At 37.4% G+C, this 65,583-nt stretch overlaps 1 protein-coding gene, 2 long non-coding RNA genes and 7 gene segments (V, D, J or C); 9 read left to right on the top strand and 1 right to left on the bottom strand.

The window, feature by feature from the left end:
- Positions 1-583: 583 nt before the first annotated feature.
- On the bottom strand, positions 584-4,549 carry LOC113100254 (uncharacterized). Its single transcript, XM_026265033.1, has 6 exons — positions 4,366-4,549; positions 3,240-3,330; positions 2,939-3,138; positions 2,741-2,836; positions 1,925-2,041; positions 584-981 (listed from the first exon to the last, which is right to left on the bottom strand). Exons 1-6 carry the CDS (start codon positions 4,547-4,549, stop codon positions 758-760), a joined length of 912 nt encoding a protein of 303 aa, XP_026120818.1. The 3' UTR covers positions 584-757.
- A 7,309-nt stretch (positions 4,550-11,858) lies between these two features.
- LOC113100251 (Ig heavy chain V region 914-like) lies at positions 11,859-12,398 on the top strand. The segment is given in 2 exon segments: positions 11,859-11,977; positions 12,064-12,398. Coding segments are annotated over 2 exon segments (366 nt in total).
- Positions 12,399-15,808: 3,410 nt separating this feature from the next.
- LOC113100249 (uncharacterized) lies at positions 15,809-16,818 on the top strand. The gene is made up of 2 exons (XR_003289591.1): positions 15,809-15,878; positions 15,977-16,818. It is a non-coding gene; the product is annotated as an uncharacterized LOC113100249 (long non-coding RNA).
- Positions 16,819-27,243: 10,425 nt separating this feature from the next.
- Positions 27,244-27,443, top strand: LOC113100247 (uncharacterized). The gene is made up of 2 exons (XR_003289590.1): positions 27,244-27,287; positions 27,394-27,443. It is a non-coding gene; the product is annotated as an uncharacterized LOC113100247 (long non-coding RNA).
- A 692-nt stretch (positions 27,444-28,135) lies between these two features.
- LOC113100250 (immunoglobulin heavy variable 3-7-like) lies at positions 28,136-28,673 on the top strand. The segment is given in 2 exon segments: positions 28,136-28,207; positions 28,324-28,673. Coding segments are annotated over 2 exon segments (360 nt in total).
- Positions 28,674-32,584: 3,911 nt separating this feature from the next.
- Positions 32,585-34,318, top strand: LOC113100253 (immunoglobulin heavy variable 3-30-3-like). The segment is given in 2 exon segments: positions 32,585-32,647; positions 33,951-34,318. Coding segments are annotated over 2 exon segments (411 nt in total).
- Positions 34,319-34,668: 350 nt separating this feature from the next.
- On the top strand, positions 34,669-35,200 carry LOC113100252 (Ig heavy chain V region 914-like). The segment is given in 2 exon segments: positions 34,669-34,805; positions 34,890-35,200. Coding segments are annotated over 2 exon segments (354 nt in total).
- An 11,179-nt stretch (positions 35,201-46,379) lies between these two features.
- On the top strand, positions 46,380-46,852 carry LOC113100256 (Ig heavy chain V region 914-like). The segment is given in 2 exon segments: positions 46,380-46,454; positions 46,541-46,852. Coding segments are annotated over 2 exon segments (366 nt in total).
- Positions 46,853-58,481: 11,629 nt separating this feature from the next.
- LOC113100255 (immunoglobulin heavy variable 5-10-1-like) lies at positions 58,482-59,172 on the top strand. The segment is given in 2 exon segments: positions 58,482-58,577; positions 58,679-59,172. Coding segments are annotated over 2 exon segments (366 nt in total).
- Positions 59,173-59,853: 681 nt separating this feature from the next.
- On the top strand, positions 59,854-60,342 carry LOC113100248 (Ig heavy chain V region 914-like; the record flags this gene model as incomplete). The annotated part of the segment is given in 2 exon segments: positions 59,854-59,932; positions 60,018-60,342. Coding segments are annotated over 2 exon segments (371 nt in total), but the record flags the coding sequence as incomplete, so codon positions are not given.
- Between the last annotated feature and the right edge of the window lie 5,241 nt (positions 60,343-65,583).

Raw genomic sequence — 65,583 nt, 5'->3', positions numbered from 1 at the left:
TTTAAATATACTCCGAAAAGTATTAGTTACCCCCAAAAATTACTCAAGTAAATGTAACGAAGTAAATGTAACTCGTTACTACCCACCTCTGGGTATAGAAACAGCTTCTATTAAAATGCCTTAGAAAAAAACATTACTGGTTTGCATTTTGAGACAAAACAATGGCACTGACATGTTTTACAAATCCTTCAGTGCAAGTTATCTTCAGTTAGGACGACTCTAAGTTGCATTTTGCACATGTGAATACAAAGGATTTAGCATAGTGAATGATTGCCTGTATATGTTCCAACTCATATCATACCCACAAGTCAAACATTTAAACCTTTCCACTTCGAACTATTCTTTCTTTAAATTATTTTAAAGTAGTGTTTAGCCCCAGCCAACCACCCCACATCAGCTACTACTCACTGGATACTTATCAATACAATAAACCTACTACTACTTGAACTTCAAGACAATAATTCAGATTAAAATGACTGAATTCAACTTTTATTTAGTTAAATTTCACATAACTCTAAGTCAAACCTCAAAACAAAACCTCAAAAGTCCTGTTATATCTAAATGTAAAAAAAAAATATATATAAACTCTCACCATGCTTCCTTTCACAAACATGGATTTCAACTTTTGTTAGACCAATGCTTTCAGCGTGTGGCCTTGCACTGGTTTAACGGTTTAAGTTATTCTATTTCTTTAAGTGCTGCTGTGGCTTTAACTTTAACAAAACTTGCCATGCCAGATAGTTGCATCTTTACAGTATTATCTGCACTGCAATTTCTTTTTGAAAGCTGTAATGCGATTATAAACATAAAATTTTACTGTCTTCCAATCGCGGTTCCTCAGAGCTTGTGGTTCAGCTTTCAAGCATTTCTCACAGTCACTCTTTGCTGGTACAGTGCCAGATATGATGAATGACTTCAGGTGCCTTTCCACCGCCTGCACCTCTGCCTGCTGCCAGGGAGCTTTCTTCTGGCTACTTTTACCTTAAAGTGATCAGAAAATAAGAAATGATTAAGATTGTATGCTGGAATTCAAATCTGAAGTTCTGAATTCTGAATTCATTCAAGGATTCGATCTCTCTCTAAACCCTCCTTTATCGAAGCTCGACTCTGTTCTGATTGGTCAGATGTCCCAGTCTGTTGTCGGTTCTACCGCGTTGTTTGAGAGTAGGTCAAATTACACATTCGCACACAGCCAATGAAAACAGAGGCTGGCTTTTGTACAAACCTGTGTAGGTTCATGCAGGAAGCAAGTCTGGAATTACGCAGGACTCGTTTCTTCCTTTTGGGAGACTAATTTAATTTGTCCTGAACTTTGACCTTTTTACATTTGATCTTTTATATTACACACTACATAAAAAGGTCATACCTGAGTAAGCATAAAAGGGGTACTTTAACTAGAATTAGGTCAGAAATTTGTGACTAAACACATAGATATAACACGGTGTCTGTAGTCATTTTTTGAATTGTCGAGAGAGAGAGAGAGAGAGAGAGAGAGAGAGAGAGAGAGAGAGATTGATATTCTTGCCAGATACGGTGCATTTATGAATTTCAGAAGGATCTATGACCCTCTCTAGAGACAATATGCAATGCATTTTTTTTTTTTTTTTACTTAAGTAGATTTACTTAATTTCCAAATGTGTTAAATTTACTTGAAAAATGATTGTGCAAAAACTTGCCAAATAAAAATTAAGTAAATTTACCTCTTGTTTTTTTTCAGTGTAGGGTAACTGGTGGCTTTTAAATGACAGAGGCATGAATTTAGAATTTCTCAGGGATAAAATGACAAACAGATATAAGCTTAGTGATTAAAATGAGCATTCTTTTTTACCATGTGGCTGCTACTGCAACGTTTAGCCAATTCTAGTTGAATTTAATCCTACAGAAAACAACAGACGTACCAAAGAGAAATATGTAAAGAGTTCACCTTTGCAAGGTGGTCTCATAGCACTGGCTCCTGAAGACATCGGCACTTCTGATGATGGTTTGCCTCTCTTGTGTGACATATTCCTCTCGGTAGCAGGAAGTGCCACCTCGGCTGAAGCTTTGATGGAAAATAATCAAAGTTCAACATTTTCAGAAAGAGAAGTAATATATATATATATATATTATATATATATATATATATATATATATTATATATTATATAATATTATATATAAAATAAATAGTAGTAAATGTGCTATAAAATTCTGACAATGCACAAGTGATGGTGTTATTGTCCAACTCATGATTTTAATCATTGCAAGTATAGCTGAACTACAATCTACATCATGTCTTTTCAAGAAACATTTTAGAAAAAAATAAGCTCAAACTCTTTAAACAGAGTACTTCGTTTTATTTTAGTCAAAAAGGAATCATGTCACAATTCGTTTTGTGCCTCGACCCACCCAACAGAAGAGAGGGATCAGCTAGCTTTACATAATAAATGTAACTTTCTCTTATGAACCCTTAATTTTATAGTATTAAGTTCCTCAAAAACAAAAAGTTTACAATAAAACATGTTGATAATAAAATAGATAAATTTATATTCATACTTAATCATATGTAATAAAATGATAATGTTGAAGAATAGCTTGGAGGCATTTGACAGTAGTTTTGACAAAAATAAATACTTTTTAGTGTACTGAATCATCTTCTGCGCTGGAACAATGTGTTTGCCCATCCGGTCTTCACAAGTCACTGGACTGATAACAATCAATAACTACAAAATGTAATGGTGTATTTTGACAGTAATACAAACCGTCAACAGTAGATGAACAGTGTCCCTCTTGTATGCTCCTGTCTTCCTCATCACAGTCATTAACTTGTTCTTCCTCATCACAGTCAACTACTTTTTCTGTGGAAGTACAAAATACAGCTTTACAGTGGTTATATAATGGTTTGCAAACTTGGTATAGGAATAGATGGTTAAAAAAAAAATCTACTTAAATTAACAAACCATCAGGATCTATCCCAATTTCATCCAAGTTCTTGCCATGGAACTCAGCTAATCTTCCTTGCTCAAGAGCCATTAAAACTTTGCTGATCTTGGCTAGTTGCAGGGTCTTCTCAGGGAGTCGATAGAACTCACGATGGATTCTGATGTCGTGCCCGAGAAAGTTTGCCAGCTGTCCATCTCGGTGTCGGTCATGTTCAGCACTGTTGAAAGGGTCGCGGCATGCTTACGCAGCCTGGTAGATGTCAGTGCCTTGGGACACTTTGCACCACAAGCCTTTGCAAAGCCACGGAGGCAGTCTGACCCTCGGAAATGTGTCATGGCTTCTGGTCTAGCAAACATATAGGCATTGTCTTTTAAAACCCCACACGCCTCTCTCTGCTTAACAAGGAGTTCTAAGGAACACAGGCATTTTTGGAGTCAGAAGGACTGGAACTGGCCGACCACGCTTTCCCCTGGTGATAACCCTTGTGAAGTGTCTGCAGAGTTTCTTCTCCACTTCGGAGAGAGCCCAGTCCACATCCTCATGTGGATCAGAAGTGTCTCTTGATAAAAACACAGACAAAGGCATGCTTGCCACCTCTCCTTCTCTCCGCCGATTAAAGAGAATCATCTGAGCTAGACACACCTTGGCCAGCTCCATCCAGGCTTTAGTAGATGGACTTTCAGAGAGCAGGTTGAACCACTCATCTTGCACTTGACTGAGAAAAGTATGCAGTTTTTGTACGTCTTCAGTAAAGGGCATGAGCGTGGGCACATTCCACTTTGCTTCCCTGATATTCCTCAATGCTGTAGCAGAAATCATCTCGTTCCACTTATTCGCATGGACTTCTTGAAACTCACTGGCATTCTTCACAAGCTGTTTGTCATTGGAGATTAAGCCCTGAGCTTTCAAGAGTTTGCATACTTTAACCAGGGAATTCCCAAGCTTGTTAGCAAGAGATGGAATCAAGAATTTGTCGGTTTCACTGTCATACCCACATGTATACTTAACAGCTTTGACGGTCTCCATGTACTTCTTTGGATTTACACAATCTTCCAGTGTTTTTAAGGAGGTGACTTTCCTGGCATTGTGAATCAATCTTCCCAGTTCTCGCATCTTCTCCCGCACACATTGTTTATTCTTATCTGATAGCCACCTTTGTTCAACAAGTGCTGCCCAATATCAGTAATTACTCTGTCATTTTTTATTATATCTGTGATTGGGTCAGGATTCATGGCACTGATTACTCCCCACAGTTGTTTGGTCATGTTTGAAGGCACAGGCCCTGTGTAGGTACACATGGACTGAACACGGTTTTTTCCTGTTTGGGAGGGTCTGATTGTGGTTGAAGTCTACAAGTACGCATGTGTCTCCACAGGACCTTTCTTGTAAAAAGTCCTTGACAGTATGCACAATGCATGAAATCTTCTCCCTGCACTTCTTTTACGTGGTCGTTTAAATGGCACTAGTTCGCCCTTTCCTGACTCCATAACAGCTGCATTGTGAGCATAGTTTCCTCTGTTGCGAATATAATCAAGCTGGTTTTTCCTCTCCTTTGAACCCTTTGGAAAGCTTAGAGCTCTAGCCACATCAGACTTATTTTCATGTGAACTTTCTAGATGCCTTGCCATCTTAGCATAGGGTTTACTGCAGTACAAGCAGTAATGTCTCTTGTTGTACACTCTAGCACCATCTCTTTTTTGGTATGCACTAACAACTATTCCGTCTGTTGTGTTCTGACTTGAACTGGGTTCTTCTCCTGTTCCAGATGCTTCAGACGCAACATTGTGCATTTTGTCTGACGTTGTGGTGTCACAATCAGGGCAACTCACTGAGCCAGACTGATCAATATCCAGTTCATCAAGAAGCCGACGTTTTGCCTGGTTTAGTGTAAGGCTAACATCACTGTCACTTTCAGAAGTGGTATCTGGAACATAATCATCGGAACTCTCTGGTGTAGAATCAAGAGCTCATCAGAATCTTCAAGATTTGTATCTTTCATCTAAAAATAAAATAAAGAAAGAAATGGGTAGAACTGCTGCAATTAATTGATCATTTGATTTTGACAATAGTAGCCAATTTAATGTGTCTCTGTTAATCTGTTGAGTTTTTTTTTTTTTTCTCAATTTTGCAAGTCACATGTGAATGATTTGCTGCTTCTTACCATGTTATAATAAAGTTCTCAGTGCAAAAGTTATGAACAGTTGTTCTGACAAAAAAAAAAAAAAAAAAAAAAAAACTGATCATTTTGGTCTTAAAGTAAAATAAAATTGAATAATTCTCTGATACTTTGCAGTCATATCACATGAGAATATATTAATATTACATAAATTACTGATGAGGAGAATGATCTTAGGAATGAGAAAAAAAAAAAAAAGACATCACGTCTCTTGTTGTGACTTAAACTTACTATGACACTTTTAGTCCGTCTCAGTTTTTGGCACAAAAATCTCATTTTCACTGTGGTTCTGGGTTGCAATCTGTAAACAAAGTATAAAACAATATTTGACATTTCTATTGCATTTGAAATATGAAAATAAAAAGTTGACCAGAGATCAAGAGTGGAAAATATCCCTGTCCAACATCCTCTGTCTGCGCTCACACACACACATATTGAATAAAACGGGCCTCATGGGGACCTTTCACACACAACGTTTAGTGTTCCTCATGGGGACCAGATTCATCTAATCTCACACAACATCTCAACTCCCAACACTGAGCGACCAAAAGTGTGTTGTGGGGACGTCGTAAGTGAAAATTTTAAAGCACCAATTAACCAAGAAAAAGTTACTTGTGAAGGACAAAACTGGCCCCAAATATTCCACTACCTCTAACCTACTGGACACATGTTGATAAACTGTTGAGGGAACTAGTTTACAGCAGATAAGCATCAAAATATGCACCAAAAACTGGAAAAACTGACAGTAGACATAACTTTCCATTGATAAATGTGACCGTACCTGTTGAGGAGACCTGGTTTGACCAAAAGCATCATCCACTGGAGTCTGTGACTGGAGAGAAGCATCATCAACTGGAGTCTGTGACTGGAGAGAAGCATCATCCACTGGAGTCTGTGACTGGAGAGAAGCATCATCCACTGGAGTCTGTGACTGGAGAGAAGCATCATCCACTGGAGTCTGTGACTGGAGAGAAGCATCATCCACTGGAGTCTGTGACTGGAGAGAAGCATCATCCACTGGAGTCTGTGACTGGAGAGAAGCATCATCCACTGGAGTCCTTGTGACTGGAGAGAAGCATCATCCACTGGAGTCTGTGACTGGAGAGAAGCATCATCCACTGGAGTCTGTGACTGGAGAGAAGCATCATCCACTGGAGTCTGTGACTGGAGAGAAGCATCATCCATTGGAGTCTGTGACTGGAGAGAAGCATCATCCACTGGAGTCTGTGACTGGAGAGAAGCATCATCCATTGGAGTCTGTGACTGGAGAGAAGCATCATCCATTGGAGTCTGTGACTGGAGAGAAGCATCATCCACTGGAGTCTGTGACTGGAGAGAAGCATCATCCACTGGAGTCTGTGACTGGAGAGAAGCATCATCCATTGGAGTCTGTGACTGGAGAGAAGCATCATCCACTGGAGTCTGTGACTGGAGAGAAGCATCATCAACTGGAGTCTGTGACTGGAGAGAAGCATCATCCATTGGAGTCTGTGACTGGAGAGAAGCATCATCCATTGGAGTCTGTGACTGGAGAGAAGCATCATCCACTGGAGTCTGTGACTGGAGAGAAGCATCAGAGTCACCTGCTGCTCTGCTATTAGCAGCAATGCTACTCTCCTGCAAGAGACAACACCAATAATGAGAAGATTTCACAACATGGAAACACAAGAGGCTAATCTGATGCAGACACTGAATGACCAATGAGACAATCAGCATCATTTTAAACATTTATCCCTGTCCAACATCCTCTGTCTGCGCACACACACACACATCTTGAATAAAATGGGCCTCATGGGGACCTTTCACACACAACGTTTATTGTTCCTCATGGGGACCAGATTCATCTAATCTCACACAACATCTCAACTCCCAACACTGAGCGACCAAAAGTGTGTTGTGGGGACGTCGTGAGTGAAAATTTTAAAGCACCAATTAACCAAGAAAAAGTTACTTGTGAAGGACAAAACTGGCCCCAAATATTCCACTACCTCTAACCTACTGGACACATGTTGATAAACTGTTGAGGGAACTAGTTTACAGCAGATAAGCATCAAAATATGCACCAAAAACAAAAAAACATGAAAAGACTGACAGTAGACATAACTTTCCATTGATAAATGTGACCGTACCTGTTGAGGAGACCTGGTTTGACAAAAGCATCATCCACTGGAGTCTGTGACTGGAGAGAAGCATCATCCACTGGAGTCTGTGACTGGAGAGAAGCATCATCCATTGGAGTCTGTGACTGGAGAGAAGCATCATCCATTGGAGTCTGTGACTGGAGAGAAGCATCATCCACTGGAGTCTGTGACTGGAGAGAAGCATCATCCACTGGAGTCTGTGACTGGAGAGAAGCATCATCCATTGGAGTCTGTGACTGGAGAGAAGCATCATCCACTGGAGTCTGTGACTGGAGAGAAGCATCATCCACTGGAGTCTGTGACTGGAGAGAAGCATCATCCACTGGAGTCTGTGACTGGAGAGAAGCATCATCCACTGGAGTCTGTGACTGGAGAGAAGCATCATCCATTGGAGTCTGTGACTGGAGAGAAGCATCATCCACTGGAGTCTGTGACTGGAGAGAAGCATCAGAGTCACCTGCTGCTCTGCTATTAGCAGCAATGCTGCTCTCCTGCAAGAGACAACACCAATAATGAGAAGATTTCACAACATGGAAACATGGGGGGGGGTAACATTTTACCCATTAGGCCAGGCATACAACCCCCACATTTAACCCCTAAATTGGTCTAAGAACATAAGACCCTATTATTCAATGTACTTAAAAAAATAAAATAAAAAACACCGACCCTCAAGTCATAATGGTTACAAATTATTTTCATATTTCTAATAGATTCAAATTCTAATTTCTTCAAAAACCAAAAAATTAGTTATTTCTGCAACTTACTTGGGTTCTCCATGGGCAGTCGTCTCCCCCATAATCATATGTGATTTCTTCTCCTTCTTTAATGTCTTTCAGCGCAAATAAACACAGGTGTGCCTTTCCATTCACATCGATTTTCTTCATCTTACAATTTGGATGTTGGTGGTCATCGTTAACTAACCGCCCAAACGATCCATCTTCCCTAGATGCATCAATGCTTAAATTTGAGAGAAAAAAAAGGGAAAAGGATAAATACAAGTGTTATAATGCATCAACACAAATCAGTGTGTTAGGCTGCATTTACACTGCATGGTTCAATTGACCCAATTCCAGTTTTCTTCATCCCATGTGGCACAGATCAGATAAGAGTCACCAGCGTTTAAGAAGGAAAATGAAGAGCATGGATTCAGATATTATCAGATCAGTTTCAGGCCTAATTCAGGACTAATTACCCCTTAGCTAACTGTTAACTGGTCAAACTAGTTTCATAAGACAATGAATGTACTATTGAAATTGAAACTGTAACAGTTTTTTTTTTAGATTGTCACCAAATGCCGTTTAAAATGCACACACTGGATAAGTGTCACTCTTAAAAAAAAAAAATCTAAGCACGTTGTCAAAAAAAGGGATACATTCACAAAATCAGAATTGGTCATGAAGACCTGTAGTGTAAATGTGGCCTTATTTTAGCAAAAGGAATATAGCTTTGGTGCAATGTGACTTCTTACCACCATGTTTTCCCTCTCCACTTAAACTCGAACATAAAAACAGCACAGGATGGGTGGTAGAGTTTTCTTCTCCTCTCCAGCTCTGCATAATTGATCAACTCACCCCTGTACTCCACAATAAAATCTCCTTTGCAAAAGGAACCTTTTGCAAATAATCCACGTCCTGCAGATACAGCAAAAACATTTTCACCAAAAAAATTAATTAATAAATCTTGCAGAGATAAAGGGTGATAATTGTGCACACAGAACACATTAATAGTAGCTTATTTAAAATATTCTGCAACCTGGTTCCTAATTAACATAGATTTTCTATTCCATACTCACAAGGTTATGGTTCCATATTTCGTAATTATTAAGTGATAAATCAGTCATACCAGACACCACCTTACCTTTCACCGCATTGATGTAGTTCACCTCTAATTTAGTTTTGTCAGACTTCGTGACAACATGATGCATGGCATCCTTAAGAGGGCTGATTCGTGGTGGCATTTCAATCTGGAAATATATATATATATAAAATAAGTATAAAAAAGTATTTTAAAAAATTACACCGATTATGGAGAGATATGCAGAATTAAACTAAGGTGTTTATTAAGCAGATTTTATCTTTATTGTCATGCAACACTGTATTGTACTTACGTAATGCAACAGTTCATTACAATGTTACATTTATCAATGTGACAAATCAAAACTGAAGGTTACATAAATCTAGGACAATGTTAGCGTTTAGGGCCTCAACTCACTACATTAATTTAGGCCCTAATCTCTCACAAAATGACAATCTGTTCCTATATAATCCCAGGCCTTGAGAACTGCTGATTTGGACTACTCTTATGGACGACCTCTCCATACAAACCCTGGTTTAGTTTAACTACTGTCATTACTACATCGAAGATTAACCTTAATCATTTGTTCATTTAAAGCTAACGTTACATACCTTTTTTATTTTGCTTCATTTCTCTCACGAGCCCAGTTAATTATATGATTAATATATAATTATAATTATATATTAATAATATGACATAAAAAGAGAGGTTTTTGTTATCCTAAAAACTTTTTTTTTTTTTGGAGTAACATCTAAACAGTTTTATTTTATTTATTTTTTTTGTAAAAAACCATAGTTAATTTTTGTAATTCAATAACCCCTCTAGAACCCGTGACCAAACAAGAAATGTAACATTTCTTTAATATAAAAAAAGTAATAATTCCCCTTCCAGAACTAAAGCAAAACAGACAGAAAGCAACTTAATATGCAAAGAATCGCTACATTAGCAATCAGGCAGGCTGAAGATTTGATAAAGATTTTCACTCAAAAATGATTCTTAAATTGTATGATTATGCGATCGCTAATTGAAAAACAGAGAAATATCACAGGCCATACATAGGCCTCAACAGTTAATTAGCACCACTGTTAACTAGCTAGCTAGCGACTTTAGATCTAATTAACCTAATTGGTTTTAAATGTGCTTACCTTTTATTTAACTTTTTGCTCTGCACAACTTCAGAATCTCCTCGAATCTCAAACAATCTCCTCGAGTCGGTATCTCCTGTAAAGTCTTCTTATCGTCTGTCCGTGTGAAGTGTCCACTTAATACGCATATTTTCATATTGCTGCTGATATCGTTCCTAATGAGGACGATGAAGTGGGCGGGGCCTACCATATATAGATAACGTGTGTGTGAAGAAGCGCGCGCAGTACCGCTGAGAAATGTTTGGGGGCGCAGCTGAGCACTCCCTTCACACTCACACATTCACGGATAAACGTGTGTTATGGGCCATCGCTGAAACTCCGCCCATCACCTTCAAAACAGCTCCTCTAATCATTTATATGGCTTTCCCTTATGGGGACCTGACTTTTGGTCCCCACAACGCAAGAGGTCCCCATGACGTGACTGTGTAAACAGACTCATGTCCCCACAACGTGATGAATACCAGAACACACACACACACACACGCACGCACACACACACACACACACACACACACTGTCTGGTCTCCATTGGGGAAATGACTCATTACTCATACAAATCAAATTAACATGAACTATTATTCAGGTCTCCCGAACTCCTTCATCTCCTAGTGTTCCTGTGTTTGTGTGTTCCGACCATTATCTACCTGCTTCTCAATCCCCACCACCAGCTCCTCCACAATCTTTACATCATCCCATGCTCTATAAGACCTGGTAACTGGACAGTTCATCCATCAATATCCTTGCTCATGCCTCTGCCACTTACCACATCTCTACAATAAACCTGTCTGTTTGATTCTAATTGTCTGTGTTCAGAGTCCATCTATTCGTTGCACTTATACTACTTTATTAGTGACTGCTGTAGACAATGGTCTGACTTGAGTTTAAAGATCTGAGTCAGTCATCATCAAACCTGGGAACAATCATAAACTGACCTGTACCTTCTCTGGGATTGATGTTGGAGCTGCATATATTTCATGGATAAGACAAGCTGAAGGAAAAGCGCTTGAGTGGATCTCATATATTTCTGCTCCAAGTGGCAGCAGCAAATATTACTTTAAAACTGTTGAAGGACGATTCACCATCTCCAGAGACAAGAGTAAAATGCAGGTGTATCTGCACATGACAAATCTGCAGACTGAAGACACTGCCGTTTATTACTGTGCTCGAAAAAAAACAGTAACACAAGAAGCTTCTGTGCAGTACATAAACTTAATGTGCTTTGGAGAAACTATACACTGTTCAGGCCAGACATTATCAAAACAGTTCAGATGGTAAGATGGACCATCTCTCATTCTTCAATATCAACAATAAAATATGAAGAAATTCTCAACCGTCTCATCACAGTGCAAACCCAAAACATTTTACTCCAACTATGAATAAAGGAACCTCTATGTTTACCTTTGTGCATGAAACCGTGTAAATACTACATATTTTGAGGAAGATTTTATATGTTTTTTTTTTTTTTTTTTTTTGAGAAAACTGAATTTAGATTAAATAAAAACATATGCAATTAATGGGTAATATCTGTACCATAGCTTAGTAAATAAGAATTATCAAAGAATACATATAAAGGCAGACATGGTTACAGAGGTTAATAAGGGCACAGAAATGCAAATGTACCTTTAGAGGGCACCCTATGCAAACCTACTTTTGTTTGTCTTCCTCAAAAGTCTCCAAGCTATTCATCTCTAGACATAAAACTTGTTTGTGACTCTGATGCATCAGCCTGCTCTTTTCACAACATGACAATGGATATTGTTTCAAAACTGGGTTTTATCTTCATGTTTGCTATCACAGAATGTAAGATTGTCTTGAAAACCTGTTGATAATCAGACTTATTCATGTGCAATGTTGTAAATGTTAATGTTGAACTGTTTGTTTTTCAGTCTGTTGGTGTCAAACACTGACTGAGTCTGAGTCAGTGGTCATTAAACCGGGAGGATCTCACAGACTCATCTGTACATTCTCTGGATTTAGTAGTGACCCAGACTTAGCTTGGATCAGACAGACTGCAGGAGGAGGTCTGGAGTGGCTGGCATACATCTCATCTGGTGGTAGTATATACTACTCTCAGTCTGTTCAGGGACGCTTCACCATCTCCAGAGACAACAGCAAGAAACAGATGTATCTGCAGATGAATAATATGAAGAATGAAGACACTGCTGTTTATTATTGTGCAAGAGAGACACAGTGATGAAAACAGCTACAGCACTACACAAAATCTGAGAACAAACAACTCTTTATTCCATTTCGTATTCCTTAAACAATAATTTAGGGGAAAGAGTGATGTAACCCTTTACAATACATGTGCAATATAGATCATTCCAGCAGCACTCTTCCAACAACCATCGATAAACCTATGGACCTATCAGCTTACAGAATTTAAAAGAAAAATATTAACCAACACCAATATCATACACAGCTAAGAATGAAAGATTTAGATCTAGCAGAAAGATTGTAATGAATGTCATACATTGATAATTCTAAACAGAGAAGACAGATAAGTCACTGCTTGACACTTGAGTTTATAAGAACTGATCTTTTTTTTTTACGTCCAGAGTTGATGATGCTGACGTGTCCCTCCATCCTCACCATCACCACCAGGTTAGTCCCTGTCCATCCATCAGAGGGTGGGCTCCGTCCCTGCCTTCATCTTCAGGCAGGTTCAGCCAAATCTGCATCCACAGGATTCAGACTAAGCTCAGGGCCTATGCCAAAGAACTTTTCCATACAACATGAATCATTGCTCGCTACCATCTGTAAATCCTTTATAGAATCAATACCATGTAAACGTTCACCTGTCTTTTCAGTCTTTCTGGCAGAATGATAACGCTGAGCTCTGAGAAACTGCTGCTGTTGTTTTGAACTAAAGCATTGGTTTCTGATCCTTGTCCTGAAGAATCTCCAAGACCCCAACACGGCGTATTTTTGATTTCTCTCTTATCTGACACACATTTAAGGTCTTTGAATCTCTACTGATGAGCAGCTGATTGAATCAGGTGTGTTTGAATATGAAAGTCATAAAAAATTACATTCTTTACCTTTGTATGTGCTTATAGACTTATGTTGTCCCTTTTCTGTAGAAATCAATTATTCCTGATATGAAATAAAGTAAAGATTAAATTGTAAAAGCATTGAAGTTTCACATCTTTTCACTCTTTACAGTGTATTATACTATCACTGATCTTGCACTTGTGCAATAGATAAAGTTGATAAAACACATAAATATATGGTCAGTGCTTACTGTCTTTTCATTACCTATTCTCATGAGTCTAAAGTAACTTTTTCTTACATGACATGACTTTGAAGGACAAAACCTCCACTTTAATTGTTTAATTTAATGTTATCCACACTGTTCTACTGTTGAATTCAATAAACGTTTAAACAAATATATTTTTCTTTGGATTAACTTAGTAGAAGATATTTACACCAAATGTGAGTAACTTCAAGACTTTTTTTATATAAATCAAGAATATAAAATTGAGCAACTAATTTTGCATAATTTGTTAATAATTATCATAAGGATGGTGGAAGGAAGATGTTTACGTCTATGCAAATCTCCACCCTTCTCTCATGTAAACAGAAGCACACATGTACAATAAAAGCTTTTTTTACAGAGTCATAGCAGAGTGAAAATACAACAAGCATCGTGTATTTCACTAATACTGATTTTGGCAGCTGTACACAGTGAGTATTTTCAGGGCAACAATAAACATTTCTAGAAAATTCATTGTGGAACAATTTCTGCATTAAGCTCGATCAGCCTCCTGTCATGTTAGTAAAACATTTACCATCTCCTGTAAGATCACTGGATATTCAGCCTCAGGAGGGGGCTACTACACAAACTGGATCAGACATTCAAGTGGAAAACCCATGGAGTGGATTGGATATTTCTACACTTCCAGTAGCAATGGTGTCAAAGATTCTCTGAAAAATAAGATCAGTTTCTCTTCTGAATCCTCCAGCAACACAGTTATTTTAACAGGAAAGAATTTCAACTCTGAAGACACAGCTGTGTATTATTTTGCTCGCGATGCACTGTGCCACAAACTGCTACAGAACCTGTAAAATAAATAAATAAAAACTCTGAACTCAACACATATGCACATGTATTTATTTATTTTGGACACAGCATTCTTTTCTTCAGTGTTTTTTGAGCATTAATAAATATTTTGCCACTGAAATATGATATAACCTTTATAACCACAAACTGTCCATTTTAACATAAACGACTGTGCTTGATTTACACATGTACAGTCTAACAATGTTAAACAACCAACAGCATCTTTGGAGAATCCCTTTCCTTTTCCTACCAACAGGTTTTGTCAGATGGCTCTGAGTGACATTCTTGGATTAGACAGGCAGTAATAATGACGACATAATTTCACCTAATAAAGTTATTTTTGTAGCTAAATTTACAGTTTATTCAATCCCTCCTCTTAAAATACACACATAATCCGTGGTTGGTAAATAAATGCATGATCTCAGCTAACTGTCCTGTTTGTATCAACTCTTAAAAAGACCCTCTTTCTTATGAACCATAAAGTCTTTTAAATATTCCTGTTCATCCAAAATGTGTCTTATACTTAATCCAATAAATGTTTAGAAACACATCAGTATATAGCTACTCTTCAAATCTCTTGTCAGATAGATTTTTACATCCATGCAAATCTCCACCCTTGTCTCCTGTAAACAGAAACACACAGACTTCATAAAGGCTCTCTGTGATTTACAGAGCAGAGTGAAAATACAAGCAGCATCATGTACTACATATCAGTACTGCTAGTTTTGGCAGCTGCACCCTGTGAGTATCACCAATGAACATTAGTTCAGATGTGGAGCTCAATTTATATTACTGAAATGATTTAATCATTGTTCGTAGGTTTTTTCTGTATTGAGCTGGATCAGCCTCCTGTAAAGGTTGTAAAACCAGGAGAAACATTTACCATCTCCTGTAAGATCACTGGATATTCAGCCTCAGGTGGAGGCTACACAAACTGGATCAGACATTCAAGTGGAAAACCCATGGAGTGGATCGGCTGGTACTACACTTCCAGTAGCAATGGTGTCACAGATTCTCTGAAAAATAAGCTCAGTTTCTCTTCTGAATCCTCCAGCAACACAGTTATTTTAACAGGAAGGAATTTCAACACTGAGGACACAGCTGTGTATTATTGTGACCGCAATGCACTATGCCACAAACTGCCACAGGACCTGCACAAAAACTATACTAAACATTTTTTAAATAAAAAGTATTTTTTATATTATAAGTATAATATAATATAATATAATATATAATTTATTTTATATAATGTTTATACATACTTTCACAAAATAACCACAGCATTGCAAAATCAAAGCAAATAAATAAATGAATATCGAACACTGAATGAGTCAGGTGATTTTTTTTGCCTTTGTAAGTACTTTTTATCAAATTCATCCATTAAATGGCATGTAATAACCTTGAATGCTCAACTGACCCATTGAAAGAATAATTTAGGTACCAGAAGAGGTCACCATTCCATAAAAAAAAAACCTTACTAGATTTTGAACACACCCTCTCTGTGTGTCCTCATGCAAATATATCAATGCAAACTCAACTGCCATATTTTCTATTTAAAACTAGTAAATGAGAGATTTATCTGAAGAGGAGAGAGAATGTTTTCCCTAAAGCTCTTTGTGTTGTTGGCAGCTGTACACAGTGAGTGTTTTATTTATTTTTTAATGGTTTATGCAATTTGTGGGTGTTATGTTTTGTGATACTTTAGATATGTAAAGATTTTTTGTCTCTCTGTTTAGGTGTTTACTCACAGGTTGTGCTCACACAGTCTGAACAGTCAGTAGTTGTGTCTCCAGGTGCTTCCTACAAACTGACCTGTGCCTGCAGTGGGTTTACTGTTAGTAGCTATCGCATGCACTGGATCCGTCAGGCACCTGGAAAAGGACTGGAATGGATCTTACACTATTATACAGACTCTGACAAAGGCTCAGCTCAGTCAGTTCAAGGCAGATTCACAGCATCCACAGACAGCTCTAATCTCTATCTGCACATGAGTCAGTTAAAGACTGAAGACACTGCAGTGTATTACTGTGCAAGAGATTCACATTGCTTGTTTTCATGCAGCTACCCTTACAAAAACCCAGAAGGGGGAGAAATGGAGATGATGAGTGTTTAAAAAAATATGTTGATTTGTTTGTGAAGTGGTTCATTCATTTACACATTTATTTTTAAATCACTCTTTCTTATCTTTAAATGTGTATAAATTTATAAAGCCAGGTTAAAAGGGGCAACATATCAGCAGTTGTGTTACTGATTGAGTTCTAATGAGTACAAATAATGTCTATAAGACACATTCAAAGCAGTTCATTTCATATTAAAGATATAATTCACCCCAAAATGACCATAAAGCAAACCACCATCTCTTTCCAAACCTATATGTTGTCCTTTCTTAGAAAACAAAATGTGAAGTCACAATAACATTAATATTACTTTGTACATTTAATGTAATTTATTTAATACTTTTGGAGTATGAAACAGACCTCTTTCAGTTTTTTTAAAAGGCCAGCCACAATTTTCACATTTTCCGCTACCACAAAAGTCTACCACATACAAAAAAAAAAAAAAAAAAAAAATGATTGAGTAAATGATGACATAGTGTTTATTTTTTGTAATGTATCCTTCAGTATTTACCCTGTGCACACACACATTATCAGTACTCAAAATGCAAATTCTCCAGTATTTATACCCATCCCCACAGTTGCTGTGTGTAATTCCCTTGTGTTGTTTTGAAGCTGAGAAGAACCACTCATAAAATCATGTTTTATCTGTTTGTGCTTCTAATGATGTCTGTTACATCTTGTGAGTACAAAGTTTTTTGTCTTGAAGTTTTTTCTTCTACTTCTTTGTTTTATTTTATTTATTTATTATTATTATTTTAATTTTTTTTGCAGTAATTAACATCATTAGTAACCACAAAAAATACCTTTTTATTTGCTGTTTGATTTGCAGATGTGTACAGCAGCGTGGAACACAACCAGCCAAGCTCCCTTTTGGTCAAATCTGGATAATCTTTTACCATTTCCTGTAAAATATCTGGATATATTACCAAATAGGTAAATGAATAAAGGCAAGTTTATTTAAATAGCACATTTCATACACAATGGTAATTCAAAGTGCTTTTACACAAAAGGAATCCGAAATAATCATAAAAATAGTCACAACAATAAACCAAGAAAAAATGTAAGCATTTTAAATAATCTAACATTTATTTAACCCTTATGCGTTGTTGGGGACGTTTTCCTCTACTAGGGGGCAATGTTCAGTCTTATTTTGCCCACAACTTTCTCTGTGTTTGATCTAATGGAATGACTTTTGGTGATAAATCTTATTTTGTCCATATTTTGTCCAAATTTTTCAAAAACTCAACGGTACACTGTGGGCAAATTCACTACCCTTTCGTTATGTTCGTGGATGGAAACATCCACTAAATTAAACTGCTGTAAAAATGTATCAGATCATTTTTTTTTTTTTTTTTTTTTTTGCATAAATCTATTAATCAACCTTAGTCCTGATCAAAACTATCAAATATTTTTTTTTTTTAAAATCCAAGATTTTGACTCTTTAATTACCAAGTTCATAAAGGATGTCACTGATTTTGGAAAATAAACATACAAAAATGACATTTTCAATATAAAAAGTAATGGTGGACTGGATATTTTTTTTTAACCTTTTATCACAGTCTTGGGCATGTCAAAGATTAGTAACAAGATTGGCTTTGATGCATTGCTAGTTTTTGTGCAGCATTAGATTTCAATTTTTTCTCCATAATTTGTTGTTGGTGGCTGTTTTTGCCCCATTGACTTCCATTATAATGACATTTGATTGCAAAGCCATGACACCATATAATCATGAATTCTTGTTTGTTTGTGGTTTTCCCTTTTGGGAAGAGGTACAATTTTTTATTTTTGCAGTTGATCACTAGGTGGGACCATTAAACCTTTAGATAGGCCTGTGCAAAAAAAGGCTTAGTTTCTGGCTTGTACAGTATATGGAGTTATATGGAGTATAACCACTGATCTATATATATAACTGGATCGCTCATCGCGTTCTAAACTGCCAACAGGCAGTGAATCCACCGGAAGTGTTCGATCCGCCATCTTACTAATCCCTACCAGCAGAGAGCACCATTGAGTTACATTCAAACCGCTGTCCTAAAATAACTCGATTAGAAGCTGATCAGTCAAACGGGACTCGTTTTTATGTAATGTGTAATAAAGTAATGTTTACTTCAGATGTTATCTGCAGTGTTTACGGTCTTTTGGGAAAGGATAAGTGATATATTTAAATCGTGTTGGTGGGTGTGTCTGCGGTGCACTGACGACACAGTAACTAATCAAACACAAAAATGGCTTATTTATTTATGAACAAAGTTATTCAGGAATTATTAAACGAACGTATTAGTATCAGAAATGGAATTTTATATATTACAATGAATTATACAATTATGTTGTTAATATTTCTCTGTAATGAAAAAAAATAAATAAAAAATACTGTCTGGGAAATAAAGCTTTGTATTTATTTCTTAAATCCGTACTGTATATAGTCAGTTATTTCTCTAAAAAAAATTAGATTTCAGAACGAACACTTTGTAGTTTGTTATATGTGTTGAGGTCGTGTCTGTCTGATGTTTATCATGTTCGTGATGCTCACTACAATACAGTTCTTTTTTTATTTATTTTTTATTTTTTATTAAATGAAAATAATTACAAACATACAAGGCATTAACCTGTTACGCATATTATCGTATACTACAGTAAAGATTGAGCAGAATCAGCAATAAAAAAAAAAAAAAAAAAAAAAAAAAAAAATAAAAAAACATAACAAATGAAAAAGAAAATTTAACGGGGCCATTTCAAATTAACTTAAATGTTTCAAGTAAAGTAAATAATTTAAGGGCTTTCCTTTCCTCCACAAGTTTAAGAGATTTACTAAGAAGATTCAACTCATTCCTCCAATGAGTCAAGGTAGGTTTGGTTTTATAATACCTGCATTTATGAATGAAAAACTTACCAAATAACAAAAGAGAATTAAGTACAAAATCCACATTCTTATTTTCATCAAAAACACCAAAAATAATTGTCTTCACAGATAAAGACAATACAATTTCCCTGGACATTAGCCAGCTCTGCATTTCTCTCCAAAAAAAAAAAAATTGACTGGGTCACAGTAAAAAAAAAAGAAGGGTGTTCTAACGATTCAATGTTTTCTACACAGAAGACACAATTATTTAGATCGAATCTCAAGAATTCGTTTGTTGGGTAAATTTCATTTAAGATTTTGAAGTTGACTTCTTATACTTTAGGTGGGAGTGGAAATGAAATGTAATTTTTCCTTATTTTCTTAATTTTTTCCACTTCAAAGTCCTTAAGTATGTAAAACCTTTTTACTGGGTTGGGATAATATTTTTTTAATCAGAAGATTCTTAATAACTTTGTTGTTGCATTTAAAATCACAAAAAAACAAACCTTCAATGCAGAACTGACTAAGGACAGGGGAGACGGCAGGGTATTGAGTGTCTTCTCTAACCATTGCTCTCAAAGAACTTGGTATGGCTTTTAGAATTCTGTCATATTACTTAACATTACATTGAAGTTGGTATTTTTTACAGAATTCCTCATGTTGTAACATGTTTCCAGTCTCATCCATAAAATGTGCAACAGCCCAAATGCCCTTGGATCTCCATTCCTCTATAAACACAGATTTTCTGCTGAGCCGTATGTACCTGTTATTCCAAACTGGAGTATTATGTGGCGTAAAATTATGGTTATAGATTAATTTCCAATAGAGAAGTACTTGCTGATGGAAAGCAGAGAGTTTAATCGGTAATGAGCTACATTCAAAGTCACAGCTCAGGAGAAAGTCTATCCCACCCATTTTAAAAAAAAAATCATATTCGGACAGTGAACCAAAAGGAATTTCTATTTGTCAGATAAGACTTTAACCACTTCAGCTTCATGACACCATTCATAATATCAAAATCAATCGCATTCAACCCCCTGTCCTCATAGTTTTTAACCAAATCAATCTTTCTTATATATTGACATCTATTCCTCCATATGAACTCAAAATTAACAGTGTTTATCTTTTTAATCATTCTTGTTGAGATGGGTAATGAGAAAGCCGGGTAAATAAGTCTAGACAAACTATCCATTTTCGATAATAACACTCTCCCAAAAATTGAGACATCCCTCTGCAGCCACCTATTAAGAATAGACATACATTTGTCCACATTGTTATAAACATTCATATTTTCAGTTGTTGCTTTATCTTTAGAGATAATAATCCCTAAATATTTAACTTCCTTTTTAATCTTTATGTTGTATAAGGAATGCGAATGATAATCATGTAATGCCAGAATTTCACATTTATTCATATTCAGCTGCAAACCAGATGCTTTTGAAAATTGATTAGTAAATGCAGTGCTAAGGGAATTTGCTCTTCATTTTTTAGGAATAAAGTTGTGTCATCTGCTAGCTGACTTATTATAATTTGTCTGTCCATCATATTTATACCTTCAATATGACTGGTTTTAATTAAAATAGCTAAAATTTCAGCGACCATTATGAACAGTAATGGTGAGCTACCACACCCCTGTCTAATTCCCCTCCTAATCTCAAATCTAGAACAAGTGCCATGTCCTAAAGCAACAGAGCTATTGATTCCATTATATAACATTCCAATCATATCTATAAATTTTCTTCCAAAACCGAAATAATCTAAAGTCTTTAAAATAAAAGAGTGTTCAACGGAATCGAATGCTTTATAAAAGTCTAGAAATAAAATAAACCCCCTTTCTTGAACCATCTGATTATAATCAAGCAAATCTAATACAAGTCTACTATTATTTTGAATAAGCCTTCCTTTCAGAAAGCCAGATTGTGTCTCACTAATTATAGAAGAGATGCCTTCTTTTAGTCTTGCAGCAATTACTCCTGAAAGAATCTTGTAATCAGTTTTAAGTAAAGTGATTGGTCTAAGGTTGTCTAATATCCTTTTGTCTTTCCCAGCTTTAGGAATCAAGGTAATTAATCCTTGTTTCATGGTTGCCAATAATACTTTTTCCTCTATACATTCTTTAATAGCTTTAAAAACTAGATTTCTTACATCCTTCCAGAAGAATTGATAAAAATTAGTTGTAAGTCCATCTGTCCCTGGGGATTTATTTAAGGCCATCTTAGAAATAACTGAATCCAGTTCCTCGATTTTAAAATCCGAGTCACATATATCCATGAAGGAGTCATCAATGCAAGATCTGGAGTTCTTAATCTTATCAAACAGGATGCCGGCATCTACTGCCGAATAACGAGGGGAATATAATTCAGAGTAGAATGAGAAAACCTCTTTTTCTATACTTCTAGCATCTTTATTTTCTATTCCATTAATTATTAGACTTGTAATAGCAACACAGTCTCACCCCTATTCGTCACATACTGCCGTTTGGTCATTTCCCCCTCACGTCCATAAGCAAAGTTGAGGGTACCCCCTATTCGTCACTTGACAACGTAGAGGAGGGTCGTCCGATATTTGAATGCAAATCCCTCATCTTTGGATTTTGACGAACCTGGCTTATCCATCTAGCGGTTTTTCTGCGCTGGAAAGTATGGTTTCAGGCGATTAATTGTAATGCTGCTAATATTATGTTAATGTATTTTGCAGTAGCATGCTGCGCAAATACTGTTACAATCATTAATTGGTGAAGTGACCATATATTTTATTGGAGCAGAAACCCTGTTCTAAATCGGAATCATGCCTTTTTTCTTTTTTAATATAATTTTGTGCTACATTAAAATGGCATAATTGCAGGACTGCATATTTGCTGTAACATGCCTTAATTTAAGTGGGATATTTTTAATTGTCGATGGTTTATTTGCAATGGCTTATTGTGAGCCTGCTTTGCTGTTGTTTTTTTTGCGACCAAAAAAAAATAAACAAAAAATAACACCTCAACAACAAAAAAATACCAATAGCATACTTTTAGAGACCTTTTATCTCAATACTAATTATGAAGTTGTGAGCCTGCTGCGGAAATGTTTATATTACTTAATATGGGCATCAGGCACGTGCACACATAGACATCAAAGGGGGCTTGAGCACCTGCCCTTTTTATTCCTGAAGAGAAAGTGCCATTTTTTCTGGGTTTTTTTTTTTTTCTTTGAAAAAATAATATATATTCCTGTTTGCGCACAGTGTCCCTGTCAAACAAATATATTTATTGAAGAATAGTATATGTAAATATCAGGTCAGGAGTTCTGAAGTGCTCATTGACATAGTGTAGTAGGTTTAAAACAAACTCCATCTAAATGTGGATTTTGAAGGTTTTATTTGATGATGGTGATGATACAGTCCTCCCTCAAATGTGAAACTAAGTCCTTGTCAGTCACCATCAGTTATTGTGTATGTGTACATGCATAGCAGTAATACTATTAATGTATTTGATTAAAACATTAAGGCAATTCAGTATTCTGACCACAGTGAAATGATAAACATCTACAGGGACATGGCCCCCAGAAGGTTGCCGCTTGTAAGGGAGGAAGGAGATACAGCCAGGGAATGGAAGTAACAGATTTTATTTTGAAGGAGAACACCCTTTTTTTTTTGTAAGAATTTTATTAAGTTGCTGTATTTTTGTATTTTTTCAATCATTTTTGCAGTGATTTTTTTTCAGTAAAGTTAACAAAATAGGAGCAACAACCCTCTTCAGTTTAGAGTGAATATTTGTGTTGATTTAAAAGTGTTATGTGTTCTGATAACACCAAAATAATTAAAATGATGTAGTGCCTTGTGCAAAGAAATAAACAAATGATTAGTAAAACACACCCCTCTGTTTGATGCAGTTATTTTGGTTATTCTAAATATATACTTGAAACTAGTAGCATAGAAAATGTTTTCAAAACATGCACATTGTGGGATGGCTTCCTTTGCTGCTCTATAAACCTAGTGAATACTAAGGAGACCATGGTTTCTGTGTGAACTGATTATTTTGTAGATATCTTTTGAAAATTAGAGTTTGAGGAAGATAAAATTAATTAACTTTTTTAATTTTTTTTTTTTTTTAAAGGAAGTCAGTGTTGCGTTAATATATATACTTTTTTGTTTTAAAAAAGAAAAAAAAAAAAAAAACGTGATTATGAGAAGTGCCCTTTATTTCACTTGAGCCCCTGCCCCTCAAAATGTCTGTGCACGCCCCTGGTAGCACATATTACAGTGATAAACTGAAAAGTAGATTTCAAATTGCAAGAGATATTTCCATCAACACAGTGACTCTGCGAGGACAGAATATGCAGACTGAGGACACATCTGTGTATTACTGCGCCAGAGAGAGAGCACACAGTGATACAAAACACCAACAGTTCTGGTCAAAAACATATTGAATGAAAAGAGCAATAAAAAGTCCCCATACATACTGTAGGAATATGAAAAAAGAAAGAAAAAAAACCCCTTACTTATATGAGTGTTTTAAAGCCCAACAAATGTCTGAGAAATGACCTGCAGATCTTGTTGGTGTAACTTAACAGTAAAATCATTTTTTACTTGAATACAAAATGATTCATTATACTTTACCACATGAAGGACATTTTTAGATTACTTCTACTATCACAGTTATAGTGAAGGTTAAGGTCAAAGTTATTAATCTTTGATGAACATACTGCTGATATTACAATAGAAGAGCACTCTGCCAGATTCAAATTTCAGCAGATCAGAGATGTTATAGGATTAATGAAATATATTAAAACATATTGCTAACATAGTTATATAATTTATATATAATTATTTAATATAACTTACATAAATTATATTTACAGTCTTCCTGATGTAGGTCCAACAGATCCACTTGCAGAATGAGGGTTATTACAGTCAACTAAAACTAAAACCATAAAAAAGAGAGAAAAATCATTATTGCATTAAATAAAATACGCTAACAAAAATAAAATAAAATATAAAAAAAGAAAACTTTGTTTCAACTAGCTGTTATTAAAATAAGTAAAAGTGTAGAAAATAAAAATACATATACAGACTACAGACAATACATATTTACAAAACTGTCAAAAAAGTAAAATAGTAAAAAAAATGTATATATAAATAATATGTGATGTAAATAATTTGACGTTTGTAGAGCAAAGAAAAAAATAACATTTAATTTATAAAGTTCAATGTCACAAATATTTAACCCTTTAACTGTCACTCAAGTTTTTGAAGATAGACTTGAATGTGCATGATACAAACCTACATTTTTATAATTAATGTCTGAAAACATTTTGTAACATGATTTTGATGTGACATTTACATGGTAATGCAATGTCTGATTTTAAAATGGGTTTTGAAGGATGAATTTGGAGATTTTATGTTTTCAAGTGATATATAACTTCTGTTGATTTCTAAAATGTGATAGAGAAAAAGGCAACGAGGAAGTCTTTTTTTTAAACAAAGGTCAAAACTCCTTTTGTAATGTAGATTTCTGAGGGTGCACTTTTGTCATAAATTAATCTATTACTTTTCTTAAATAATTTTTAACAAAAAAATATTGGTAAAATATTTATTTGGGAGTCTTAGACCTTTCCAATGATATATAGTTTGTCAAGATTAGATTAGATTTGTTTGTAATAGAGTATAGTCAACGTAGGCGTCCGTATTCGGGACGGGATGACAGTTAACAGGTTTTAAATGAGAGAAATACATTATAATTTTGTCACTTCTAGGTGTTCAACTCTTTTTCAAAAAACTCTCAGTGTTAGTAATATTTATAAAAGATCCCTGTTATAATAATAATAATAATAATAATAATAATAATAATAACATGAGGAGTATTAAGTATTGCATGATTAAATAATGGAATAATACAGTTGACTTTACATGATCGTTGTTCAATGACTCTTTCAATGTAAATAATGACTTAAATTAAAACCTAAAAGCCTTGTTTAAAATAATGTTCAGGACAGGGTTATGCACGTGAAGTTCATTAGCTCTGTATTATTATGTAAATCTCCTGTTGCATATTTAAGCAGCAGGCATGAGTCAGTTTACACATTCATCTGATCACTAGAGGGAGTGAAGAATCACTTCAGTTCAGTCAAACTGTGCTGAGAAACAAACCATGATCTCTTCATCTTTAGTGCTGCTTCTGGCAGTCATATCCTGTAAGTTTAGTCTGTTTTCTGTGTGATTCATCATTTTGTTGATCAAAAGATCATGATCTCTTATTAACAGGTATTATTTGATTTGATACAGGTATTGATTCATATGAACTCACTCAGCCTGAGTCTCTGACTGTCCGTCCTGATGCCACTCTCACTATCAACTGTAAAGTCTCATATTCAGTTACAAGTGAGCATACAGGCTGGATTCGTCAACCTGCAGGAAAAGCTCTGGAGTGGATTGGATTCATCTGGAGTGATGGAAGCATAGACTACAAGGATTCTCTGAAAAGCAAGTTCAGTATCAGCAGAGACACTTCCAGTAACACAATAACACTGCAAGGAAAGAATATGCGAGCTGAAGACACAGCTGTGTATTATTGTGCCAAAGAAACAGATGCTAATATACTCCCTGTACAGAAACATTGTCATATCACAAATAAAAAGTGTTTCTGATGACTTTCTGGTTTTTAAATGTCATAATGGAATTATAAACATTAATTTAGCTTGTACAACAAAATTCCCCAAAAATCCTTATAATGAAATAATTGCATCATTTATCACCAAGTAATGTGTCATTTGAACCAATATAAAGAAAAATCCTGTGCACTTGTTTATCATTCAGTTCATTGCAAGAAAATGTGCAATGCAGATGGAAGGAGGAGTTGATGGAAAACAGTAATGTGTTTTCTTCTTAAGCTGCAACAAATAATGTGTCTGTATTTGTGACAGCACAGGTCGGACAATCATTTGACAATTATGATAAAAATGAATTTACTCTTCTTAATATTATTTTTACATGGTCAGTAAATAATGCCATTTTCTTAGATTAAATTTAATTTACTATCGTCAGCTTTAGATACTGTAAATGTTTTAGTGTATTCACTTTGTTTTTTTCCCCTCCACAGACATTCATTGTCAGTCCTTCACTCTGAAGCTGTGGTAAAAAGACCAGGTGAATCTTTTCAGCTGTTCTGGACATCCTCTGAATTTTCATTCAGTAACTGTGCTGCAGCTGTTGTGAGAGAAATCCCTGGAAAACACTGGAGTGGATTGCATTCATGTATCCAGTTTTTATAAACTGGAACAAAACAGCAGAGAATTGTGAGGCACAATTGTTCTTTCGATGGCATTGACAGAGCAAAAACAAAGATAATTGCAATACTGACAAAACTAAATTGTAAAGTTACTCAGTATTATCTTGTTTACTGAAATTTTGTATATATGTAAAATCACACTGGAAATCGTGTTGTTTTTTCCAAAACATCAGCCTGACTGTGCAGACAGATCTGTGGCCTAGTAGGAAACACAGTTCTGCTTAAATATTGCACTGTACCTAATATTTAATTGTTTTTAATAAATTAAATACCAAATATTAAACTAAATTTGTTTGTTGAATATGGGTTGTGCTCATGCTGTTTCATTGGAGGTGTCTGAAATGTTTGGTATATGCATTTATTTGCCACTTTTTCAACTTTCACTATATAATTTTTTTGATAAACATCAAATTATATGACCTAGATTATACAATAGATTTATAAAGAGGTTTCTCAAATTTACACTACAAATTGCTATAAAAGTGTAGTGTTTAAAATGATCAAAAATACGACCAATAAGAATCTCTAAATAGGCCTCCATATCAAAGAATAAAAGTTTATATTTATATTAAAAATGCATTTATTGGACATCTAAAAACCTGATGGTGCAACAGATTATACAAGATATCAAACAGACTAAAGATTAAATGGCAAAAGAAGTTTCACATCTTGGACAAAAAAAAAAAAAGACTATATGCAAATTCTCCATCTACTCCATGTACTAAAGTGAAGTGTGTCTTAGGCACAGAAGGAGAAATTCACATCATTTTTAATCACGATCTTCTCATCAGCTCTATTACTGCTGGTGGCAGCTGCATCATGTGAGCTTGACTGATCTTTTATTCTATCTATATTAGTGAAATAAGCTTCTGTTATCAGACATTTTGAGATATAACTAATAATACATTATTTTATTGTTATTTTCAGGTGGTGTTTTCTGTGTTGAGCTCACTCAACCTTCATCTATGGTTGTGAAACCTCAAGAATCATTCTCCATCTCCTGCAGGATTTCAGAATCAAGCTACTGCATTCACTGGATCCGTCAACCACCTGGAAAAGCACTGGAATGGCTTGGATATCTTTGTAGTGGTGGTGGCACTAACATTAAAGACTCAGTGAAAAACAAGATCAGTTTCACCCAGGACACGTCCAAAAACACAGTGTTTCTACAGGGGAAGAATTTTCAGACTGAGGACACAGCTGTGTTTTACTGTGCCAGAGAGTCACAGAAAATAAACAAGCCACAGCTCTGTACAAAAACCTGAACACATGCAAGAATCAGATATAGATAACACCAGGGACATTTCTAGACTTTCATCAGCATCCAACACCAGTCCCCATATAAATATTCTTACAGAGTAATTTACAAGCTGTGCCAGTATACAGTAATCATTAACACATAAGGATTTATTAATCCATTCACACATTTCATTCAGCTAAAAATGCTTTAAAAATATTACATAGTCATTTAACACATATGAAAAGTTTTCTCATAAATGTCACATATTCAAATTTATTGCCACAAATTTAATGTCACATACTTATTTTTTACATACAAATGTCTGTTTTTTATGCACATGTAAAAGAAGAATTGAGGCTGGAGGAGGAGTTCATGCAAAACTGTAATGTTTATCTTTCATAAACTGTTTCTGTTCACTGATTTTATGTGGCTTTTGTTGAAGAGCATCATTAGCAATGGCAACAATAATTAATTCAGTCCTGATACTACTGTTTTTAAATGGTTTGTTGTTTTCTTAATAATAATAATAATAATATTACTGTAAATACTTTTAGCGAGCAAATAGTTATACATTTTTCCTGAATTTTCAGTTTATTATATTTCTTTCTCTTCCACAGATATTCATTGTCAGACCTTCACTCAGTCTGAAGCTGTGGTAAAGAGACCAGGTGAATCTTTTCGTCTGGTCTGTACTGCCTCTGGATTTACTTTCAGCAGCAGCTGGGCAGGTGTAGTGAGACAGGCAGCTGGTAAAGGACTGGAATGGGTTTCAACTATCGGCACGTCCAGTTCTCAGAAGTACTATTCCCAGTCAGTTCAGGGAAGGTTCACAGTGTCCAGAGATGATTCCAGCAGTCAACTGTATCTACAGATGAACAGCCTCAAGACTGAAGACACTGCTGTGTATTACTGCGCTAGAGAGTCACAGTGAATGAGTTCAGTGTCAAAGCAATACAAAAACCACCTTCACTGTTGACTTCACTGATGCTCCAGATGTACTGTTCCTTTTCCAAGAGGTGGCGCTCTTGTCAAGCAGTTTTAGTTCACTGCTTCAAATGTCACTGAATGAATGTTAATTTTCTTGACAGAGAGATAGGCAGTCCAATTTCTAAATTCTAAAGAAACGCAAATAAACATTATGCATTTTATTTAAGGAGAAAAAGTCCATGAGTACATCAAAATAAATGAATGTGAGAAAGAAATTAACTACAGAAGAATATTTCTGTAGTGCTGAGATCTGTGCATTTTTCATGCACTAATTATAAGGAATAAAGAATTTTGTTTAATTAGATTTTACATCTAAACATTTTGTAAAATAGGTGTCAAGAGGAAACAAACAGAAGATATTTAATGATTTTTAATGGCTCATTTACAAAAAAGACTTCAGTGTTTTCTATTTAATTTAGGGAAATTTTCATTTTGTAGTTTGAATTGAATTTGTTCACTAAAAAGTATTGATGCAAATCTCCTTCCTTATGTAAACAGGTGCATGCGGACACAGTAACGAGCTCTTTAAGTCCTGCGGTCTAGATAGAGTCACAGGTCCCACCTGAGAGACAGAATCATGTATTTTAGATTATTGCTAATGATTTTATCTACAGCACCCAGTGAGTAACAGTATCAACACTATACTATGGGTTTATTAGAGAGTCTTGTAGCTGCTACTATTTAGAATATGTTCAGAGGTTTTGTGACAATAATGTGCACAACTCATTTCAGTTAATGACAATGTTTTCAAATGTATGTTCCCAGGTGTTAATTGCATTGAGCTGAATCAGCCTGCTCTCATGGTGATAAAACCTGGAGAATCATTTTCCATTGGCTGTAAGATCACTGGATATTCAGCATCAGGAGGTGGCTGTACTAACTGGATACGACACTCAGCTGGAAAAGCGTTGGAATGGATTGGCTGGTTCTGTAGTTCTGGAAATACAGGCACCAGTGACACAATGAAGAATAAGATCAGTTTCACTGCTGAAACCTCATGCAACACGGTCTTCTTACGAGGTCAAAGCTTTCAGACTGAGGACACAGCTGTTTATTATTGTGCACGCAATACACAGTGACACAAAATGCCTGAAGACCTGTGCAAGAATTATTGTATTCTCTGCATAGACAGCTTGGAAACACAATGCAAAAGTGTTGTATACAAATAAAAAGTGCCTACTGCTGCATTTGTTATTTGCTTCTTCCATTTATTTGATCTTTAACTATTTTTTTTTTCACTAAACATTGCAAACTTTTTAATTAATCAAGCAATAAATTTATATTATTTAGTCATCAGTGCTGACAGAACTGCATGTGTCTCAATATTTGTTTTTAAGAAACACAATACAATTCAGAAATCTTTATTCTTTCTACTTTTTTAATCACTGCAGGAATCATCTGGCATAATGGGGAATTTCAACTTCTGTCCAAAATACAGAAATTTTGGACATGCATGTAAAATTCTTGAAGAACTAAGTATTTATACAAATACAAATTTCATTAAACACTGAAGTCAGATGAACATGAAGTTAAAGATCTGTTTATCAAACAATCTTAGATGTTAACGACATGTCTTAAAGTGCTTGTAACACATATTTCTGGTCTGTTTTTTTCATCTCTTTAATAGATCACAGATCCTGTCATTTAATGCTGAAAGCAATTATTTTGGGCTTGATGGGGTGCAGGTGTGGCTGCTCAGCCATTGACAAGCAGGTCCAGGTGCGACTGCTCGGTTTCCAGGGCAACGCTGATGAGAGCTCGGGACACGTGAACCTTTTGGACCTTTAAGAGCTTGCACAGATCCACCATCATCCGGGACATGAACGGGGTGCCCTGGTCAGTCAGAATCTGGGATGTGATGGGACTACACAGAAGGAACAGCTCCTGGGCGATGGCTTTCATGGTGGCTTTACGGAGGGGGATGGCCTCAGGCTAGTGTGTGGCATAATCCACGATGACAAGGGTGTGTTCATGCCTCCGGGTGGACTTCGGCAGCGGCCCCACCAGATCCATCCTGATCCGATCGAAGGGCACCTCAGTGATGGGTAGCGGTATCAGCGGGCTGGGGGACCACTGTGATGTCCGTTGGCAGGTTGGGCAGGCCTGACAGAAACGCCTGACTTCAGCCTCCAGGCCAGTGGAATCAGTCGCAGATGCGCTGTATTGTGTTCTGAGCTCCACACTGCTCTCTGCAGAAACAATAGAACATGGGGTTAGCCAAGTCTTGTGGAGACATCTCTCACCTCTGCATTCGTTTGCTGGGTTTATGTAGTTATGGATGGGGAGCTTGATGGGGCGCAGGTGTGGCCACTCAGCCCATGATGAGCAGGTGCAGGTGCGACTGCTCGGTTTCCAGGGCGATGCTGATGAGAGCTCGGGACACGTGTCACATATTATTAAACAGTTTTCCACTGAAACTTGATCATAAACAATTTTACCAAAAACAAAATGACAAGACTTTCAATACTTTATTTTATAAATCAGACAAAGAATTTTGTATTATCATTAAAAATAACCATAAGAACTAATATCAGGTCATAACATCAATGAAAATCTCAGAACCCGATGTCTGATGGAATAGATTGGATATTTTTGGAGACCCTTTTCGTATTCAACATCTTATGACATTATTCCAAGGTCAATATGGCAAAATCAAAGCAAATAAATAAGTAAATATTAAACACTAAATGGGTCAGGTGATGCTTTAGCCTTTGCAAGTAAACGTAGCCTTTTTTATTAAATTAATCTGCTAAATGTGCCTGTGCTGCCAAAATGAGTCACAATGTGCAAATTTAAAAAAATGATTACTTTTTATTTTCACATTCTCCATTAAAAGACCTTAAATTTGCTAAACGATTTGTTGGAATCGGATGATTCGATGATAAATGAAAACTGACAATCAGTGTATTTTGTTTGAACACATCCATTTCTGTGTGTCCCCAAATATATCAATGCAGACTCAACTGACATGTTTTCTATTTAAAACTAGTAAATGAGTGATTGATCTGAAGATGAGAGACAATATTATTTTTTAATGAAATTTCCGGGGATTTATTTAGGCAGTTTTACAGACGTACAGATATTACATCCAATCCTGTTTTGTCAGTATTGTAACTGAAAAAAAAAACTAAACAAAAACAATAATCCACATGTAATCCAAAACAAAATCATCAGTTAATGTCTTATGTAGCGAAAAATTCTAATTTTTGGGTTATTGGTCAGGTTCTCATCCACATGAACACTAATAATTCCCATAATACACATAACAAAAACAGAATGTATCATATTAAAGGAATAATTTACCTCAAAATCAAAACAATGTGTCACAATGTCTTTCCAACCCTATAGGATTTTACTTCTCAAAACACAGAAATTCAAGTTAAATGATTACAATAATAAAATATTTAATGGCATTTAATCATTTTGGACTTTGACAGAATCAAACCTCTTTTATATTACATGGGAAAAAAAGCAGCCAGAATATTTACTTTTCTGTTCCACAGAAGAAAGCAAGACAATAACATGAAAATTTATAATTAATGACAGAATGATAATTCCTTAGAGAACTGGTAATTGTTTATTTGTAATTAAAAGTCAATAAAAAATACCAGAAATATACCAGATATACATCAAATAAATTAATACATATTATTACATAATGTGTACATATAATTTACAAAGATTTCAAATCAAACAACAGCAACGTTTACTATTGTCACATAAGTACAATTTCCATATCAATAGGTGGTACTATTGAACATAAAATGCACCTCACTGGTCTCAAGCTCAACAGACTCCACAGTTTTTGCTAATTCAAGGTTTCAATGCAAATGAACTGATGTCTGTTTCATATTTAAACAGCTACACGGTGGAGTGCAGGACTCATCACCAGATCAGCCTTCATCTAAACCATGTTCACTTCATTTCTCTTGCTGTTGCTGGCTGCTGTGTCTTGTAAGTTAATTCCCTGGATAAAACAAATAGTTTTTATTGTAAATATTTAGGGCCCGAGCACCGAGGTGCGAGGACCCTCTTGTATCTGCTTTGTTTTTTATTAGGGCCCGAGCACCGAAGGTGTGAGGACCCTATTGTATCTGCTTCGTTTATTATTATTATTATTATTATTATTATTATTACGGTGCCAAATGAATCGCCTTTTTGAAGGCCTAAACATACTCAAAAAGTCAGGAAAATTTGCACACACCTCCGAACTGGCGAAAATTTACGTCTGATATGGGTTTCAGAAGTGGGCGTGGCAAAATGGCTCGATAGCGCCACCTATACACGTTCAGCGGTGTGCGCCTCGAGCTACGTTCCACGCACATGTATGAAAATCGGTACACACATGTAACACACCAAGACCTACAAAAAAGACTCTTGGAGCAAAATTCTAAACCCAACAGGAAGTCAGATATTTTTTATTTTATGAGCAAATTTTTTGTCATTTTTGCCATTTCCATGCATTGTATTTTAACGAACTCCTCCTAGAGATTTATTCAGATCAACACCAAATTTGGTATGCCTAATCTAAAGGGCTTTGCGATGTTAAATTGCGAAGATCTTGAGTTTTCGTTCAAGTTCGTGTCCGTGGCGGCCTGGCGAATTTCGATGATTCGCCATGAAAAATGAAGTTGCTATAACTCAGACATACAATGTCCAATCTGCCCCAAACTTCACATGTTTGATGAGACTCTGACCCTGAACATATTGACATGCCCATATTCAGTTAAAGTCATAGCGCCTCCTATTGGCAACAGGAAGTGGCATATTTTACACTGCGACAAACTACTCCTAGAAATTTTACAACATCAATGTCTTTTTTGTGGTCAGTCTAATATAAAGGCCTGTGCGATGTTAAATTGTGAAGATCTTGAGTTTTTGTTAAAGGGTGTTTCCATGGCGCCATGACAAAATTTGATGTCTTGCCACAGCAAGAGAAGTTGTTGTAACTCAAGCATAAAATGTTCAATCTTCCCCAAACTTCACATGTTTGATAAAAGTCCTGGCCTGAACACATCTGAAGGCCAATATTCCATTATAATGATAGCGCCACCTGCTGGCAACAGGAAGATTGGCACATATATGGGATATACTTTGATATATTCAACTTATATTTAGGACATTAAATGCATATTTCTCAACGTTCACCTTTTTACTAAAGCCACACGATGGCGGTGAGCCCGGGTGCGAGGGCCCGTTCATCGCTGCTTGCAGCTTTAATCATATTTATAATTCTACATGTTGTTTTTATCCACAGGTATTGACTCTCAGGTTGTGCTCACACAGTCTGAACAGTCAGTAGTTGTGTCTCCAGGTGCTTCCTACAAACTGACCTGTGCCTGCAGTGGGTTTACTGTTAGTAGCGCTTACATGAACTGGATCCGTCAGGCACCTGGAAAAGGACTGGAATGGATTATTTATTATTATGATGATTCTAATAAGAACTCAGCTCAGTCAGTTCAGGGCAGATTCACAGCATCTAAGGACAGCTCTAATCTCTATCTGCACATGAGTCAGTTAAAGACTGAAGACACTGCAGTGTATTACTGTGCAAGAGACACAGTGGAAGCACAAATACAAGCACCTGTTCAAAAACTATTCATGAGAAACATGATGGTGGAGTGACGATATGTTGGTTATACAATATGAAAAAGAGTCTCTGAAGTGGTATTAGGCCTGTTTGAAACACCATCACACACAGATCTTATAAGCCTTACCTTAAAGATAAAGAACAAAAATAAAATAAAAAAACCTTACCTGCTAACCAGAAACTGTTTGGAAAAGGACTGAGCAATGCTGATGATAAATAATTACTGAGAAAAAAGTAAAATAATTTACATGTATAACTCAGTTATTTATATATAAGTGAAGATTTTCCCTTGTCTACTGTAATAATTCTCAGATTACTGCATTAAACTACAGATCTGCAAACCTGCAAAGATGCAAATAATTTTGTGGGAAGGGTCAGTGTCTCCCACACTCAAAAACTGATAAAAGCTAAACTTTCAGTCAGTGCATGTGTCCAGTGACAAACATCTGCAGTGTAACTGTCACTGTTTTACTGCGGAGATGGAGATGCTACTGTATGGACTCCTGCTGATAATTATTTCATGTGAGAAACTCCCATTAGTTCTATATTACTGTTGTAATTTCACTCTTCTAAATCATCTAACATGATTTGTTTTATGTTTTTCAGCTGTTAGTGGTCAGTCTTTGACCTCCTCAGATTCTGTGGTGAAAAAGCCTGGAGAATCAGTGACTCTGTCCTGCACTGTGTCTGGATTCTCAATGAGCAGCTACTGGATGCACTGGATCCGTCAGAAACCAGGGAAAGCACTGGAGTGGATTGGATTTATAGACGCTGGCTCAAGTGCATATTATGCTCAGTCTCTACAGGGACAGTTCTCCATCACCAAAGACACCAGCAAAAACATGCTGCATTTAGAGGTGAAAAGCCTGAAGATTGAAGACACAGCTGTTTATTACTGTGCTAGAGACTCACAGTAAGACAAAAAACAGGATGGCTGAACAAAAACTACTGACCCCGTTACAAGAATGAACTTAAATATATGAAAATATAATGCTGCTTGTGTTTAGAGTCTTAACCAAGTTGTTAATCTCAGGGCATATTAAATTATGAAAAAATTAAATTTCTGTTCTGAATCATCGCCAAAAGCTTTTCACAACATAGTAATTTGTTTATTCATTAATGAATTCATTAATAAAGCTAAATTAAGAAATTAAGCATAGGCCCACCTTTTACCCTGTTCTACAACTAAGCACTGGCAACTAGGATGAGATTTATATGGGCAAACACTTCAGAAAATATAAAAGTCTAGTTTGATGTTTTGTTCCAAATGAGTCATTACTGCATGATTTATGAGTTTATAAAGTTTTAATCGGTGTAACAGTGGAGGATATACATCAGCTATGCATAGAATAGCAGTGATACAAGATATCAAAAAAAGCTATGCTAAATTTTTATGTAAATGTAAATACACACTCTTAGAAGAGATTGAACCTTTAGAGTTCAAAAAAGAACCTTTAAGTGCAAAGAAAAGAACTTCTAGCTATCAAAAAGGTTCAAAGTTGAACTTAAAGGTTCTATAATGATCCACTGGTTATTTGGCACTTATTTTAAGAATATTTGTGTTTATATATATATATATATATATATATATATATATATATATATATATATATATATATATATATATATATATATATATATATATATATATATATATATATATATATAATATATAGAGAATAGGAATAGAATAGAAGGAATAGAGAAGGATTCATTAAAAAATAAGTTCATCATCTCCAGAGAAACATCTACAAGCACAGTATACTTTAAAGGACAAAAAAATTTAAATACAATAAAACAAAACCTAAGATATATAATAATAAGACCTAAATCAATAAACGCTTTAAATAATCTGCACATTTATTATTGGAAACAAAATGTGGCAATAATTAAAAGTCGATGAAATTACTTAAATATAAAAAATATAAAAATATTCTTAATATGGTTTATTCGTTAAATTCGATAAATTAAATTAATTACTAAAAAATGAAGTAAATGAATAAATGAATAAAAAGGTAAATAAATAAATATATAGTGTGCGTGAGACTCAGAAATATGATTCCACTGCTTATATACGATACATTCCTAACTGAATATTTAAATAAATTATGCAAATTTATGACCTTCTTAAACCCTTCATAATCAGTTCTGTATCACTGTACAGCTCAAAATTTCAGTACACAATTATGGAACATAAAATCTTGGGATTTACATTACTGTTGCTGGCTTCTCAATGTATGATTCCAGACTTTACTGTTCAGAATATGATTGTATATTTATCTAAATGTACACAAATGTATAATGATCTCATGTTTTATTTTGCAGATTGTTGGTGTCAAACACTGACTGAGTCTGAGGCTGCAGTCCTGAAACCTGGAGAATCTCATAAACTGACATGTACAGCCTATGGTTTGGACATTGCTGGCTACTGGATGGTTTGGATCAGACAGAAGAATGGAAAAGAGCTGGAATGGTTGGCATTGATCAGATCTGATGGCCAAGAAACACATTACTCTCGGTCTGTCCAAGGAAGGTTCACTATCTCCAGAGACAACAGTAGGAAGCAGGTGTATCTGCAGATGAACAGCCTGAAGAATGAAGACACTGCTGTGTATTATTGTGCAAGAGAGACACAGTGACTCAAATAACTGCAGTACTTTACACAAAACCTGCCAAGAAAGTAGACAGATAAGACAAAATATCTGTCTACACAAAATAATTGAATAAGGACAATTCAACAAAGCTCGTGTCATTCTGTTGTTTGGTAATGTTTGTACTGTGACATAAAAACAAGCAAATAGGTCTCTAGAGCCTATCTTAACAAAATAACATTGCAGAAACTAAACAAACAGATGTAATCGGACTCTGCATGATTAAAATACCAAAATATTTTTAAAAGAGTATGTGGAGAAACAAAAAAATACAAATAAAAAATAGCTGCATGCATGTACAATATTATTTTCATATCATTAGGAGGTATACTATTGTTCATGAAATGAACCTCATTGGATTAAACTCCTGAGTTTTTGCTAATTCAAGGTTTCAATGCAAATTAACTGATGTCTGTTTCACATTTAAACTAGGGATGGTAAGCAGTTACATTTTTAAATCAAATTTATTACATGACTTGGTGATTTATTTAATTGTAAAATTAATTAGATTAATTAATTTAATTAATCTAATTAAATCGCACATCAAATTTGTAGAAATAACTTTGAAAAGATAATCTGAAGTTACTGTTGTGCAAATCATCAAACAGATATTACAAAAAGTAGGTTCAGCAAGAAACGTTTTGTTTGATAAAATTTATTACATATACTCTTTTGGACCAAGTGAGTAAATGATGACAGAATTGTAATTTTTGGTTTGGTGAACTATAACTTTAATAATTTATTTTCTTAATTTTATTATTATTACTATGAAAAATATAAAATTATTTCTCTAATAAAATTATACTCTAAATAATAAACTAAAACTGCTAGTAGATGGTGGTAAATGTCTTGATGATTAAGTCATCGAGACATTTATGCATTCATTTGATTTGTTCAAATGGCAGATTCATTTAGGAGTGAAGTCAATGGTTATTTGTGAATGGTTCATTGAATCAATAGGCTTGTTCTTCTTGAAGAGGGTCATCACCATCAGACCGATCGGTGCGTGTCAAGGAACCGCATGAGCTTTAGAGAGAAGACAACTCCTTGTGCTTTTGAATCGCTCTCACTGTACTTTGATGTCAAACACCGATCGGTCTGTGCAGTGCCACTTCAAAGCCAACATGACTATGGCCAATGGTTCAATGCACCAAATGGTTCACCGAATTCGTTCAAAATGTGGATTAAGAAATGAAATGCCGCTGTAGATTGCTCGGGGACGAACAGTTCTGATTTGTCTTTATATTTTGGTTGGCAAAATTGAGCAAAACAGACAACATTGCATCTAAAATAGTACAATATTAACTTCTTAATGAACTGTTGTATAAGATGAGTATCACATTTGCACCTCATATGATATTGTACTTGTGATGTAAATATGAGCCACAATTTTAAACAGGTAGGCCTAGGTCTCTAGGCTCCATCACACAGTAAGTTGTTGCCCTGCCTCATATTCGACCGTATGAAATGGCAGATGATCCACACAGGTCTGCGGCGGGGCAAGTACATTAAATGCATTAATAATTTGAATGCGTTATTTTTCTCCATAATTAATTAATATAATTAACGCATTAAAATAACCAGCCCTAATTTAAAAAGCTACACGGTGGAGTGCAGGACTCATCACCGGTTCAGCCTTCATACAAACCATGTTCACTTCATTTCTCTTGCTGTTGCTGGCTGCTGTATCTTCTAAGTAAATCCCCTGGATAAACAAACAGTTTTTTTGTGTAAATATTCATATTCATAATTCTAAATGTTGTGTTTATCTGCAGGTTGTGCTCACACAGTCTGAACAGTCAGTAGTTGTTTCTCCAGGTGCTTCCTACAAACTGAGCTGTGCCTGCAGTGGGTTTACTGTTAGTAGCACTCACATGTATTGGATCCGCACAAAAAAACATGGAAAAGGACTGGAATAGATGTATTATTATTCAGATGCTTATAAGAGCTTAGCTCAGTCAGTGGAAGGCAGATTAACAGCATCTAAGCACAGCTGTAATCTCTATCTGCACATGAGTCAGCTGAAGATTGAAGACACTGCAGTCAGTATATTATGCTATTGTGCAACAGAAACACTGTTCGGAAACTCATCATGGGAAATGAAATGCTGGGACATGTATGAATTACAAGCTCTTAAGTAACGTCTTGGTTACGTATGTAACCCTCATTCCATGAAGGAGGGAATGGAGACGTTACGAATGGGATCTCGCCCGAGAGCCCAATCACCTTCGAGTGGTATAAAACGAGCCAATGGTACACAAAGTACCAAGGGGACGTAACATCTCCGTTCCCTCCTTCAGGGAACGAGGGTCACATACGTAACCAAGACGTTCCCTTTCAGTCGGTCACGTTCAACGTTACGAATGGGGTCCCTTACAAAATGCCACATGGCTGTCTTCCAGCGACCCGTGTGAGTGATAGCACCCTGTTGTGAGGCCAGCACGAGTGAGAGCCTATAGCTCACACAGAAAACACTGGGTAGCATATTCCAGCTGGAAATATGCTAGCAGGCTGCCTGCCCGTGGGAGGACTTACAGATGGCAGGTATCTACCAAGGTGGTGATACATAAGAACTCTGAGGTACCCAGCCCGCAGGGTGGAAGTTTCAACGACAGAGCTGGCAAGGGGCTTGCCAAGGGAAAGACACATGCTGCGGAAAGACTTACTGTGGACATGCACACGTGGGATTACCCAGAAAGGAGAATCACGACACATGGAGGCACCTGGTCCCACACATGGCTGTACCCGGGAGGACACAGGCTCTACACGGAGATTATAAAATCTCGAGAATGTGTTAGGTGTCACCCAGCCCGCAGCTCTACAGATGTCTGCTAGTGAGGCGCGATGTGCCAGTGCCCAGGAGGAAGCTACACTCCTAGTTTAGTGAGCTCTCACCCCTAGGGGGCATGGCAGGTCTCAAGCCTTATAAGCCAGGACAATAGCATCCACTATCCAGTGGGATAACCTCTGCTTGGAGACAGCCTTTCCCTTCTGCTGGCCTCCGTAACAGACAAAGAGCTGGTCTGAGGTCCTAAGGCACCGAGTTCTGTCCACGTAGGTGAGGAGCGCACGTACTGGACAGAGCAGCGCCAGGGCTGGGTCTGCCTCCTCCAGGGGTAGCGCTTGCAAGTTCACCACCTGATCCCTAAAAGGAGTGGTGGGAATTTTGGGCACATACCCAGACCGACGTCCCGATCTGTGGAACCTACATGTGTGGGTTCTGGACGGGTCATGGAAGGTTAAGGTACCTTGCCACCACAGGTGGTAGCTACCATCACTTCAGCTAGAGCCATGTCCACCAGACATGCCTATGGTTTGAAGTGGAACTGCTTCGTCACTTGGTGCTCTTCACGGCGTGAGGACCCCTGGAAATGCCCAATTGGGTCAGTGCTTTCCTTTCTTCAGGAGGGGTTGGAACGAAGGCTGTCTCCTTCCACCCTCAAGGTCTATGTGGCTGCCATTTCGGCTCACCATAACCCTGTTGATTGTAAGTCTCTTGAGAGGCACGATCTGATCATCAGGTTCCTGAGAGGATCAAGGAGGCTCAATCTGACTCGCCCTCAGCAAGTCCCCTCGTGAGAGTTGAGAGTTAGCCGGCCCGAATTCCAGGCACGCGTCGTAAACTGAAAATGCCTGCAGGTCCCCAACCCTCTTCACCGAAGCCAAAGCCGTCAGGAGCGCAGTTTTCAAAGATAAAAACTTTAGCTCTACTGAGAGCAAGGGTTCGAAGGGAGCTCTCTGCAGTGCTGATAGAACCACTGCGAGGTCCCAAGAGGGGACTTGCTGAGGGCGAGTCGGATTGAGCCTCCTTGCTCCTCTCAGGAACCTGATGATCAGATCGTGCCTCCCAAGAGACTTACCATCAACAGGGTTATGGTGAGCCGAAATGGCAGCCACGTAGACCTTGAGGGTGGAAGGAGACAGCCTTCGTTCCAACCCCTCCTGAAGAAAGGAAAGCACTGACCCAATTGGGCATTTCCAGGGGTCCTCACGCCGTGAAGAGCACCAAGTGACGAAGCGGTTCCACAAGGCATGTCTGGTGGACATGGCTCTAGCTGAAGTGATGGTAGCTACCACCTGTGGTGGCAAGGTACCTTAACCTTCCATGACCCGTCCAGAACCCACACATGTAGGTTCCACAGATCAGGACGTCGGTGCCAGAGGGTGCCCCATCTCTGAGAAAGAAGGTCCCTCCTAAGAGGAATTGGCCAAGGAGGGGCTGTCGTGAGGAGTACAAGTTCGGGGAACCAGGTCCGGCCGGGCCAAAAAGGCACAACCATGAGGACCTGCTCCTCGTCCTCCCTGATCTTGCACAACATCTGTGCAGGAAGGCTCGCTAGGGGAAAAGCATACTTGCGCAGGCCCAGCGGCCAGCTGTGTGCCAGGGCGTCCGTGCCGAGGGTGCCCTCGGTCAGGGAGTAAAACAACTGGCAGTGGGAATTTTCTGGAGAGGCAAACAGGTCTACCTGAGTGTATCCGAAGTGTTTGCCCACCATCGTCGTGCGGACACCCCGAAACCTGGGGGGATACCAGGCAAACTGAATCGTGTAGCCGAGCCTGAGCATCCGGATGAGCCAACGGGAAGGCCTGGGTAGCTCTAGCCAGGCTCCCAGGAACCGAACCAGCGGGGTCAAGGGGACTACAGGCGTACCCACAGTGGGGAAGCATGGTGGAGCAGACAGCCCCGGCATGGGAGGCATAGCGTCCCTTAGTCTGACTCCAAGTAGCAAAGAGGGCATGAGAAGGCGAAGTGTTCTTGAGCCGTCTTTGCATGGAAACTGGCAAGGGGAGAGGAGAACAAGAGCGGCAAGGAAGCACGTCGCCAACTGTCGTTTGTGGCCTCTTGGGACCCGGAGGAGGAGGAAACAGCTCTTTTAGTGAAGGTTTGGGTACCACCGGTCGCAGGGCCAGTGGCGGAACAAAAAGAAAATGAGAACAAAGGATTCTCCCCCTGCTACCATCTCCTAATGAGCTGAGCTGCCGCAGGGGGGCACCCTCGGTGACGAGCAGGCTGAGGCGGTTGTGTCAGCGGCAGGGTGGAAGCAGCAGTGGGCCGCCGGGGCAGGATGTGTCTGATGGCCTCAGACTGCTTCTGGGCGGCAGAGAACTGCTGGGCAAAGCTCTCTACTGCGTCGCCAAAGAGGCCATCCTGGGAGACCGGGGAGTTGAGGAGGTGAGCCTGATCAGACTCCCTCATGTCTGCCAGGCTCAGCCATAGGTGGCGCTCCTGGACCACCAAAGTGGACATCACCTGACCCAAGGAGCGCGCAGTGACCTTCGTTGCCCGGAGAGCGAGGTCGGTCCAATTGTCCAGCCTTGAGCGCTCAGGACAGGGTGGAGGATTCCACTCAAGCCCGATGCTCTCCGCTGCCCGGGAAAGCACGCCGTCAGATCGGGATCGGATGCGGCGTGATCGACATACGGTCCTCTTCGCGAGCCCCGAATGAGATGTCAGGAGCCTGAGAGGGTCCAGCAACCCCAATCCCGGGAACTCAACTGGCTGCGGCGTATGTGAGTGGGGTGTGGCCCGAGGAGGTTCGCTCGTCCGGGAAGCCCACACAGTAACCCTCAGATCACCCTGACCACCAGCCAAAGTAGCCCTCTTACGAGAAAAAGAGCTAGAACGGGGTGTGGCAGAGGGGACTCTATACCTTTTAAGGTAATCAAGTCTCGATCTCAACGCCGAGATGGTCATGTCCCCGCAATGAGAACATGAGCCATCCACGAACGCAGTCTCAGCGTGCTGGAAGCCCAGACACATGACACAGCGATCGTGACCGTCACGAGGAGCGATATATCGACCGCACCCAGAAACACTCGCGCGAAATGACATCTTTAAAAAGACGCAAATCGGCCCGTATCTCTTTTGTGAGATAAATTGCTCTTTTAGGAGTGTTGAAGCGCTCAGGGGAACGCGAGAGCTGTCGCAGGAAACCCATGACGAACCGCTGAATCGCACCGTCACACCAACACCAGCTCTTGCTTGTAAACACTCCGGTGATTGCAGCAAGGGATGTGCTCGGCTCCGAAGCGAAAGCTTGAATGCGAGTTGCTCGCGTTGCTCCTTATATACCAGCTCGGCGGGGCGGAGCTCGCGATGCAAATTCCGCAGACCAAAGTACTTTGTGTACCATTGGCTCATATTGTACCACTCAAGGTGATTGGGCTCTCGGTCAAGATCCCATTCATAACGTCGAACGTGACCGACTCAAAGGGAACATAATGCTCATCTGTTTTGAATGTACTAAATGCAAAAAAAATTAAAATAAATACTATTTAATAATTATTAAACTTTAATTACACTTTTCACACTTGCTTTTCAATACTGACTAGTATTTATATACATACTATACAGTAGTGTATGTTTCTGTATGAAGTATAATCTGTACAGTTCATAATATTCAGTATTTTTAATTTCTCTTACAGTAATAATGGATTCAATTCAATTCAATTCAAGTTTATTTGTATAGCGCTTTTTACAATACAAATCGCAACAAAGCAACTTTACAGAAAATTATGTTTCTACAATATTTAGTAGTAGCTAGTAGTTTGTGCACATCTGACAGGATTTTAGAAATAATAATAATAATAATAATACAAGACGTAGTCAGCTAGACGATGAACTATCAATATTATTAATTAAGTTATTATATGATGCAGTCACACATGTAGAAATAATTGTTAGTTCTGTTTGTTGATTCAGGGTTAGCATCATCTGAGGTCCTCTGAGGGTCAGCATCATCTTTTCTCAGGTGTTCTGGATCCAGACTGGAGTTTGTGTAAATCCTAGTAACCACGGGATGTAAATCCCGTGGCGAAACATAGAAACATAATAGAGACATCATTAGCATAGCTGCTGATCCAACAAAGTAAAATTAGTTTAACCCAAGCTAATGAATAAAAATGCACCTTTGATCAGATGCAACTACACTCACAATTTAAAAGATACATTATTCGTATGCTTGCCGAAAGAGATGTGTTTTTAATCTAGATTTAAACAGAGAGAGTGTGTCTGAACCCCGAACATTATCAGGAAGGCTATTCCAGAGTTTGGGAGCCAAATGTGAGAAAGCTCTACCTCCTTTAGTGGACTTTAGTGGGCTGTAGCGTGGTAGAAGGCTAGTTAGGTACACAGGAGCTAAACCATTTAGGCCCTTATAGGTAAGTAATGATAATTTGTAATTGATACAGAACTTAATAGGTAGCCAGTGCAGAGACTATAAAATTGGGGTAATATGATCATATTTTCTTGACCTCGTAAGGACTCTAGCTGCTGCATTTTGGACTACCTGTAGCTTGTTTATTGACGAAGCAGGACAACCACCTAGAAGTGCATTACAATAGTCCAGTCTAGAGGTTATGAATGCATGAACTAGCTTTTCTGCATCAGAAACAGATAACATGTTTCGTAGCTTGGCAATGTTTCTAAGATGGAAGAATGCAGTTGGGCAGCCAGGTTGTATAGATTACTCCTTTCATCACATAATAACTAACAACACAGATACCAGTTAATGACATTCATCAGGGAAAGAAAAAATACCATAAACTATTACTGCTACTACTACTACTACTGCTGCTACTACTAATAATAATAATTGAGAACAAATAATCAAACAAACACTTACCTGCTGAGCTAGAAACTATATGTCTTAAAATGACTGAACAATGCCGGTGAATGTCCATCAACATTGATTTTTTTAACCAACCTTAGGCCCCACTTGGCCACATTGGGTCAGTATTAAATAACAAACCATGGACAACTTAACAGGACAAAAGTGGGGACCTGGAAAAAAGGGGCATTTATTGTTATAGTAAAATTATATATATATGCAGAATTATTAAAAAAAATGTATTTGCATATGCTCACATAATAGGCCTGATGGTGGCACTTGGGCTTCATTAAATCAACAATCAGTGTCATCAAATGGTAAATGGTGTAACAATAAGCAGTACATAAGGAGTAAATTAAACAAGTAAATTAAACACTACTCATAATATGACAACTTTTTTGGCTATAAAAAAAAGAAGAAGAAAAAAGACAAGACAGTGGCTACATAGTTTTCTGAATTATCACAATGGCAATAAGTAAAAAATAAGTACTTTGAGAGTTTTGAGCCATTTTTTCATACACGTTGTCATAATGATTATAATTCTAATGCATTTTATTTTATTGACCATAATATTATTGTTGTTAATTGGTGAGAGATTGTTGGTTAATTTAAGAAAAAAACTGTATGTACCTGAACAAAAGTAAATATAGATTAAGTAACATTAAAGTATAACATCTCAGGTGACGTATATAACCATGGTTGCTCGAGGGAACGAGACACTGCATTGAAATGCTATGAGGAACGCCTTTTACGTGAGCGACTCTGAATACCATGTACAATCCGTCCAATGGAAGGGCGTGACATCAGGGGCGGGCTGACGTAAATGACCAGGAAGCTATAAAAGCACATGCCGCCCCGCTGGCATCAGAAGCAAACACTGGAAGGGGTGCCGGGAGTATGTCATCGAGACGCAGCATCTCATTCCATCGAGGAACCATGGTTGCATCTTTCTCCACAGGGCAACTCTGTGGATGTATGTGTCCAGTGCTCGAGCTGGATACATACAATTAGCTTCTTCTGGTCGTACTCCCGGAAGGGAGTGCATATTATGCTCAGTCTCTTGACACCAGAGGTGTAAAGCCTGAAGACTGAAGACACAGCTGTTTATTACTGTGCTAGAGATTCACAGTAAGACAAAAGACACAAAAGACACAAAAACTATGTGATCTCTGAGGGTCCTAGAAAATGTTTCAGCACACTTCACTTTTTATAATTAATACTCAGGGTTTTTAGAAATTGATGTACACTTGAATAAATCAAGAAAACATTTATACAGTGTGTGTGTGTGCATTTATTCATACACACACATATATATATATATAGATTAATGTTGAATTCTGAAAATTTTCAATTCTATTCTAGAATTAATTTGAGCTCTACAGCAATCCAATCTATGTGAACATTTATAATCAGTTATATATTCAGCACATCAAGATTTTTGAATGATAATCTTTCTAGCAGATTTTCAGTCTAATCAGTGGAGAATCAATGATTATAGTAGTAAAGAAGCATTTTCATTCTACATGGTTGTGTTTATATTTATTTATCTTTTGCGTTTTCCTGTGTCTTTTAAAGAGTGTTATTAAAGACTGTTAGTTTAATTATATTCTTTGTCAAGCACATCATTACCTCATTACAGCCAATGTGAGACACTACTATGTCTCTGAACTACTACATATAAACATACAAGACATTTAAAGGCAGACATAGTTATGAAGGTCAATAAGGTCACAGAAAATGTAAATGTACCTTTAGGGGGCACCCTATGCAAACTTACTTCTCCTCGTCCTCTTTAAAAAGCCTCTACTCCGTTGTTTGTGACGTTGATACTTTAGCCTGCTCTTTTCATAACATGACAATGGATATTGTGTCTAAACTGGGTTTTATCTTCATGTTTGCTATCACAGAATGTAAGATTGTCTTGAAAACCTGTTGATAATCAGACTTAGTCATGTGTAGTGTTGTAAATGTTAATGTTGAACTGTTTGTTTTTCAGTCTGTTGGTGTCAAACACTGACTGAGTCTGAGTCAGTGGTCATTAAACCTGGAGGATCTCACAGACTCATCTGTACATTCTCTGGATTTAGTAGTGACCCACACTTATCTTGGATCAGACAGACTTCAGGAGGAGGTCTGGAGTGGCTGGCATACATCTCATCTGGTAGTAGTATATACTACTCTCAGTCTGTTCAGGGACGCTTCACCATCTCCAGAGACAACAGCAAGAAACAGATGTATCTGCAGATGAATAATATGAAGAATGAAGACACTGCTGTATATTATTGTGCAAGAGAGACACAGTGATGAATACAGCTACAGTTCTGTACAAAATCCGAAAACAACCGTATAAACAGTTCACTATATTTATATCCTCAGTGAGTGAATTAATTAAATATTAAAACGTTTCATTCCACATTTGTAATTTGAGAACCTGAAAAGCAACACAATCACTTGCAAAAAAAAAAAAAAAAAAAAAAAAACCCTGAAATGTTAACAATAAAAAATATTGAATAGTACATTGCAGCAATGATTCGATGCTTCCACAAGTGGGAGTCCCTAACTTACAGTGAAAACCTAGCAAACTTTTTTTTCTGAAAATGTAAATTGCAGAGACAAAAAATATATATATAAGAAGCAAATTCTAGAGACAAAATTTATATAAAGAACAGAGCCAAGAAATTAAGATTAATTTAAAGTAAATGTGGTTAATTTGGAGTTCATGTGTAATTCTTGAAGTATTTCAGTAACACCTCCTCTTATTTCCACCCACATCTTACTTCAGCACTTTATATACAGCTCAAAAATGCGGCATATGCAAATTCACTCTCCACTTCACCTTTATATAAACACAATTCAGCTCAACAATTGGCAAACATAAAATGATCATTTAAATACACAGTATAGTTACAAGGCAGTCAAGGTTTTTAAACAATTAGTTCAAAAAGCATTTACCTGTTCATTATTGTAGTGATTTTCACTCAAGGTAAGTTTGACATTTTCCTTTTTTCTAGCCAATAGCATTCAATACACTTATTGATGCTCTACATACATGCAATTTATTTATTTTTATTCCAAAGGTATCAGTGGTGATGAAATCCGGTTGGATCAGTCGTCTGCTGAGATAGAGACCTGGAGAAACAGTGAAGATCTCCTGTAAAATATCTGGTTTTACAATGACAAGCTACTGGATGCACTGGATACAACAGAAACCAGGGAAAGCTCTGGAGTGGATTGGGAGAGTTAACACTGGAAGTAGTTCTAGCTCTGATTATCTTATTTACGCAGACTCCATGAAAAATCACTTCACTATGAGTGAGGACGTGTCTCAAAGTACACAGTATCTTGAAGCCTTGAGTCTGAGAGAAGAGGACACTGCTGTGCATTACTGTGCTCGAGAGACACACTGACTCCATCTGATGAATCAGCTCTACAAGAACTGACAGTAACTGAAGTGAGATGCTTTAAATTAGTTTGATACCTTAATCCACATGAACATTATAACACTGCAAATTTAATCTTGATTGCAATAAAAATGTGTATGGGAGAGCAGGGCCGAAAGTACCATTTTTCAGAAAAACATCATTTTAAAAGATAACATTGTAGACAGAGATATATTTCTGCTGTAGTCAGTAACACATAAGTGTGGTCTAACAATACCAGGTGGTATTTTGTAGAAATGTAGAAAGACTTCAGTATAATTTCACTTTGAACATAAGTTGCACATTGTTACTTTCGACCCCATCGTTTGGGACGAAAGTAACACACAGGTGGGTCAAAAGTAACACAACAATTGTCATGGAACGGTCTGCTACGCCCTGCTACGGCATCAGATCCCTCTCTCCTGAATATTAGGACTGCATTTCCCAGTGTCCCTCTCCCCAATCATCCCCGTCTAACCCTGCTTAATTATCTTGATTACCTTTTAGTATTTTCACCTGCAACTTGTGTTCTCCCGTTTATATGGACTGCTCTCCCATTTGTTATTTTGTGAAGTTTTGATTTACCCCTGGTCTGTATTGTTATTCTCCGTATTATCTCTCGACTTTGAAACCCGATTGATTAGACTATCTGAGTTCTCTACGAACGTCTGCTTGAGTTCCCTTTCATTGCCAGCCTGAGTTTATGTCAGCTGTTCTCTGTTTATTCACCTGTATTAATAAACTGCTGCAGATGGATCTAACTGACTCCGCCGTTTCATCACAGAAAACTTCACCAACTCAAGATCCAGCAGAGTTTCATCACCTCGCCAATGAGGTTTCATCCCAGGCTGCGGTGCTCGCTTCACATCAGCGGCAGCTGGTTAAACTAACCTCGCTCACAGAGGAACTCGTCAGGTTTGTTCAGGCACTAACCCCACAGATTGCAGCTGCTAGTCAGGCACCAGCTCCCACCACACCTGTTCCTCTGCTGCAAGTCATGAGTACAATCTCAAATAATCCAAGATTATCCCTACCAGAAAAGTATGACGGTTCACCCTCCACTTGCAAGGGATTTTTGTTGCAGTGCGAGCTCTATCTAAGCCAGCAGGCTCCAGAACATCGCACAGATGAGGGTCGCATCTTTCTCATCTGCACCCTGCTTACGGGAAAATCGCTGGAGTGGGCAACGACACTGTGGTCAGGAGGTCAGCTCACGTCTATTACTTATGATGCTTTTGTCACCCTATTCCAGGAAGTGTTTGAGCATCCAGCTCTCCGAGGCGGAACGTGAGAGGAGAAGGCCCAATCATTTATGCATGTACTGCGGTCAGGCTGGTCATTTCAGGGCTTCCTGCCCGGTGAAACCCACTTCTCGGAACCCCGCTACGGTGAGTTCACGTTCACTCTCTTTTCAAGCTCTCATTGTGGATATTTCGTTAATTATGTATGGGCAGGTTGTAAAATCGAGGGCTTTTATAGACTCGGGAGCTGCTGGAAATTTTATTGACCCAACCTTTGCAAAAACTCATCAAATTTCTCTCCGCTCTTGTGAACCCTCTGTGACAGTGACAGCTTTGGACGGTCGCCCCCTGGGGACAGGGGAGCGCCAGTACATCACACCACCTCTCACCCTCAGCATCGGTTCGCAACATAGGGAGACCATCCAGTTTTACACTATTCATTCGCCACTTCATCCTATGATTCTGGGGTTTCCTTGGCTGGAGAAACACAACCCCGCAAATTTCCTGGTCGGAGAGGAGGATTACCCAGTTGTCTTCTTGTGTCTGAATAAATGCATGCCCGCTGTTCAGGTTCCTAAATTGAGTGCCAGCCCCTCCGTGGATGTTAATCTACAGGAAATCCCCACTGTTTACCATGACCTTGCCCAAGCATTCAGTGAGCGTGAAGCTTCACACTTACCTCCCCATCGTGCTGTCGACTGTGCTACTGGGCTCCTGCCGGGAACCATGCCGCCACGCGGTCGTGTATACCCCTATCTCAGCCAGAGACCGAGGCCATGAATTCGTATATAGAAGAACAGCTTGCCAAAGGCTTCATTACCCCCTCAACATCTCCTGCTTCTGCCGGTTTCTTTTTTGTCAAGAAGAAGGATGGGGGTCTCCAACCATGCATAGACTATCGGGGTCTCAATGAGATAACTATCAAATACCGCTATCCTCTGCCTCTGGTCCCAGCTGCTCTTGAAATGCTCCGCACGGCCCAATATTTCACAAAGTTCGACCTACGAAATGCTTACAACCTTATTCGTATTCGGGAGGGTGATGAGTGGAAGACAGCGTTTTCTACAACCACCGGCCATTATCAATATCGGGTCATGCCGTTCGGCTTTCCAACAGTCCTTCAGTTTTTCAAGCGTTTGTCAACGACATCTTCAGAGACCTGCTCAATCGGAGTGTAATTGTGTACATTGACCTTTTGTTCCAAAAATACTCCTTCCGGTTTGTCACAAGTTTCGGAATTTCCTTATATGGGTCCTAAGGTCACTTCTCCTGGAAGAGTGCACGCGTGCCCGTAGAACAGAGCAGAGACGTTCACTGACCAGAGCAAGAGAGCGAAATGTCACAAAAGAAGTGTGTTTTTGGTTGCGAGGGCAATACAACCCTGCACAGATTACAAAAAAAAAAAAAAAAAAACATTAAGGGACCAGTGGATGGAGTTTATTTTTACAGAGCATCGACGGAGTTGTGCGAGTGTTTTTGTTTGTTCCCTGCATTTCGAAGATGCTTGTTTTACAAACAAGGCCCAGTTTGACGCCGGATTTGCATATCGTTTATTTCTTAAGGATGATGCAATCCCAACGCTGCTCTTGTTCAATTTCAGCCTCGGGATCTGATTCTGGATCATAAATATACAACTTAATCTGACTGTAAGCCATGGGTTGTTTTGGATGATGGTTTTTTCCTCACGGTAATGTCACAACTTCCAAACGCTCTCAACGCAAAAGCCTACTCGCGCTCGTGATTCTTTAGCTCCGCCCACACGTCACGCCTCCAGCCACTTGTGTTTTTCCGAAAAAAATCGGCACAGACTATTTTTCTCTTATAAATATAATAAAACTAAAGACTTTTTGGAGATATGAAGGATACGTTACTACTCTATAGGTACTCAAGATTAACAGGAGATTGAGTGAAAATGAGCATTTCACCCCCCCCCCCCCCTTAAATGATTCATATGTCATAATTTAACAATTTAGTAATGTTGTGTGTCATAGAAGACAGCTGTCTATACCCTCACCAGTCAGCACATACTATACACTGCAGTACACACTACTAAGTGTTCAACTCCTGTTATAGATGCTGTGTAAATGCATGAATCATTTATAACACTGTCTGCATCCCCTTATCTAAAATCTAAACTATTTATCACTTGTAAATGGGTTACATATCATTTGCAGATCTTTATAAATTATGTACAAACTGCAGTTTGTAAATTTACCATGCATTTGCCATATTCAAATGTTGTGGTATACCTCTCAGTAACAGGATATACAAATCTATTCAAATCCCTTATATGAGTTTTTTTTTAAATTATAAATATTATTATGCAAATATATTTTAATATTACATAATGTCATTGAGCCCCTTAATCACTCCTTATAAACAACTTTATAGCCACTTCACAAAATTGTAAATGCAATATGTATATATTGACAATGAAAGTTATCTTAGTTAACACACTTTTGTATAAAAACTATGATTTTAAGCTCCCTATTCCACCCTATAATCTTAAGCATAACAATTTTGACAATATACAAAGTGTAACAGGCAGATAAATGTACGTTAGTCACAAATATATTTTTAAAACATTACAAAAAGCAGTATAAAGAACAGATGAAATGATGTGTGAGCTACATTGCCAGCAAAACAACTTTGTGTGAGTTACAGAATGAAATTAAAGTGTTTAATTGCTGCAAACATTCTCCAGATCTGCATGTCCATCCTCCAAAGTGCTGCATCTCACTCAACACAATTTAGCACATCGCACACAATCTATGATGGTCATTAATCACAAGTGACTGCCAATAAGGACAGAGGTTTAACGTCACTGCCGCAAACCTGTGTCGTTGTGTTTAAGTGCCAATATTGAAAGTTTTAAAGGGGTGCTATTATGCTTTTTCACTTTTCAACTCTAGTTAGTGTGTAATGTTGAGCATAAAAAAGAGTTGTAAGGTTACAAAGTTCAAATACATAATACTTTTCAAAAAATACAACGAACAACTCGTTCGGAATACAACTCATATTTTCCGGGATTTGTGATATCACAAAGATCGATGAATGGGATAACTGGTTGAGCTGCACTAGAGAAGGCATCGCGTGTTATCACTATGTCAGAGACACGCTTGTCTTCCCAAGACAGATGAGCCAAGAGCGGTTACTATCATCCGGCTTTAAATCGAGCTCAAATTGATTTGATTTTGACACAATATTTACACTGAAGCTCACAACAGGCAGCTAAGGAATAAGGAGCGTGACTTTTCCTGACCACGCTCCGAGTGCAGCCAATCACAGCACAGACTGGCCCTGCTAACCAATCTTGTGTCAAAGGAATAGTTTAATGCCAGACTGGAAGAGAAGTTTGGTAATAATGTAAAATATGTGAAAAATTACTAGTATTAGCACCTGTTCAAGTACACCCCCAAAGACTTTGTAGAAGACCATAACAGAACCCCTTTAACGGATGAGATGCAGCTATGCACTGTTATTAATGTACAATAATTATATTACGGAAAACAAATATTTTTCTCACAGTGGTATCGTACAACTTCTGAAGACTTGGAATAAAATGCACAAATAATTGATGGTGCATTTTCATGTTATTGTGAGCAGCTGTCCCATGTGAAACTAAAATTAAATAAAAATAAACAATTAAGTGCTGATTAAATGGTGGAAGAGTGTTAATTTATTCATGAAAAATATATAATGATTAAAGTTCAAAATGAATTAAAGAAATTAAAGTTCAAGCTTGGGTAAAGTGATGCAATGAGATGGATAATGTAACTGGAAGATCTGCAAATGACATTTAACACATTTACAAGTTAAATAGTTTTCACTGTAGATTAGGGAATGCAGAAAGTGTTATAAATTACTTGTTTACATATGCAAATCATTTGTAACATGTAAGAAAGGTCTATGAATTGATGTGCAACACATTAAGAAGTGATGAAAAGTTTACACTTTAGATTAGAGGATGCAGAAAGTGTTATAATAAATTAATTGTTTACATATACAAATAATTTTGTAACAGGAAAGAAAGGTCTACAAATGATATGTAACATATTTACAAGTGATGAATAGTTTACACTTTAGATTAGGGGATGCAGAAAGCTTTGTAAATGATTTATTTATGCATTTACACATAATCTATAACAGGTGTTGAACACGTTGTAGTGTGTACTGCAGTGTAAGTGCTGACTGGTGAGGGTATAGATAGATGTTGCCAGAGTTAAATGTTTTTCAGAGTATATGCAAATGTAATGATGTAGGAGGGAGGGTTAAAATTACTCAAATTTTTAAAAGACTTTTGCTATTAAACAAAAGTCTCAGTCAGTGTTTGTGTCAAGCTGCAGTGAAGATAAATATTTTACTCTACAGTTCACAGTTACGGGGTGATGATGAAAGTGTTACTGCATTTGGTTTTACTTTTGATCATTTCATGTGAGAAACTCTTAATGTTTTCTGAATTGTTGAGGACATCCCACTCTTCTAAATCATCTAATATGATTTTTGGCATTTTTTTCAGCTGTTAGTGGTCAGTCTTTGACCTCCTCAGATTCTGTGGTGAAAAAGCCTGGAGAATCAGTGACTCTGTCCTGCACTGTGTCTGGATTCTCAATGAGCAGCTACTGGATGCACTGGATCCGTTAGAAACCAGGGAAAGCACTGGAGTGGATTGGATATATAGACACTGGCTCAACTGTGTATTATGCTCAGTCTCTACAGGGACAGTTCTCCATCACCAAAGACACCAGCAAAAACATGCTGCATTTAGAGGTGAAAAGCCTGAAGACTGAAGACACAGCTGTTTATTACTTTTTTTTATTACAAAAACTATTCATGCATCACAACACAATAGTAATTCTACTGCAAACATCCCCCAAAATATAAAATATGACTTGTTTTCAGATGTTATTCAACATTTTTATTTTAAAATAATGGTCCATAGTTAACAAGTAAATATGCTGGAAAAAGTGCAGAACAAATGAGCTACTATTACTAACTAGATTACTAACTAATCTGGAAACAAGAATAACTAATCATTAAGAAATAATGAATAGGCTTTATTCTGAGTTGATTTCTAAAAAAAGTATATATATATATATATATATATATATATATATTTTTTTTTTTTTATAAAAGTGACAATAATGACAACTATTGTTACAAGATAAGCAAAATAAGGTCATGCTCTGGGTTTTATTTTTATTTTTGGACTGACTTTCTTTGTACTGATGTAAAATCAGATGGTTTGCTATAAGGATAGGCAAAGCATGGCGGTAGCTGCTTTGCCTATCCTTATATTGAGCTCGGTATCCAGGGATAGCTTGCTGCAGATGGTGGAGCCAAGGTAGGTGAAATTGTCCACTACCTCCAGCGTGTGGTCGCCGATAGTGATTGCAGGAGTGATGTTGAACCAGTATGTTGGTTTTCCTGAGGCTGATGGCAAGGCCAAACTCTGTGCATGCATCTGAAAAGCAAATGATAAGTCGCTGGAGGGCACCCTCAGTGTGTGCGGCAAGAGCTGCAGCATCTGCAAACAACATCTCCCGTATGAGTACCCTGCGGACCTTAGTCTTTGCTCTGAGCCGGGCGAGGTTGAAGAGGTTCCATCACTCCTAGTATGGAGGAAGATCCCGTCTTCAGAGTTGCAGAAGGCATAGCGCAGGAGCAGGGAGAAGAACACGCCAAAGAGTACACATCCCTGCTTCAAACCACACCTGATTGGGAAGGGGTCTGAGGATGACTCGCCATACTGGACTGTGCCCACCGTGTTCTCATGAAATGATATGATCAGCTTCAAGAGCCTGGGGGGGTCATCCAATCCTGTGTAGGTGAGTGAAAAGGCCAATCCGACTGACCATGTCGAACGCCTTGGTCAGATCTATAAAGGCAAGGAACAGGGGACGTCTCTGCTCACGGCACTTCTCCTGTAGCTGCCTAAGGGTGAACACCATGTCAATTGTTGACCATTTTGCTTGGAACCCGCATTGCGACTCCGGGTACACATGATCGGCGTTAATACATGTAGAAATAGTCAGTCATCACATCACAGTTCAAACTTGTTGCTCCAACTGAGAATAAATTAAACTCTGATTACCTTTGTGTGTGAAACAGTGTATGTACTATATATTGGAGGAACAATTTTTTAAATGTTTTGTATGATTTGAGAAAACTGGATTAGGATTAAATAAAAAACATATGCAAATAATTGGTAATCATCTATCATAGCCTAGTGAATAAGTAACAAACAATACATATAAAGGCAGACATGGTTACAAAGGTTAATAAGGGCACAGAAATGCAAATGTACCTTTAGAGGGCACCCTATGCAAACCTACTTCTATTTGTCTTCCTCAAAAGTCTCCAAGCTATTCATCTCCAGACACAAAACTTGTTTGTGACTTTGATGCATCAACTTGCTCTTTTCATAACATGACAATGGATATTGTGTCTAAACTGGGTTTTATCTTCTTGTTTGCTTTCACAGAATGTAAGATTGTCTTGAAAACCTGTTGATAATCAGACTTATTCATGTGCACTGTTGTAGATGTTAATGTTGAACTGTTTGTTTTTCAGTCTGTTGGTGTCAAACACTGATTGAGTCTGAGTCAGTGGTCATTAAACCTGGAGGATCTCACAGACTCACCTGTACATTCTCTGGATTTATAGTGACCCGAGCTTAGCTTGGATCAGACAGACTGCAGGAGGAGGTCTGGAGTGGCTGGCATACATCTATCGTGATGGTAGTAGTTATATACACTACTCTCAGTCTGTTCAGGGACGCTTCACCATCTCCAGAGACAACAGCAAGAAACAGATGTATCTGCAGATGAATAATATGAAGAATGAAGACACTGCTGTATATTATTGTGCAACAGTGTTGGGTGTAACGCGTTACAAAGTAACGCGTTACTGTAATAATATTACTTTTTTCAGTAACTAGTAGTGTAAGGCATTACTCGTCTGAAAATGGTAATATTATTACAGTTTTCCCAAGCTAGTTACTTGCGTTACATTTGCCAGTAGCACCTTCATCACACACAAGGCACACAACACAGAGAACAGAAGGGAAGGGAAGGAGGGCGTGAATGGAACAGTGATTGGTCTGGGTTTGGCACGAGGTATCATTTACCATCACTGATTGGTCGACAGCCGGCAGCAGAGCGGCACGCTCAGACAGATGGGGAAAAATGGAAGCGTCAACAACGGCAAGCTCTTTTTCAGAGGAAGGTTCCCAGCAACAGAAAGCTAGTTTCGACGGGTGGAGATTCAGTAATTATTTTGTAGGAGTGCTCCGATCACGATCGGCCGCTCGTTAATGCGCATCTCAGTAAAGCCGGTTCTCTAAAGCGGTTTATTCCATCAGGTGCGTGAACCATATGTTCATACAACCGTGCCAATAAACGCTGAAAATGAACGTGGATTTGCGCATCTTCTCAGTTAATAACGGCTCTGTGTAGTAACAGCTGCTCTATGTGAAATCACGCACCTGATGGAATTAACCGCTGATTAGAGAACAGGTGTACTGACGAGCAGTAATATAAGTGAGTTGTGTAAACAGTGATTTATGTGACTTCAATTATTTCTTATTAAACTGAAATCGAAAAGTAAAAAGTATTTTTTGGAAAAACCACATCCTGGTGTTAGTCTTCATATGCTGCTGAATAGTGTTAACACAGATATAGAAAAATAAGGAGTGCAAGAGATTGATTCCTAATGTCAGTTTATTTTTAATTAATACTACAGTAGTTCGGTTCCCTTTACATCTTTAACTACCCGTTAATTTATCAATTGAATGGGTGACCTATCCTCATTAATAGAGCAAACATTTGCCCCCCCTGAGAGAATTGGCAGGAGCCGCCACTGATAAAGACCCTAAAGAACACTCCTCCTTTGTATGTTCTCCCTCCATCTGATGCATCTCAGGCAATTATAGAGTAATTAAGAAAAAAAGATGTAACTAGTAATATAACTAGTAATATAACTAGTTACTTTCTCCAGGGAGTAATAAAGTAAAGTAAGGCATTACTATTTTTGAGAGTAATATGTAATATGTAATATATTACTTTTTTGAGTAACTAGCCCCAACACTGTTGTGCAAGAGAGACCCAGTGATGAATACAGCTACAGCACTGCACAAAATCCGAAAACAACCATATAAACAGCTCAGTGAGCTCACAATACAAAACCTCAGTGAATAAATTTAATTAAACATCTAAATAATTAGATTTTTCTTGTACAACTCTATCAAATGCCTTTAGGAGAATTTGCATGGAGGCACAAGTCATACAGTATGGACAAATTGTTTGATGTATTTGGTGAAGCTCTCATTATTTACTTTTGTTAAGAATGTTTAATACAACAGCAAGGTGATTATTAATAATCTTAGCTGAATTTTTCTATTTGAAATTACAGAATGTAGGATCGAAGTGTAAACACGGGTCCCTTAGAAAAATACTGAGTCTCTGGTCTATCCTGCCTTACAATTTTACAAAGAACTACTAGTAATTGTTTATCTTTTTTTTCTTTGGTCATTTCTAATCTCAGGAAAATCTATTTCTAACTGACTGTAGTTAAAAATATTTATATAGTCACAGAAACAGATGGGATCTCAGAGCATGTTGTTCACATGGACAGTTGCTAATGGCGTCTCACGGATTGAAAACACACAACACCTGGTTTTTAAAACAGTCCATTTGCAGAATTGAAATAAATGAATAAATAAATCAGACATTGTTTCCATACACACAAGCTGACATTCCATAATTGTAATTTGAGAACCTGAAAAGCAACGCAATCACTTTTGAAAAAATAATTTTAACATTTACTTGAAGAATGTAATAGTATTAATACATTAATAAATGTTGAATAGTACATTATAGCAATTATTCACTGCTTCCACAAGAGGGACTCCCAAACTTACAGTGAAATCATGACTTTGTCTGAAAATGTAAATTGTTGAGAGATGTATTATATACCTTTTTATGTAAAATAATTAAATTGTAGAGACAAAAATTATATCACATTTTTTTTTTTTTTTTTATCAAAAACAGAGCTAAGAAATTAAGATCAAATTAGTTTAAAGTATATGTGGTTAAGTTCAAGGAGTTCATGTGTAATTCTTGAAGTATTTCAGTAACACCTCCTCATATTTCCACCCACATCTTACTTCAGCACTTTATATACAGCTCAAAAATGTGGCATATGCAAATTCACTTTCCACTTCACCTGTATATAATCACAACTCAGCTCAACAATTGGCAAACATTAAATGATCATTTCCATACACCCGTATAGTTACAAAGCAGTCCAGGTTTTTAAACAATGAGTTCGAAAAGCATTTGTCTGTTCATTATTGTAGTGATTTTAACTCAAGGTAAGTTTGACATTTTCCCTTTTTTTTTTTTCTAGCCCAGAGCATTCAATACACTAATGGATGCTCTACATCAATGTAATTTATTTATTTTTATTCCACAGGTATCAGTGGTGATGAAATCCGGTTGGATCAGTCATCTGCTGAGATAAAGAGACCTGGAGAAACAGTGAAGATCTCCTGTAAAATATCTGGTTTTTCAATGACAAGCTACTGGATGCACTGGATACGACAGAAACCAGGGAAAGCTCTGGAGTGGATTGGGAGAGTTAACACTGGTAGTGTTTATTATGCAGATACAATGAAAAATCACTTCACGTTGAGTGAGGACGTGTCTCAAAGTACACAGTATCTTGAAGCCAAGAGTCTGAGAGAAGAGGACACTGCTGTTTATTACTGTGCTCGACAGACACACTGACTCCATCTGATGAAGCAGCTCTACAAGAACTGACAGTAATGTGAAAGTGAGAAGATTTCAATTAGCTTGATACCTGAATCCACATGAACATTATAACACTGCAAATGTAATCTTGATTGCAATAAAAATGTGAACATTTTAGCCTTCTGCTTTCAAATTTGAATAGCTTCCTTTATTCCTTTATTATCTTATCCTCCCATTGCTAAAATCATATAAATTGTTCCTGGAATAGAAGATTTGATTTTAACCTAAATAACATTACTTTCACTGTATGGAAAAATCTAAATGTTGATATATATGTTCAAATTATCTTAAGCTCCCCTGTCCTCTCTGTCCCACTCCAGCCTCCTAAAGGATCTTTACCTAGGCCTTAAAATGTCCAACCCAGCACCAGTCCTCCAAAACCACTGCAAACAGACTTACTGTACTAACAACTACCAAAAACACCAATCATAAAAACATCTAACATTTACTGCAACCACACCAACGACAGTTACAGCCTGATTTCTTCACTATATGCAAGAATTAGTAATAACTGGGTAAACATGTGAAACAGACATTTAAGTTGATTTGATCAGTTAGTGCCATTTGAAATGTGTTACTGTAAACATATTGTACAATAAAATGTTGGAAAACATCTGCACTGCCCTAAAAAACGAAACAAATGTGAATTATGTGTTACATCAGTCATAATTCAATTTATATATATATATATATATAAACATCTCAGTTCCAGTGTTGCCAGAGTTAAATGTTTTTCAGAGTATATGCAAATGTTATGATGTAGGAGGGAGGGTCAAAATTACTCAGACTTGTGCTATAAAACAAAAGTCTCAGTCAGTGTTTGTGTCCAGCTGCAGTGATAAATATTTTACAGTTCACAGTTACGGGGTGATGATGGAAGTGTTACTGCATTTGGTTTTGCTTTTGATCATTTCATGTGAGAAACTCTTAATGTTTTCCGAATTGTTGAGGACATCCCACTCTTCTAAATCATCTAACATGATTTGTTTTATGTTTTTCAGCTGTTAGTGGTCAGTCTTTGACCTCCTCAGATTCTGTGGTGAAAAAGCCTGGAGAATCAGTGACTCTGTCCTGCACTGTGTCTGGATTCTCAATGAGCAGCTACTGGATGGGCTGGATCCGTCAGAAACCAGGGAAAGCACTGGAGTGGATTGGATATATAGACACTGGCTCAACTGTGTATTATGCTCAGTCTCTACAGGGACAGTTCTCCATCACCAAAGACACCAGCAAAAACATGCTGCATTTAGAGGTGAAAAGCCTGAAGACTGAAGACACAGCTGTTTATTACTGTGCTAGAGACTCACAGTTACTCAAAAGACTGCAGTACCTGACAAAAACTATTCATGCATCACATCACAATAGCAATTCTACATTTACATTCAGCAGATGCTTTTATTCAAAACAACTTAGTCATTCAGAACTAATTCATAATTATGATAAAATTATAAAAATGTACCAGTTTATCAATAACCACATTATTAACATACACAAGCAATTTTCTGTTTTACTGTCAACATGAACATAAATATAAATAAAATAAATATATAAATACATAAAATAAAGTGACAGTAATAAAATAACCTTTTTAAAATAAATAAATAAATAAAGGTGAAAAAAAATGATAACTATTGTTTACATACAAGATACTTTATTACTGACTGACTGCTGTAGAAAACAGTATGACTTTATTTTAGTCAGTCGTCTGCAAACCAGAGAACAATCATAAACTGACCTTTGCCTTCTCTGGGATTGATGTTGGAGCTGCAGATATTTGATGGATAAGACAAGCTGAAGGAAAAGTACTCGAGTGGATTGCAGTTTATTATTTACCCCCCCCCCCCCCCCCCCCCAAAAATAAATAAATAAATATATAAAAAACAGTAACACAAAAGGCTTCTGTCTAGTACATAAATTTAACGTGCTTTGGAGAAACTAGACAATGTTTATGACGCACGTTATCAAAAACATTTCAGATTGTAATCAAAAAAAACCTGCCCATCTCTCAATCTTCAACATCAACATTGAAACATGTAGAAATATTGAATCATCTCATCACAGTTCAACCCAAAACAGTGGTCAGTGGTGGACATTAAACCTGGAGGATCTCACAGACTCATCTGTACATTCTCTGGATTTAGTAGTGACCCGAGCTTATCTTGGATCAGACAGACTGCAGGAGGAGGTCTGGAGTGGCTGGCATACATCTATAGTGATGGTAGTAGTTATATATACTACTCTCAGTCTGTTCAGGGACGCTTCACCATCTCCAGAGACAACAGCAAGAAACGGATGTATCTGCAGATGAATAATATGAAGAATGAAGACACTGCTGCATATTATTGTGCAAGAGAGACACAGTGATGAAAACAGCTACAGACAAACAACTCTGTATTCCATTTCTCATTCCTTAAAAATTTTGTGGAAAGATTGATGTAACCCTTTACAATACATCTGCAATATAGATCATTCCAGCAGCACTCTTCCAACAAACATCCATAAACCTACTATCAGCTAACAGAACATAAAATAAAAATATTAACCAACACCAATATCATAGACAACTAAAAATGACAGATTTAAAGTAAGATCTACCAGAAAGATTGTAATGAATGTCATACATTGATAATTATAAACAGAGAAGATAGAGAAGTCACTGCTTGACACTTGAGTTTATAAGTACTGATCTTTTTCTTTTACGTCCAGAGTTGATGATGCTGACGTGTCCCTCCATCCTCCCCATCATCACCAGGTTAGTCCCTGTCCATCCATCAGAGGGTGGGCTCCGTCCCTGCCTTCATCTTCAGGCAGGTTCAGCCAAATCTGCATCCACAGGATTCAGACTAAGCTCAGGGCCTATGCCAAAGAACTTTTCCATACAACATGAAACATTGCTCGTTACCATCTGTTAATCCTTTATAGAATTAATACCATGTAAACGTTCACCTGCCTTTTCAGTCTTTCTGGCAGAATAATAACGCTGAGCTCTGAGAAACTGCTGCTGTTGTTTTGAACTAAAGCATTGGTTTCTGATCCTTGTCCTGAAGAATCCCCAAGACCCCAACACGACGTGTTTTTGATTTCTCTCTTATTTGACACAGGCATTTAAGGTATTTAAATCTCTACTGATGAGCAGCTGATTGAATATAGTCATAAAGTCATAAAGAAAATTGACATGTCTCATTTTCATCTAATTTTATGTGCTTATAGGCTTATGTTGTCCATTTTCTGTAGAAATCAATTAATCCTGATATCAAATAAAATAAAGATTAAATTGTACAAGAATTGAAGTTTCACATCTTTTCACTCTTTACAGTGTATTATTCAATCACTGATCAAATACATGCAACAGATACAGTTTATAAAATACATAAATATATGGCTTACACTACATACTGTCTTGTAATTACCTATTTTCATGAGTCTTTAAAAAGTAACTTTTTCTGACATGACATGACTTTGCATGACAAAACCTCGCCTTCATTGGTTTAATTAATTTTTTTTTTATCCATAACAATTGTTCAAATGTAATATTCAATAAATGTTTTAGCAAATATATATTTTTCTTTGGATTAACTTAATAGAAGATATTTTCACTAAATGTGAATAACTTCAAGACATTTTTATATAAATCAAGATTGTAAAATTGGTAATTTAATTAATTACCATTATTGTTAATAATTATCATAAGGACTACAGTCAGATAGATGTTTGTCAATGCAAATCTCCACCGTTCTCTCATGTAACCAGAAGCAAACACACATATACAATAAAAGTTTTTTTGTTTTTGTTTTGTTTTACAGAGTCATAGCAGAGTGAAAATACAACCAGCATCATGTACTGTATTTCACTGCCACTGATTTTGGCAGCTGTACACAGAGTATTTTCAGCCCAACAATAAACATTTCTAGAAAATTCATTGTGGATCAGCCTCCTGTCATGTTAGTAAAACATTTACCATCTTCTGTAAGATCACTGGAAATTCCGCCTCAGGTGGAGGCTACACAAACTGGATCAGATATTCAAGTGGAAAACTGATAGAATGGACTTGGTATTTATATAGTTACAGCAACAATCGCGTCACTGATTCTCTGAAAAATAAGATCAGTGTCTCTTCTGAATCCTCCAGCAACACAGTTATTTTAACAGGAAAGAATTTCAACAATGATGCACTGTGCAACAAACTGCCACAAGACCTGCACAAAACGAAACATTTTTTTTTTCTTCAATAAACAGTTTCATATTATAAAGTACTTATTTTCACACAATAACCACAGTATTGCAAATAAAATAAAATAAATAAATAAATGCATTTCAAACACTGAATGAGTCAGGTGATGTTTAACCTTTGTAAATACTTTTTTTTTTAATAAAATTCATCCACTAAATGGCATGTAATAAAAAAAAAAAAAATAAAAAAAAAAAACCTTACTAGATTTTGAACACACCCACTCTGTGTGTCTTCATACAAATATATCAATGCAAACTCAACTGCCATATTTTTCTATTTAAAGCTAGTAATTGAGAGATTTATCTGAAGAGGAGAGACAACGTTTTCCCTAAAGCTCTTTGTGTTTGTTGGCAGCCATACACAGTGAGTGTTTTGTTTATTTTTAAAGAGTTTAGGCAGCTTTCTTGTGTTATGTACTGTGATATGTAAAGATTTTTTTTGTCTCTCTGTTTAGGTGTTTACTCACAGGTTGTGAGTGTAGTTGTAGTTGTGTCTCCAGGTGCTTCCTACAAACTGACCTGTGCCTGCAGTGGGTTTACTGTTAGTAGCACTCGCATGCACTGGACCCGTCAGGCACCTGGAAAAGGACTGGAATGGATCTTACACTATTATACAGACTCTGACATAGGCTCAGCTCAGTCAGTTCAGGGCAGATTCACAGCATCCACAGACAGCTCTAATATCTATCTACACATGAGTCAGTTAAAGACTGAAGACACTGCAGTGTATTACTGTGCAGCAGATTCACTTTGCTTGTTTTCAAACAGCTACCCTTACAAAAAACGGGGGGGGGGGGGGGGGGGGGGCAACATATCAGCAGTTGTGTTACTGATTGAGTCCTAATGAGTACAAATGATGTCTATATACATTCAAAGCAGTTCATTTCATATTAAAGATATAATTCACCCCAAAATGACCATAAATCAAACTACTGTCTCTTTCCAAACTGAAGGAGAGGATTGAGTGGATGCCGCTGATCATATCCTTTCTTCAATATATATATATATTTATCTCATTAATATTGTGTGATTATTAGTCAAGTGTATTGATCAGTATTTAAAACCCAAGATTGTTGTATGATTTAACTAAATAAGTTAAGAAAGCCATTCTATAATACGTATAGATAGATGCATGCTGCTTACACAGATAATAATTTTTCCCTTTTAGAAGTGTTTAGAAGTAACAGACAGGAGCAAATGTGAGTGTATTCCTTCTCCTATGGTCACAAGGTCAGCTAAAAGGGTCAGGGGAGGCCCTTCCTCTACGTGTGCTGCGAGGGACAAAAATAAATGTAGAACTGTTGACATTTAGAAATGTACACTAGATATAAAGAATCCTGTTCTATCCTGTATTTCTATTCCTCAAGATTAATGTCGGCCTATTATGTGTGTGTATCCAACCGTAGTGATAAGAGATGCCAGAGCTAGAGAACCTTGAATTGTAGATATGGGCTTTGTGTGTATGTGTGTGTGTCAGCACCTATGTTCTGTACAGAAGAATAGTTTCTGCTGACATTGCTGATATCTGGACCTGAGATGAGGTGTCTTCTCACCCGTGCTGACGCCGTCTACAATCATTGGAGATATGCTGAAGATGTTTATGCCCATATGTGAAGATTGTCTAAGTTTATCTAGGTTTTGGAACCAATCAGATTGCTGCTGACCACTCTTCTGTCTGGGAGTATAACTGTGGTGATTTTGTATTGTACAGGGTCGGCCTACGAACTCCGTAGAGTATTAAAGCTGACTTCTGCTTATGAAACTGCAAATATTTCTTCAAGTAAAATTATTATTATTAATTGAACTCATCTCTGACTCCTGGTCTTCAGTGTGACAACACCTGGTCCTTGAGTTATAACTGTAAATTCCCCTAACAGTTTTATGGTGGAGGATGAGGGCAATCGTTCTTTGGTGACATCCCTGATCAATCATCAAAACCAAAGTAGGAAATATTTTATATTTAATATTATTGGTTAGGGACTGTCTGTAAAGGACGGGGTCAAGAGAGGGAAGAACGATAGACTCACTCAGACGTGAGGGGGTAGACACCAGCTACGTAAAAAAAGAGACGTAAAAATTTGTTCTTAGGTGTGCACAGTCCAGGGGATGACAAAAACGCATTCTTAACAAGCACGTGAACCCTTAAAGGGCTGTGCTGGGTATAAGCACTGAGCGCCAAAAAAGCACAAGAGGCCGTAATGGGCTGTGCTGGGGATAGCATTTGATAGCCGAGGCGAGTGCATTTACGGCCAGGGGTAGCCAAGTAGGGATTTAGGAATTCCGAGAAGAATGTAAGACACTAGACGGGGATTCTAGTCGTACCTCCCTCTTCCAATT

This window comes from Carassius auratus, unplaced genomic scaffold, assembly GCF_003368295.1.
Source record: "Carassius auratus strain Wakin unplaced genomic scaffold, ASM336829v1 scaf_tig00217206, whole genome shotgun sequence".
Lineage (NCBI taxonomy): Eukaryota > Metazoa > Chordata > Actinopteri > Cypriniformes > Cyprinidae > Carassius > Carassius auratus.
This window is presented reverse-complemented; position numbering and strand designations above follow the sequence as displayed.

Bases quoted from the DNA above. Each gene is read 5' to 3' on its own strand.
- LOC113100254 (XM_026265033.1), bottom strand. From the start codon at position 4,549: ATGGCAAGGCATCTAGAAAGTTCACATGAAAATAAGTCTGATGTGGCT. The intron at 3,139-3,239 runs GTCAGACTGCCT...CCCTTTCAACAG, and splicing joins GCCATGACACATTTCCGAGG to TGCTGAACATGACCGACACC. The intron at 2,042-2,740 runs GTTTGTATTACT...TTTCCATCAAAG, and splicing joins CTGTTCATCTACTGTTGACG to CTTCAGCCGAGGTGGCACTT.